This window comes from Lucilia cuprina, chromosome 4 (genome assembly GCF_022045245.1).
Source record: "Lucilia cuprina isolate Lc7/37 chromosome 4, ASM2204524v1, whole genome shotgun sequence".
Classification (NCBI taxonomy): Eukaryota; Metazoa; Arthropoda; class Insecta; order Diptera; family Calliphoridae; genus Lucilia; species Lucilia cuprina.
The window spans coordinates 16,266,779-16,338,867 of NC_060952.1; the positions used below are offsets into that span (position 1 = coordinate 16,266,779).

Here is a 72,089-nt window from a genome sequence, read left to right on the forward strand (position 1 = left end):
AAGGAAAAATCAAATCAACTCATTTCATTTCTGTTGTTGTTTAAAAAAAAGGTTTTACCAATCTGTTCATTTTAATTTCCAGATCTGTGAATTTAAAGTCAATAAACCATATGCCATTGTTAGTTCATCTGTAAGTTTCTGGATACCTGGTATTGTCATGCTCTCAATGTACTATCGCATTTATCAAGAGGCCGACAGACAGGAACGTCTTGTTTACCGGTAAGTTTACATTTTTTTTACTTTTTTACTTTAGGTCTCGGCACAGATGAAAGAAATTTTATACAAACTCAGCACTTTTTAACTTTTTTACAAAACATCCGCCAACAATATCTAAACTAATGTTGGTAGTTAATTTAAAATAAGAAAAAATGAACTAAACTAAAATGAAATAAAGAAAATATACTGTCCACTTTCTTTCTGAGCTAATAAATTTTCACACTTTTTCATCATCCATGTGTAACATTCGCCACCTTCTTTACTACTTTATACGCACAAATAAACAACAACATCAAAATAAAAGGTCGAAAGTCGCTGCTATATTACTGGAGAAACATCTGCAGATAAGTCAAATACCTAAACCTCGCCCCAGCATACAGGTGGAGCAGTCAACTATATCGACAATGCGTCGAGAACGTAAAGCAGCAAGAACTCTGGGCATTATAATGAGTGCCTTTTTGCTGTGCTGGCTGCCCTTTTTTCTCTGGTATGTGTGTGTTACCTAAATCATTATTGTATTTAGTGTTGGAACCTTGCAATTTTTACAGTAAAAACTTTTTATTTGGCCTTGTTTTCTTTTTAAACGTTTTGAGTTTTGCACTGTATCTTATTTAGTTTTAAAAATCTATATGTTTTTTTTATAATATATTTAGAAAATAAAAAGAATGTAGTCCCGTTTGAATGCTTAGTAAAACTTTAAGTTCTACTGCAGTTCTAATTTAGTTTTAGTTCAGTTCTAGTTCAGTTCTTGTTCAGTCCTAGTTCAGTTCTAGTTCAGTTCTAGTTCAGTTCTAGTTCAGTTCTAGTTCAGTTCTAGTTCAGTTCTAGTTCAGTTCTAGTTCAGTTCTAGTTCTAGTTCAGTTCTAGTTCAGTTCTAGTTCAGTTCTTGTTTAGTTCTAGTTCAGTTCTAGTTCAGTTCTAGTTCAGTTCTAGTTCTAGTTCAGTTCTAGTTCAGTTCTAGTTCAGTTCTTGTTTAGTTCTAGTTCAATCATTGACTTACTTTGAGATTTTAGTTGAGTTTAAAATGGAATAAAAGTTGGTGAAGTTTATCGTTAATCACGCACATTTTATACATACGCAACCCATTGTGTAATCAAACAAAACGACATCAAGATATTCTAGGTATTTTGTAAAAATAAATGTAAATATATGTAAATAATATATTGTTATTTTAAGTAGCCGTGTATTAAATATATTAGTAGATATCATCCAGTAAATGTTTGTTAGTAGAAAGGTAGTTCTCTGTTTTAGATAAATTTAATATACATATATGTATTTATAATATATATTTATATAAATAAGTATTTTCATGTTCTTCTCATACTATTTTTCACTAGAAAAAATAAGTACAAAAATAAAAAGAAAAACCATCTCATTTTCATTATTTTTATCTTGAATTTAATTTCAATTCCAATCAATATTTGATTTAATTTTCGTATAGTGATAATTTTTAGTATATATTATTGTTCGTGTGTGTGATAATGGTCTTCTATAATTCACTTGTTTACATTACATTTACAGTCCTGTTGTCCCTACAAACTTATAAACTGTCGTGTAAGTGCTGGCGGCGAAATGCCACCATTTGTTAATTCCACCGCTTCATCAGAAATACACATGAATATAATACGTGCCCGCCAATACGCCACCTCATCATCTTCAAATCAATTGCAAACACTATATCAAAACTAAGTGAAATTCAGAAACTAAAACAAAAAGTTATAAATATAAGGAAACCGAAGGACAGTTTCTATACACAACTGATGAATGTTAGATGGAATAAGAAGGTAAAACATAAACTTTTCTCTCAATTTGGTATTCAGGTGTTTTTCTATTATATTCTAAGTAAATATTATTAAAAAAAAAAACAATTGTTCAATAACATGTTTATCTAATATTAATAATACACATCAAATATCATCATTATTAACTCTACAGTTTCTGTCAAAATTATATTTTTAAAATATTTAATAAAATAAAATAGATAGACGACAATTACATAGATTTCATTTCATCTGATAATTTATAAAGTTAAGAATTCTCAATTTTGAAGATTTTTTTCTGAATAATTTTCAAAATTTTCTTTTAAATAATTTTAAAAATACTCCCCTTTTCTCGAAAAAAAAACAAATTCTATAAAAAAAAACTTTTTTATAAATATTTTGCAAGATATTCAAAATATTTGATCAATGTGAACATAACTTTAGCTGTAACTATAGGTATTTGTATTTACTAACAAATTTAAAAGTAATATACTTGTGCATGTTTCTACTAAAACTTGTGTTACTAAAACAATTGAGTCAAACTTCATAAATTTATTATTGAATCACATTTTTTTGTTATCTAACACAGTCAATGAAATTTAAATAAAGGTGTTATTTTACTGAAAAAGTGTCATATCAGATATGAGAATCAAAACTTCCGGAAAATAATATATGGTTTGTTGAAAACTTTTAAAGCAAACATATTTTTAATTGGAAAATTTTATTATTTACTTAAAATTAAAGAAAATATTAGTTGTCTTCCGTTATTAGAAATAATTTATATAAAATTAATTTAACATTAAAACACAATGAGCTAAACATCAATGTCCTTAATTAAATTTCACTGACTGTATTACTTACTTTTCCAACATTTCAACTTATTTAAACAAACACTAAACAAAAACCGAAGAGCTCTGAAAGATAAACAATAAAAAAACCTACTACTACTACTGCTCCCAGTGGAAGGAAATAAATACATAAGTTAAAAAATAAATATTGTATAAACTAAAATAACTAAACTATAAGATAAATGAGAATAAGTTTCATAAGCAAATAAAAAACGAGCACATAAAATAAAAAGCCAATAATAAATAACAAAAATAAATAGTTAAAGAAATGTTGAAAGTACATATAAAAATATAAACGTAAAACTAGTAAACTAAAATAATACATAATTTTCTGTAAATAATAATAAAATTAAACATTAATAAAAAAATATTTATAGGAAAATTCATCCTACGACAATCCCACAGATTAAAAGCCTTTAGCATTTAAGAGTAACAAAACAAAAAACAAAGTTAAACAATAATAACAAATGAAAATTAAATTCACAAAAAATTCCAAAAACAAAGAAAAAATCCAGGAGAAAAAATATTTTATAAAATTAGGCCATGACTACTTGAACTAAAAGTTAAAATAAATAAACAATACACAAAGCACAAATTCAAATTAAAAAAATATATAAAACAACAACAACAAAACTCAAACACAAATATTAAACAAAAAACGACTTAACCTCAAATTTGTGGTTTTAGAAAATGCATATACAAATAAACCAAAGAATATTTATTGTATTTAATTTGCATACAAACACACACACAAACAGAAAACATAACTACATTTGAAAAATTATTTCTAATGAATAAACAAACAAATAAATTCGAATATTTAAAATAATATTATACTACTTGCGACATATAACACCGTCCGACACTCAAAATTAGACAAATATCAGAAGTAGAAGAACTACGTTCATAGTTTGTTATTTCGTGATTCTGTTACCTTGTAAAAGGACTTCAAAATTTCAAATGAGCACATTTTAATAAAATGTGATATTTATACAAATGAACAAGAAGATATATTTCTTTTCTTTATTCTATTCTGTTAGGATCAGAAGAAGATGGCCCTTCAAAATTTTGTCTGAAAAAATAATATTGAAAACCTAAATAGATATTAAAGGGTAATAAGACATCTTTTCATCTTTGGTTTCATACTTATATCATATGGTTCATGATTTTTTTCTCTTTTTGTCGAACAGTTTAATTTATTCAAATGGTTTTAATTTCAAAAATTATGCAATTAAAACATAATCAGCATTATTCTAAACGTTATTTTAATTGTTTGAATTAGAAATATGTTTTCAACGTTGAATTAAACCAAATATTATAATGGTTTTGTTTAATGTTTTGGATATTTTGTCAGTTTAAATACCCAACAGTTCTATCGGACAGTCCTGACCTAATCTACCACTTTCGCTTACCCCTAGCCACGGACACTCCAAAAGACTAGCTATTTAATAATATGCTCGTCCTACGAAGAAATCAAACGTCAAACCATAAATTACGAAGAGTCATATAAGAAACTTAAGTTTGCTTACAAAGCAATTATTTTCACCAAAAGTACATTCGTGACGAATGAAAAGATGGTTGGAAGTTAGTGGAAATCAATGTCTTTTTTGAATGCATTGACTTTTTGTCGAACTGCTGGGCTTTTGTTGGGAATATATTCCTACATATGTATGTATTTAGGTATTTGTAATGGAATAAATTTGCAAACTAAATCCATGAAAGTGCAGTGACGGAAGAAATTAAAGAAACATTAATATTTCGGGTAAATAATTAATTGTCATCCAGTTCATAATTATTTAAACTAATTAAACATAAATGTACGTCAAATAAGTTTTTAACTCGAATTTCAAAATTTTTCAAAATCACCGTTTAAGAGCAAAATAAAAACAGCCATGTAAACCTTGTAAGCAATTTTCATTTATTTATTCCATAGGAGTTTTCCATTTCAAGAACGATACTGAAATGGTTTAAATCGGTCCATTATTTCACCAAGACCCCACACAACTGTACCTTTCAATTTTGGCTCTTTAGTTCAAATATGAATAGTAGGTATCACAGGTTTATGATAAAAGAGTACATAGTGCTTTGTTGAGGGCTCACACTTAAAAATTAAAATTTAGAGTTGAGTCACTTTAAAACTTAGTGTTTGATATAAAATTCAAATTAAACTATCTATAACTTGCAATTAGTTTAACAAATATTAAAAAGTTGTTTACCCTTTATTTAATAAAAACTTTTTATAGGCTTTTTAACAGATTAAATGAAATATCACAAAAAGGTGCTAATTAATTTCTCGACGTTTACACCAAAAAAAAAACTACATATCGCTTATTTACTAATAATTTCGTTTCTTTTTCATATAATTTTGAGGTCATCTACTTTGATTCAGCATAGCCGGGAATGAAATATTAACACCCTTAGTTGTTAACATTTGTTACATATTTAATAATTTTAAAGAAAAAAAATAATTCCAAACTCGTCTAGTCATCGTGCAATAAAAAATAAATTATTACATTTAGCAACAAAGAATGAACAATAATATGTCATTGACAAAAAAAATAAACTTTTATCTAAAAAATTTTAGCAAAAGTCATAAATTTCCAAGTCATAAAATAATAAATACTGTGTTTTATTTTGCTTGGCAAATTAAGTAAGTGATAAATTAAAGAAAAATAATTCATTAAATATTTAATTTTGTTAATGTTTTAGTTAAAAAAAATTAAAATAAATATTTATGTTTTTGAGAGACATGTTTGAAAAAAAATATGCAAATTGAATATCTTTATCGTATACATAGAGAAGAGCATGTTCATGTGTATACATATGTATATGCACATTAGGGTAATCCCAAACTGGAAAATTAATACTTAGGTTATTCAAAGATACCATTTCCCAAAATTTTTGTCTTTTGAAACAAATTTTTCAAGCGGAAAAATCCGTTTTTAAAGGTTTTAAGTTTTTTTACATATTTTTGCACAGAATTTAGTGTCAAACAAACAAAATTACAATGCCATTAAGATTAAAAGAAAGTCATTGCTAGAGTACTTCAAAATAATTCAGACATTAAGTAGTAGTTCTTGAAAAGTATGTATGTTATGTATGGACAACCCATTACCAAATTTTGTTGTTGCTATGTTATTAAAAAACTAAACAACTCTGAAAATGCATTTTAAATAAAAATAGCTGATTCTTATGTATTTCTAACCGCTGAGTTCAAAAATTGCTATGAAAATTTTCGGTTAGCTCTAGTTTTCTAGATATTGTGGTTTTTGTAAAAACGTTCTTTAAGACATTTTTAGTGTTTTTTACTTCATTTCTTAAAATCGGACCAATATTTATAGAATTATTTAACAATATAGAAGATTGCCATGTTGTTAAGAATAAAATAATCATTAAAGTACAATCATGCTTGGATATCCTGCAGCGAAGTTGAAAATTGTACTTCTATGTTTTATTCTTATTACTTGAATTTGAGGTACCAACACATAACAAAATCAAATTTTTTAAAAAACGATTGGAAATTCGTTAAAAATTTTGTGAAATATTTTGAAAAAATTCGTGATTTTTGCTTAATGTGTTTTTTTTTTACTTTTAATAATATTTGTTCTTCATACATCATGATACATAAAACATATATACAAATATCAAACTTTGGAAGCAATAAGATCACAACAAACATCATGGCCAAGCACTTACAAACAGCAATATACTATATTAAAAAAAAGAACATCGCATTTATCCAATTCACAGTCGTATGTCATTAATATTTCGCAGACAAAATTTTTTCACACAAAAACAAACATATACAACGTTACGGCAACGATTGTGAATTGTGTAATATTTTGAATTCATGAGTATGTACAAATAAAATTTGAATTTAATCCGAAATATTTAACTGCGTTTTTAACGAATTTCCAATTTTAACCGAAAGATGATATTATTGGTTTGTGTTGGTAGTACTCAAATTAATTTAGCCCAAAGTACTGTTATAAGGATAAAACAAAAAAGGCTAAATTTTCAACTTCCTTGCAAGGCAATCTAGTTATTTATTCAACTATCATTATGATCATACTCTTTAGAAAGATAATTTTGTGTAGATTTCCATGTTGTTAAAAAATTATTTAGCATTTGATTGGATCTATTTCAGAATTTTTCGGAATTTCTAACGCACTAAATCTAGATTTTCAGACCAAAAATATCGTAGCACGAAAGTGGACTTCATAATTATATATGTATGCTATTGCTATATACTAATAGCTATATAACCTTAAATGATGATGCAGATTTTCGAAATGATCTCATTAATGCCTAGCTTCAATACAAAGTCCTTTTTAGAGAATTATACTGTCAAGATAAAACTACAATCATGATAAAACTCAGCAAATCAGAAACTTTTATATAAACATACCTCTCTACACAATTTTAAAATGATCGACTCAATTTTAGTCACCTTATAAAGGTAAAATTCAACATTATACATTTGGGGTATTCACACGGGGTTCTAACAAGTCCTATTGTCAAAAAATACTAAAGTTTTATGATAGTTTAAAAAAATTGTTGTTGTGCTTCAAAGATAAAAGTTTTAAAATAATAACACCTTCTATAATATGTTTATAGTTTTGTGATAACTAAACAGTGTATATCAAAGACGAAAAGTAAAAACTCTTCATCGAGTCCTTTTTCTAACTAGCAGCCACCGAAAGTATTAAAAATAACAGGCGTCAGAAAATATTTCCGGCTCATTCGTTTTTCAAATTAAAAAAAAAAGATTATAAAAATGGATTGTATAATCCACCATTATGCTTGAAACCGACTTTTATATCAGTTTTTGACTTGCTTTAGCCATTTTTATTACAAATATTTGTATTTTTTTGTAGCCGACTCATATTTAAAATATCACAGCATTCATATTATTTCGTGTTATTATTTAATGATATATGACTTAACGACGACCGTATGAATCCCCTAATTATATAGTCATGTCATTAGATCATAAATGTCCAAATATTTCCTTACTTGTTTTAAATTTGGCATGGTAACTTTATCTTTGACCAGCCTGTATATATTTCGAATGAAAAATATAACAATAATATAAAATATTGTTTTCTATTTACATACATACAAACATACATTGGTAGATATGTACATACGTATGTATATATAAGAATGTTAACATACTTGAAGATAATCTACTAAGACCTTGTATTTAACAAAGAAAACAAATGTATAAAATAAAATTGTTAATTCTACATATTAATAACAAAATAAACATAAATTTGAAATGAATATAAAAGCCAGAAATAACAAAGAAACTTATGATACAAGTACAATTACAGAAAAAGGATAAAGGAATGAAATGTACCACTAAGATACCAAAATATTTAGCTTAGACATTAAGAAGATTTAATATTAAGTATTTTCTGGCTAAAGAATAAAGGGAAATAAAAAAAGAACTACTACTAATTTTGTTCAGACATACAAACAAGCAAGCAAATAAATATTAAATTTCATTTGAAGTCATAATATCTATACTAGATGAAGAAATATGAAGACAATGAATGGTAAACGATTAAACCATAGACAAGTGCTTTTCAAATAATTCAATTCAAGTAGACTGCTTATATTACATTTAAACTGAAATATTTTTGAAGTGTTTACAGACATATGAATGAGTGACTGAAGATAGATAAAAATCTAATAAAATATTAAATGATAGGGGAAATAAAACAATTAAGATACAATATTAGGGAGGCTGTTATGCGTTTAGTCTTACAATTACCTTAAAGTTTACCAATTGGTTCAGAATCGTCATTTGTCTATTTGGGCACACAAATGGTTAAAATCGGTACATTATTTTTCCTAGTCCCTAAAGAATCTAAGAATAGGTTTTTTTAGGTCAATTTAAAGTAAAACAAGTAAGATGTTATAGTCGACCATATAATACCCTACACCTGTATACGAATAAAATGTGATTTAGTTTTCATAATAAAGCATTTAAGTTGAATTGTACCTTGTCTTAGATATACTAAATCCATTTACTGTTTTATAAAACTGTGGATATTTAAGTAAAATTCTGATGGGGGCTTTTAAGATGAGCTAGGGTCAAATGAGGACCTATAATTATAAAGTTCATCAGGGTCACCAAGACTAGTATAGAACTTGATTTTGCAGCTTTTTGTCGATATACGAGTATATTAAACATAATTATGAACTTTAAAGCCCTATTTGGCAGGTTCAGTTCTATGGGGCCTAAGTGAAATAATGGACCGATGTTAATTTTTTTCAATAGGCTTCGTCTACAGATCATGTGCCAAATTTCATTGAATTATCTCCAAAATTGCGACCTGTAGTTTGATTACAAGGTTTACAAGCTCTATTCGGGGGTTCAGTTGTATGGGGGCTAGGTGAAATAATCATTCAACCAAAAATTAATGTTGAATTCTTCTAAGATACCGTTTTTCAAACCCGTATTTCTTTTTATGAATATATTCGTTCCGTATATGTACTTTGCAAGAAATATGGGGAAATTGTAAGAACCACCAAAAAGGACTTTTTTACACCTTAATCCAGCTTATCTTCTATTGGTGATCTGAAATGTTCTGAAACAAAATTTCACATTTTAATGCCACCCTAATGTATATAGCATATTCATTTTAAAAGCCATTTAATCAAAACATATTTATTTTTAACTAAAACTAATTTAAAATATACAAAATCCCTAAAATTAACTTAAGGCCATTAACAAGGGTTTATACGTTAGTGTGGATGAATGTTCTTGTATGTATCTGAATTTGTATGTCTCTATCTATGTCTGTAGCTGTAAACTAAGTAGAGTATAAATAAATAACTAAATAGTTTTTAACAAAGAATATAGATATTTATCCTTAATCTAAATCGTGTGAACACTACACTGTGTAGTGTATGTATGTATGTATGTATGTATGTATGTATGTATGTATGTAAATTTAAAATTAAATTGTTAAATACGTCACAATAATTTATATGTATATGTTTTAAGCATTTATTGCTTAAAACATATTTAATTTATTTGACTTAAGCTAGACAATCTTTTTAAAAGTATATAAAATAAAACTCATTAAAACGTGAAAAATTATGTTATTACGAAAATTAGTAAAACAAAAGAATGCTACAGATGTTTTTTTTTTCTTCTGTCTATAGACAAACAGACTTTAATTGACAGACACATTTTTAAAACTGAAATAATTACACCGTTATTAAGATTATATTTGTAATATTTGTAGTGGTTTTTTAAATGACTCACTAACTGGCAGGTACTATCAGTAAACAGCTGTGGAAACCATTAGTTAATTAATTATTTGTATCTTAAGTACTTAGTAGTCATAGTATTTATAGCTTTTATTATGAATTTTTCTTTATTTTTTATGCTATTACATAGGCAGAAAGTCAGGCAAGTCATTTGTAGAAAAAAAATTATTTTTTTCCATAAAAGAGATATACATTTTCCCCCGATTTGAATACATAATTCTGGTATTAAAATATTTTAAACAGAAACATAGTAAACTACTGATTTTCGAAATGAATATAAGGGTTAAACCCTTTATTTTATGACATACTAATCGATATTACTAACTTTAAATATATGTATTTAATATAAAATAATTATAGTTTTCAAATTAGTATTGAGTCTACTTACTAGCAAGAAAGAAAAATATTCTCAAGACGTGGTTTTAATAGGCTATTTTTAATTAGGCGCGGATCCACTGGGGGAAAAGGAAACATTTTAAGGAGTCCTTGCTCTTGCGGAAAGGGGGCAATTTTTTTGAAAAAAGCTATTAAAGGTGGCTAGATACGAAATTAATATCAAAGTAAATGAATTTCTTAAATTCAACGAAAAATTATTACTCGATCATAGAGGGTTAAACATTTTTCGGGTTTTTATGATATATTAATAATATTTATTCTTTATATTAGTAAACTAAAAAAAAATCGATTTATTTAAAAGATTACAATATGTCATTAAAATTTTGTATTATTCGAAAGGTCATCCATTAAACATACAATTTTAAAAGAATTACCTTTGGAAAGTAATTACAATATATATACCAAACAATATTCTTAAATGGAGTCTAAAAAATTGGGATTTTTTGATTTTAAAGAAAATTCAGATTTTGGAAAAATGTTGTTATAAAAATTCATAACTAATATTTATTAAAATTTTAATAAAAATTACAAAATCAAAAGATTTTAAAGCTCCGATTTATCTGCTGGATTATATAAAATTCCAAAAATTCTACTTATTACGAACAATAATAAGTTGTTATTTATTTAACGGCAACACAAAATATCTCTTTGATATTGATTTTTAATTTAATTTCTAACACTTTCTTTCACACCATTAGCATATTCATGATTACATACAATACACGTTATCTATATACAAATTTAATAATCAAATAAATCATTTCATTAAATTTTAGAGAAAGAAAAATGTATTTGTAAACAAACCATTAAAAGACCCACAACCGAATAAATAGCCAAATAAATGTACTGAATAGATAAGAATTCATTTTGGGAAAGCGTGGACAACTTGTACTTGGACAAAAAATAACACGTTTCCCTTAAAATTGAAAGAAAATCAAATTAATAATAGACTCCCTCATACATTTTGATCCACAACCAACAACAGCTTTATTGTCATACACAAAAACAAAAGGAAAATTTACAAATTTGGCAATGCCGAATTTTTTATACCCTTCACATTATATATTTTTTTTAATTAGCTTCTTTTTAAATATCTAATTCTTTGAACAGTTTTCAAAGAATTATTTGAGGTTTTTCTACCTATCTATAAAAATTTTGAAAGCAAACGGAATCACTAACTATACAGACTTCATGTAAAGGTGAAGGGTACACAAATGAAAATTGACTCAGTAACCAATATGATTATAACAATAAAACTGTTATCGTTATTACAAAAGAAAACAAAAATATAAAAAATACATGAAATAAATAAAATAAAAACGTATTAACAACTTTTTGGTTAAAATTTGTTGCGTTAAAAAATAAATAACACTCATAAACTATATCACAGCGTAAATGTTTCACAATTCCAATAATAATAAATAAAAAAATAACAATAATTAAAATGTAACAGTAAATAGGAAATAACAATTATTGTGCTTGTTTGTATCAATGGCACAACAACAATTAATTTAAAACACATAGTAAATAATAAATAAAACATCAATTGTGGCAAAAATTCATACATAGAAAAATAATATTCACACTCAACAAAGTTTTAAATGACTGATTAAACCAAAAACAAAAAAACTAAATTTATATATAAAAAACTGATGTTAATATTTTATAATTATATAAAAACTCTTGCATACATTCATATTTTTTAACAAAATCCCATGACAATGTATGTACCATAATAATTAAGTTAAAAATGTTAATTGTAAAAGTCCATAGTTACTAATATTAGAAAGAATTTACAAACAGACATACTCGTACAACATACAAAAACAAAACATAAATGTTCTAAAATATTAAATGTAAATCATTTACTTAATAAGCAGTAGATAAATTAAGAGTTTTTTGTTTGTTAATTACTTGTTATTTTAAATACACTATTTTAAAAAAAACAGGAAATAAATCATTTGAAAAAAAGCTAAATTTTAGAAATAAAAATTATTGCAGAATTTTTTTTAAAGAAATAAAAGGTAAAATTTATATAGAACAATAAATGAAATATATTTATATGCTTTAGTAATAATTTCAACTTTTCGAAAGTATAATTTTTAATGAATTATCTACTATTGTTTTCTATCTTATTTAATATCATGTTTGAAATTTATAGTTAATTAACAGATACAAATACAACTCTGTGTGTTTTTATAATAACATTGTTCATATGGCAATATTACAAAAAGAAAATGTGGCAAGCTATAAACCAAAAAGTGAAATATGGTAACTCATTGTTAAATTTTGCTTGTGCTTGATCGGAGATTCTTGTTTTATAAAAAAAAATAATCTAAAACGTTATATTTCTATTACGCAGTTATAATTAGTAAAACAAACATACATTTTATTAGCTATTAAATATTGTGAAAATATTTTTGTCAACAAGGTGCGTAGATTTGAGTATTTTTTCTATAAACTAATAACAACGCCATTTGTTCAGTGAAGTGTGATTTTGCATTTATGCAAGAAATACCATATAACTAGATTAAAGTGTATTTTAGAAATGATGTCCTTTTATTTTCCATTAAAAATAGAACACCACAAAATTAAAATTATTACAAATGTTTGTATGTATACTGCCATATTTTGGTTTGTTTGATATAGACACGAGAAGCTGGGAAGATTATTATATACAAAAATCGTTCCCACGACAATTGGATCTTCGTTCCGGAACGACCCGAGTCATACTCGGCCAAAGATTGTCAACCCAGCGACAGCTGTATCAACCGAAAGTTTTTTCCCCAGGAAAGAACTATCGGCCACAGTCGAGCTGTTACAACAACAACAACATTTACAAAAATAATTAAAAAAGAAGTCTGCAAAGTAGCCAAAATCTGGTATGTATGTCATCTAAAAGTCCTGTCCATTAAAGTCATCAAGTATATCTTTCTTTGAGATATGTACATTAGACCGACTCACAAAAAGGGTGCTTGATTTACCCCCCTCAAAATATTTGCTTTCGATTAATTGTTATCCGTTAGTGAGCTGGACAATTCTCAAGAAAATATCGTATGAGGGACACGATTTTTATGTTAAATTCAATATTTTACCCAGCTTCAAACAATCTTTGCTATGTTTTATAATGGTTCCCAAAAAATTTCAATTCAATGGCCCTGAGTTTACAAAAAAGTCCTAAAATTTGCAAAATTCTGTCAATTATATGCAGACGGTCATTTATGATTAACACACAAATGGACGATACATTAAAAAAAAATCCAAAATACCTTTTTTTAATTTGGTCCAGATCACGAACGGTCATCGCTAGACTTAAGATAATTTGGGCAAGAGAGGCAATTAAATTTTGAGAGAGGTAACAAAAACAAGTTTTTGCTTTCCATACAAATTGAGTCGGTCTAATGTCTGTAAGAGTGATGAAGATGAGGTTAATTTATTTTAAAGACGACACATTGAACTTTTAGGTCAGAACTGCAATAGTCGGGGTTGCCATAGAATCCAATAATTGTTGGAAATGAGTTTGAAAACTATAAAATAAAATTTGATATTATTATGATGACATTAAAATTTTTGAAACCGATTGTATTTTCCAATTTAACACTTATTTGATTCTATGACAAACCCAAATGTCTCAAATATGGACAACGGAGTTTGTTTACGTTTTTAAGACGCTGTATTTCAAAAACCATCAGAAAAAGCAGGTGGACATTGACTGGACGCCGATTTAGATTATTTTGAAAGTTTCATTTATAAGTACAAATATATTCCAATAATAAAGTTTTTCCACAGTAAATTAATTCAATTTTATTTATAGGGAATGAGGACTTCTGTTCTACAATTAAATACAATGGAGAAATGGAAACAATGGTGTTAATGTATAATTCAAACAACAATGAACTGTCCATTCCCACGACAATTGGATCTTCGCTCCATAACGTCCAAAGATTGTAAACCCAGCGACAGCTGTATCAGCCGAATGTCTTTTCTCCAGGAAAGAATTATACGCCAAAGCCGAACTGTTAAAACAACATCTTAATGCCGCCCAAAACATGTAAGAATAAATATAGATTTATTTATTATATAGATATGAAATGTACTTTCATATAATAAAGATAATAATTATTAATTAAATTGTTTAAATTATTTTCCTGTACTTGTTACCAATGTAGATGGGTGTTTGTCTCAAATATATTATTGTGGATTGGACATATCTAGTACGATATATTTCCGTTAGATGTCACTTTTAATGTATAAAAATAGCGCCATCTATTTTAAAAGATATTGCTGCGAGAAAAAGTGAAAAATTGAGTTTTTCAAGGTGGCAACTCTCATAGCAAAATATCGATCCCACTATGAAAAACAATATGGCAACACCGTATGAATTTTGTGAAAATCGCTGGGTTGCCAGATCGTTTTCTCTAGCGACATGTGTATTCTGCTACCGGAGTTGCCACCCGAGAAAACCAGTTTTTTACATTTTGTAATGACCCAAATATAAACAATAGATGGCGCTAATTTTGTTCTTAAAAGTGACATCTTGCGGATTTATTTCGTACTATATATTGACTGCCCAATCCACTTAGCCTAGACAAATCGCTTTATTGGAATACATCAAAAAAGATCTTTGTTTCTTATATTTAATGCAAATAAGAATGGACTTTATTGAAATAAATACATAAATACTTTTAGTTAAAAACAATTACATAGGTATGTATATATGTATGCCATTAATATTACTTAAACATTAATTTAATCTGCAAAATCAGTCAGGACACATACATTATCGTCAGGACACGTACACAGGCATCTCAATTGAAATATTTGCTCGGATACCAACAGACTGAAATAGAAATAAATTTATTAAACATATTAAACAAAATATTTTAATTCTAATTGAAATATTAATACAAATGTATGTTTGAAGTTGAGAATTCGATATAGAATTATAGCTATATTGTTATCTAAAATGCAAAAGGGCATAACAACACTTTTAAACATTTTACAGGAGAGACAAAAAACTAAATAAAATGAAAACTATTGTTGTTATAAAAACGTAATTTTTTACATGATTTATGTCCTAACATTAATAAACACATTTGAATATGATTATACCGTCAGACATTGTCTATTATGTTGCTTTTTAGGATATTATGACTTGAATAATGACTAATTTGTTTTTACACCTTTTTGAATTTCGTGTTAAAAAAATTAACAAAATCAATTTAAAACAATACATTCCACAATTAAATCAAAAGGAAAACATTAGCTTCCAACAATTTTTTAAATCACAAATTAATAAATAATAAATATTTTTATAAAGAAAATTTATAAATAATTTTTTAACTAACTTTAATTTAGAACTCATTAAACGGAATCGCAAAATTTGTGATAAAAAGAAAAAAGTATATAAGTAGTTTTTGAACGTTTTATGTACTTTTTCATTTTTGCTACAAATATATTCTGATCAAATTTATAAGGCGTGAAATTTTAACGATTTATAATTACTTGCAACAAAATTTAAAAATATATTGTGAGGTTTAACATTGTTTTTAAGTAAACAGTAATGTAGACGTAACAATGAACGCGTTAACATTTTCGCAATAGATTTATAAAACACGTTTATCCAAATATGCCGCTAATTTAATTCACATTTGTATACATATTTATATTATTACTTACATACTTATTTGTACATATTTATAAATTTGTGTTTTCTAACACCAAATTCAGAAGGATTAACATTTGCATTTGTTCTTGCAAGGCCTTTCAATATATAAAACGGCAACCATGATGGAATAACAGCAACTATTTTCCTCCATATTTTATTTTTTTAATAACTATGTAATCTTTAAATTTTGTTTTTATTTCTTTTGGCAATGTTATTATGTATATTTTTATTCAAAATACTATACATTTTTAGTAATTGCACATTACAAAAATTTCTGTTATATCTTTTATCCAATTTTTTTAACACTCAAAAAAATAATGCAATCCACAAAATTAATACTTATAAAGTAGCCATATTTCTATAACATTAATATTACCACTTTAAAAGTTACCACCTTTTCATCAATACCGAATGTAATGTAGGGTTGCATTTTGACTTGTACTTGATATTTAACGATTAAATTTTAAACGATTCTTGAAAATAAATTTAGTAGTTTTGTTAAATAAACTTTGATATTAAAATAAACAACAAATTCTTAGACTGTACAGTGTACACATAATATCGAGGATTTTTTGTTCTTTTAATAATTTATTAAATATAAAAAATATATGAGTTTTTAATATGAATTTTGCAATTGAATTATACATACATATGTACATATACGTATATAATGTAAATTCCATGAAAGATGACTGAAGGAATAAAAAACTGTTTACAGTTAAACAAGAAAAAATAACTATACAAAATAAATGTAAGTAGGTATTATGCAAATAATAAGTACATGTTCCAAGTTATAAATAAAATATACTGCATGTTAACTAAAACTAAAAATTGTTATGAATATTTAAAAAGATTTACATAAATAATATGTAATTTTTTTTATATAATGTATGAATAAATTAATAATTAAAAATATGAAAATAAAAGTTGGACACATACGTTATATGTATATTATAAAAATAATCACTTTATTATTATTTGCATTTATTTCTTTCAGTTGATGGAATAAATATATTTTTTTCATTCTTTTGTTTTGTTTTTATCCTAAATTAATATAGGACATTAAAAATTAAGTCCCGGTTTTTATTATCTAAAATATGTAAGAGTTATTGTGAACTATTGTGGTAAGTATCTCGAAAACGTTTTTGTATCAGTTGGTAGGCATTGTAAACTCTAAAATGAAAAAAAGAATTACATAAATAAATTAAAATAATATTAATGGTAGTGATTTCTTAAAAGAAATCTTAAATTAAATCTATAAGTATTGTTATTATGTATTTCTATTGAAATTTTTTGATAATAATTATATTTTTGAAATTTTTCTATAAAATTTATCTTTTTAGGAATATTTTGAATTTCTTTTAGATTTTTTTCGATTTTTTTTATATACATTTTTATTAGTTTTATTTATTTAGATTTATTTTCAAGATCCACTTACTTTTCTTTCGCAGCTTTAAATGACTTTTTGCGGGTCTTTTTGCAGGTAAGGTCTTGACCATCAGAGGGTAGAGGTAAGTCGTTGGGAGAAATCATTGTCAAATTATCTACAAAATAAAAAACATAAGTTATATCGAAAATACAATTCTCGATTATACAACTTACCAGGATGACAAAAGAAAGCTATAGAATGGCGGCCTCTAGATCGTATATGTTCTTGTTCAGGTATAACTACACGATGTTGCTAAAATTTAGATAAAAATATTTTTATAAGTCTATCTCCAAAAATCACCGTTTGAAACTTTTAAACATACCAATGCTGGATAACGATTTTGTGTCCATATTGATAGAATTTCACCACAATTTATTAAAATGGCTCCGGGTAGGTGACCAACTCTTTGCCATTTTTCACTACCTGGCAATTTAACCTCCAGACCACCCTCAGAATCCTGTGCCAATAATGTGAATGTGCCATAATCTGTGTGGGCACCACAACGTATTACCGCACCATTGGGCAATTTACGTTCTGTACAATTTAAGCTGCCATTAAGGCCCTTTGAGTCCTCACCATCCAGTTCATTATATTCATCACGAGGATCATATTCCGGACGAAAATCTGGCTGATCTGATACACAACGCTGGTAACTGTATTTGCAACGACCTTTTATAAATTCATTTTTACTAACTTCGTCATCTTCTATGACCGGTGGATAGTACAATAAACGTAATGTTGTCTCATTATCATTGTCACCGGACAACATGTGTGAGTGTTTTTCCAGGAAAAATGTTTGTGGTATATCGAGTGATAAGGCTAAAGCTTGTAGCAGAAAACGTGACAGTGCTTTAAAATCTTCGGCTAATACAGATATATGATCTGCAAAACCGGGCAAAGGTTCTTCTGGCAGATTTTTGGCATTCAATGTGCAGATATTAAAAGCATGACGTAATTCAGGTGTTTTGCCATCAAAACGTTCTAAACCAGGACTAACGTAACCATGATTATCATCACCTGTACGTATGTAAAGTTCTTTAACGTCTGTGGGTAAATCTACGAAATCATCTAAATGATCCCAAGCAGTTTTCAACTATAATTAAATAAGAAAAAAATGTAATTTAAGATTTGTTTTCTACTCCTTCTTAAGAAAATAATTTACCTTTTCATCACAGATGCCATGATTGACTAAAAGAGCCATACCTTTCTCAGAAAGAGCTTTGTGTAATTGAGAACCCACGCGATTGACAACAGATCTTACTGGACATTCTTCGGTACCTGTAATAGAAAGATAAATGTCATTTTTGATTTATTTTAAATGGTTTGTCTATTAACTAATTAAGTATGTGAAAAAAGTTATTAAATTGCACTGTTTAAAAAACTTTATGATTCAAAAAGATTTCTCAAAGTATTGCCAAAAGTGACTGCAAATTTACAATAGTACTGAATTTCCCATCCCAGATCGCGGATAAATATAAAAACATTTGTGGTGAAAAATATATGACTGTACCCATTTTTTTCTTAATAAAAAAAATTATATGACAGAAAAACCTCAATATATTTCTCTATAAAATTACGAAAACCTTTATTAATAATTGCCAATCAATAAGCAAATCACAAAAAATCTAATTATTTTATAAAAACTTGGATTTTTTATAATACCAACACTTACAAAATGTGGTTGCAATTGAATTAACTTTATATATTGGGCTAATATTTTATTAATTTATTCATTCATAAAAATATGGTGGCAAACACGTTACAAATGTGTGATGAATAAATGTGTTTAATGATCGTACCTGATTATAGAAAGAAACACTACTAAATTTACAAATACAACATGCAATTAAATAACAACAACAATTGAAAAAATACATTTTAACAAATATATTCAATTAAAAAATTGTTAATATTTTTCAATAAAAAATACTTTACATAAAATTCACAAATGCTTTTGAATAAGTATTTTTAATTCAGTTTTTCCCTATGACCAACTAAAGTATCTATTTATAAACAAGTAGGAAAATATAGTCGGGCATGGCTGACCATATAATACCCTTCACCATGAGTATATTTTTAAAATTTTTATATTTTATAAAGAAACTTTTATGTTGAATATTATTACAAAATATTTAAGCAATTTATTGATAAAAAACAAAATTTCTAAATGAGGCTTTATATAGGTCAAATATGGGCCGATTCTCGGTAAATTTGGGAAAAGGATATATTTTTAAATAACAGTTAGTTTTGTTGAGTTTCATTGCGATACAAATGGTTACAAATAAATTTTAGACGTTTAGACATTTTTTGAAGGAGGGTTTGTATGGGGGCTATGGTCAAATAAGGGCCAATCTTTACGAAAATCTGCAGGGTCATTTATACTTATATAAAACTTATTTGTACCAATTTTTTAGAGAGATAATAGAATATTTGACGTAATTATGGCATAAAAAATTCAAATCGGGAGGTACGGTTGTATGGGGGCTAGGTGAAATAAGGGACCGATTTCAACCATTTTCAATAGGCTTCGTCCCTGTGCTTTGTCCAAATGTCATCAAATTATCTTGAAAATTGCGGCCTGTACCTTGCGCACAAGGTTTACATGGACAGCCAGCCAGCCGGACGGACATGTCTTAATCGACTCAAAAAATGATTCTGAATCGATCGGTATACTTTAAGGTGGGTATTAGACCAATATTTTTGTATGTTACAAACATCAGCACAAACGTATAATACCCTCCCCACTATAGTGGTGTAGGGTATAAAAACTGCAATTATACGTAAAATTAAAAATAAAAAACTAAATATTGCAGTGAGTAAGTAAATTAGTATAGAAAATGAAATAAAAACAAAGGAAATAAAATAAACCTTCTAAAATTAAAATAAAGAATTAGGTAAACGTTAGAGTTGAGCACGTGAGCTAAATTTTATATTATATGTACTTAAATGAAAAAAATATATTTATAACAAATATTATAAGATAATAATAAAACAATACCATTTTACAAATATAATTTAATATAGACTCTATTTTATATATGTGCACAAAAATCAGTGAATAACACTTTTAGAAACTAAAAAAATTTTTATCACGTAACCATCATTGGATTATCGAAGAACGTTGCCATACACATTCTAAATACATAAGTACAACAAAAACCTTTAAACTAAAAGAACAAGTTAAGCACCGTCGACGACACTGACACATTAATACCACCCAATATTTAATGTTCGAGTGTATACTTTATTACTAGACAAGATACTCATGCTCATGTAGTTACTAGCAAAAATAATTTTAAAATAAGTAAAAATAAATAAGAAAATAAAACATTTCCAAGGAATATACCTCCACACACTTAGATAACAATTGCAGATGTTGGAGGATTGATAGTATGAAAGCAAAATATCTTGCCATTTTTTTCTGTTTATTTAAGATTAGATACGAGTATATTATTGTTATTATTACGGATGTAAATACGAGTATGTAGTTTTAGATGAAGAAAAAAGTTAAAATCACTAGAAATATTACAAACTTATGCGACAACAATATAACCAATTAATAGTTATTAATGCTTGATTATGTAGTTGTAGGGTATTTAGTGATAATGCATAAAATGGTTTAATATCGCCTACTTTACAAGGAGTTGGAAATTTCAGTGAAATTTTTAATATTATTTCTAAAAGCCATGGTACACGGTTGTCAGATCTTACAACGTTGTCAGTAAAATGTTCCAAAAATGTCTAACAATCGTCTGAACTTACAATTTTTCTTTTGCAACGTTGTCAGAAAAGTCATTACTCACAATATTGAAAGACAGAATTTGTAAGTTTACACTGTTATTAGACATTTTACTGCCAACGTTGTTAGATCTAACAACCGTGTATACATAGCATAAGAAATAGAAAATAGTTATGGGTATATAAAGATTTATTCCCAGAAAAATTTTAGAACTTTTTTTTAAAAACTACTAGTTCTACTAGCACGAGTGAAAACGGAACGCATCCTTAAACAACAGGCTTGGAACTAGTAGTGTCGCCATTACTTCTGGAACCCATTCCTTAGAATATTGTTGTGGTTCTTAAATACTTCGAAATAGTTTTCAAGGAACTAGTTATTTGGAACTAGTTATATATTGCTACTACGCTAGTTCAATGTAACGCATACTATTTCCGAAACAACTTCTTGGAACCAATTGAAGAAAATGTCAAAAAATTAAAAATTTATAAACTTATTTTTATTAAAATAGAAAACGCGTTCAAACGTTTATTTTTGCATTCAACTGAACTACAAGATATTAAAGAGATCCCTAATTGAATGGTACCGAGTGGAGGGGAAGTAAGCTGCTTGTAACGTATATCCTTACAAAAAATATTTTAAAAGATTAGAGGGGCGGAAGAATTATATTAAATTTTACGTAAGATATGTATATGTAAGTTATGTAAATATGTAAATATTATGTAAAATTCCTCAACAATTTCTCAAAAGTGCTCCTAATCTTAATAATTTCAAACATAAACGATAAACATTAAATATTTGTTTATACGTTCTCTAAAGCTTTCCTGAAACTAGTTCCAAGGTTGACAAATTCAAACAAAAATCATTGATTAAAGAACTAGTTCCAGAAGCGTCCCAAAGAACGAGTGTCGACTCCATAACGCTTCCCCAGAACCAGTTCCGAAGCTGACATTTCAAAATGTTGAAGAAATTAAAAATGGTAAGAAATTAATTTCCAGAAAAATGTAATTATGGCTGACTTCCATAACTTTAAACTTTTTAAAGGTGCGTTTTGGAAGTAAACCAATTTCATAATTTGTGGCATGCATTGAAATTATCGAGAATGAAAAAAAACTTGAAAATATAATTCTGAATGAATTCTAAATTGATTTTAATTAGATTTATTAATACAAAGTATTTTATTAATTGCATTACTTAAATCATCAAATTTAGTAATCTATTTAAATGCATACAAATTTGGTAATTAAATAAATCAATGTAATTTTTCGCTAGAAATAATTGAATTGTTTAATTAATTTAATTAGAACAAGTTATAGTTTGACAACAATATGTTTAAAATATCGCATATATCAAATGAAACACAAAGTTTAAAAAACTAAAATTTTTAAGTAGGTTTAAAATTTCTAGAAAAACTCAGGTACTCATGTTTAAAGTAAGTCTTTTTTATTCTATAACTTTTTCAAAATTGTAGAACTTGAGTACAAAACTAGTGATTTTTTTTAGAAAGGCGTTTCAATAGAAGTTATTTCCCCTATTCATGTAGCACAAAGGGTATTACAAAATACAACTAACATTTTATACAAATACAGTATTTATATATTTTTTTAATTAAGATCTATGACATTTTGAATAATCTTAAATTGACTGCATGAACATATGTTCATAACAGATACTCTCATATTATTAGATATATTATTAGATATTGAAAAAGCAATTGAAGCTTGAATATGAAATTAGTATTGCTGGTCCAAAGTCGATTAGAAAAGAAAATAAAAAATATTCAAGATACGTGTTAAAATGACATAAATTTATAAAAAAATAATAAAAACAATTCGGATGACTCAAAATATAGTTGAGATAAAATAGAAAAAATTATTTTGGTAATTGGGTTAAAATCTTGTCCATTTTTATCGAAGAAAATATTTAAATTATCATAATTTTCAAAGATTACAAATTCTTAATGTTAGGTGTATTTTTTTAATTAGAAAAATCAGTAATTATATTTTTGAGGTACGTCACTATTTTATAATTGGTTCAATTACCTTAAATATCTTCTGTAAACAATAACTTTAAACTACAAAGAGGAGACATTGAAACTTTTCCAAACCTTATATAGTTGTTTGAGTAGTCGATTAATCGATTGCTCATTGGAAAAACAATATTATAACGTATGTGTATAATATGTATAGCATATCGTCAACTGAAATGCAAAGAGACGTAACAATCAATAAATTTAAAATTGAAAATAGTCTACAGCATCGCAAATTTTCAGAAATCTATTATCAAAAATACCACTGTTAATACCCGTTAAACGAAACATACTTTTTGTTTCTCCAGTAAATTAAAAAAAGTTTTTGTTATGCTATTTTACACTTCAAGTGACGATATACGATATATGTACATATATACTAAAATACGTATGACTACTATGTTTATTTGATTTATAGATAATATGTCATGCAAAAGTTAAGTAAATTGGCATATTCAATTATTTATTGATAGAATAAAAAGAAATACAAAAATTAGCAATCATTAGCGAAATCAACTAAAAAATGGTTGACAAATTTTTATTTATTTACGTTATTTTTTTGTATAATTGAAAATTTTCGAGAATTGCTAATTTCGTATACAAAATGTAAACAACAACAACTAAAGTAATAATAATAAAATTAACAACAACAGCAGCAGCAGTAACACTAACTGTAGCAGCAATAATAAAATTATGTGTTCAAAATGACTTGTTATTTTTTTCGCGTTGTGGCCAGTGGCAGGCAACAGTTGGTATGGATGGTTTGGGCTGAACGCAAAATTAAATTGTGCGAAAACATTTCAATTAAATCAAATTTATAAATTGCCTTTTGCCTTTGTTCGAACAGAATTGCAGCGACTTATTGTAGGGGATTAAAAAACGTTAAATCTTAAAAGAACAATTTTTAAATTTCCTTTTGAAACTAATTCTTTGACAATTGGCAACGTGTATTTTTTACGGCAAATGAATTAGTAAATAAAATAAGTATTTCTATTTTTTATTTGAAATTATCAAGTAGGATATATAAATAAAAATTTCTGATAATAATAACTGTTAAAATCAGTTATTAATTATCTTTTTTTACGGAAGTATTGTATTTTGGTGATTCATAATTTAAAGGCTAAAGATTCAGACTTGGGGAATGACAATTACTAGAGTAGTTTTACCAATTGTTATATGCAACATATCAAAATATGTACAATTAAATTTAATTGGTAAATGACCAGTAATGTATAATTTAAAATAATAAGACCTTTATTCACAAACAACATTTTTATTTTATAAAAGGTTTATAAAACAAAATTTTCATACCAAATCTAATTTATAAACCGTTTATAAAATTAAAATTTTATTTGTGAATAAAGGGGTATGTATGTCGCTTACAAATAGGGAGTTACTATGATCGCCTGAAAATAGAAAGTTAATAGTTTTGTTTCTGAGAAAAAAATGCTTACGGGAATACGTCAGACACGTCTATCATAAGTTTTTACAAAAAATATATGTTTCGTTTGTGTTAAAACAATGTTCGAAATCAATATATTAAGGCTAAAAAAGTCATTACTTGACTCCTTCCAAGTAATGTAGACGGTTATGCTTACGGGAATACGTCAGACACGTCTATCATAAGTTTTCACAAAAAATATATTAAGGCTAAAAAGGTCATTATTTGACTCCTTTCAAGTAATGTAGATGGTTATAGTAGTTTTTGAAAAGTAAGTTGTTGAGTAAGACTAATTTATTACCGTGTATTTGCTAAAATGTTATACCTTTATAAATTATACATAAAATTGTTTTTTTAATTCAAATTGCTTATCAATCAAAATGCTATTTTTAATTTTAAAAATTTATTTAAAAAGTAAATTTTTATTCATTATCAATGGAAATTCCAAATTGTTTATCTTGTTATAAATATTTACATCTATAGAGTTAAACATTAATCGAACAAAAAGCAATAAAAATGCAATTTATTAAATCTAGCAAAAACAATTGCCATTTATGAGGAAATAAATACTTCAATTAATAATGCAATCAAAAGATAATCTAATAAAAGAAATTGCAAAATGTCTAGGATATTTTTGTGAAATGCGTTGTTGTTTTATCATTTAGTAAATAATTGACATTTTTAATGGATTTAGTCAGTTTATTGGAGGGTTTTATATACATACATATTCCCTGTGATAATCAGAGGTTTTCAAGTACCACATCCAATCTATTTAGTCATTGATAATTTCGGTTTGTATTGAAATATATACATACTTATTCCCCAATATTTAATTCTGTACTTGTAAATATTATTTTAAATTGTGTTTGAAAAGGCCAAGTAAAAGTCCAAAAACTTAATCTTAATATAAATATTACAAAAATTACTTGTATTAAAAGTTAATATTGATGGACTCATGCTTTTTTCAAAATGACAGGTACAATTTTAATTGTATATACATGTTATTAAAACAATTGGTAATTAATCTAAGAGGTTTAATTTTAAAACACTGAAATTGTCAATGAATTATTTATTAATAACTTTTAGTTTTGCTATAATACGAACTAACACAAAATTTAAAAAAATAAAAATTGTTACCAATTAAACTGGTATTTTTCGTTCTTCTAAAGAATTAATGTCCACTTTTCGTGATACAACAAAGTAGTTAGCACACAGTACAATTATTTATAAATTATTACGTTGACTGTATAAATAAATGTGTAAATTAAAATTAAATACTTTCACATACATACATTAGTATGTATGTATTACATTGTATAAAAATATATTATTTCCATTTAATCGTATATTAATTCCCCCTTAACTGCAGATATTTAAAGCTATGTATTCAAATTAAAAATAATAATTAAATTAAATTATAAAAAGAACATTTTTTGTAACAAAATTTTGTAATTTAAAATTCAATGCAAATTTCTGAAAAATATTTATAATTTCATTAATATTTTTTTCGTAGATTCGAATCTAACTATTTCAAAATTCAGTTCATATTTTTTACAGAAATTCAACAATTTCATAAGAGCAAGAAAAATTACCTTAAAAATAATATTTTCTTTCAAGTTATTTAAAGTAAATTTCAATCCCATAGAATTATTTCCTCTTTGATAATAAAAAAACAAGATTCAAAATTCTAACTAATTTAATTTCATTAATTATTTTGCAATAAATTCTTTTAATTACTATCTCAACTTGTTTTTTATTTATAAAGCTTAAAATATTTATTTCGAACTTTATATGATTTTGTTGCTGAGTAAGAATCTACTTTTCCGAATTAATAATGTGTCGTCAGTGATGATGGGTGGTGTTGGATTTTAATTGTTTGAATTTTTATCAATACTTGTCAGTCATTCAGTCAGTCATTTACTTATTTATAAACAAATATTTAACATATAAATTTTTATAAATAAAAAATATATACAACAACAATAATCTATTTTATTTTTGATAAGAATACAGTCAGTAGTGTTACTCTCAATAGCTACAACTATACTTGAAAAGAATCTTTAAATTCTTTTGAAAATTTTTGTAATTCAATTGAAACTGAAATGTTTGGGAACATTAAATTGTTTAGTTCTTTAAATAGATGACTAATAAAAAGTCATTGATATTTGCGAGTAAATGTCTTTTTATTTTTATTTAATAAATTTAAGAAAGTGTGAATGTATAGAGTGCGAGGAACTAGATATAAACAACAAGTGTTTTTTTTAACAAAAAATGTTTATGAAAATTTTACCTTAGTTCCGAGTTGTCTAATATGTACATAATATTCGTCATTTGTAATGTAAACATTAAATTATCTTATTATTGTCATAATTTTTGCTTTAGCGCTTAGCAACTAATGGAAAATTATTTAAGTTTTTCTATAAAATTGATTATCATCTAAAAATTAAGCAAGAACACGTTTTGCAATTGTAATAATCTACATTGATTTTGTTTTTGTTTAAAAATATTTACATCATTTTAAACTAAAACAAATGTCTAACTTCAAACCTATTTCAAAAACAAGATTTTATTTAATAAAAGGTTAGTAAAACAAATTTTCTATAAGAAATTTGATAAGTCATTTATAAGAAAAAATTTTGTGTATGAAAAAGTAAAATTCATAGGTTTTTCACCAAAATTGGAAGTACTTCAAGTATGTTATTTGTGGTGAAAATTCTACTTCTTTTTCCTTATTTTTTTTTTCTTAGTATACTGACTACATCCCTTTCCTCACTTTCAACTGGGTTTTCATTTGCAAGGAAATATTTAGTTTATAAAAGCGAAAAATATATAATCGCATTTTTAGATGTGTTTAAGATGTCGCTTGTAAAGTATGACATCAATTATTTTTTGCTGGGATCCTTTAGAGCTTTATAAAACTAAGTTTTGCTGGTTGTCGTACTAGAACATTTAACATAATTATGAACTTAAAAGCCCTATTCGGGAGTTCCCAGCACATTTTGTAGAATGCGCACAAGATTTACATATACGCACAGACAGACGGACATAGCTAAGTTGAATCAGAAAGTAATTGTGAGTTAATTGGTATACCTAATGGTGGGTGTAAGATCAATAGTTTTTGGTGTTAAAACTAAGGGATTCGTTTACTTTCTTACATTAACATTCGAAAAATCTTAGCAAATATTTTAGCGAACATTACTAAATCGATGCGCAAAATTTCATAATATAATGAAAAACTTACATATTAATAATATTTTCAAGAAGTTAAAAACATAATAATAATTAAAAAATATTTTAAATTTTTCAGTATTTTAAAATCGATTAATAGTGCTAATTAGTTAAGCAATACTTCCAAATTTATTTTTTTTATACCAAATTAATCATCAACTAGTATAATTTAGTCATTATTATTTTTAATTAATATAATTATACAAACAAATTCTAGACGTAACTTTGTTTAAATTTACGTTTTCAGGTGTTTTCCCTTTTATTATTTTTAAACAAATAAAAGTTTTGCCTTAAAGCAGCTCATACCAGTATTTCGAATAATTTTTTTAAATATTTCTCTTTTATGTTAAGTATAAAATTTTTGTAGTTATTTATTATTAATTTTAATTTTAAGATTAACTGTTTTTTAAATCACCACTGGTATCTGCTTTATTTTGCTTTTAACTGCGTCAATACCTTTGTTTTTGTTTATTCGCTTTTTTGTATTATTGTTTTTTTAATAATAAATATTTTTTATATTGTTGCATTTAAGTTTAAACTTTTTATTTTTGTTATGAAATAATTTTCAAGGATTTTAGGTTTAAAAAATATTGTAGAAAAAACAAACATATTTAACCTTCAACCTTTAAAACTGAACTCGACTTAGTGTAGGTCACTGATTGATATTTTTTACGAATGGTATATAACTTAAAGGGGATTTACAAATTCTTTGCTATAACTATGTCATTATTTTTATTACGTATTGAGAAATGTTTTATCTAAAGAATATTAAACACATTAGTAACTAAGAATTTATATACATAAAAAAATATTTTTAGAAAACAAATTATATGCTAATTTATACAAGTAAATTCCTAATATAAATTACTAATTTTAAGATTTTGCTGAATAGTTTATTTATAAACTAACTATTTTAGTTTATTTATAAACTAAAATAAAAACACTTACCACAATGTGCAAGATCAATAATGGGTACCAAACTTTTGGTCAGCAGTGTATCAACTTTTTCATCACTTGTTTTGGTTTTCAACATTTTGTATGAATTTATTTCTGTTTTGAACTTATATGTGTTTTAATTTTCTCCGTTGTGACTGTTATTAACAGTTGATTGGTTTGATTTTTGCCTAAAAAATAACAATAATGACAATTTTTAAAGTTAATTGGTATATAATTGTTTGTTTGCAGTTTTTTTTTAATTTTGTTTTAATTATTTGCACGTTTTTTATTTAATAGAAATGAAATACAAAAATAAATAATTTAAATTTCAATTATATAAATAAGAGTTTTGTGTATTTAAATATTATTTTAAATATATATTTTTTTAAACAAATTCCAAAAGTTTAAATTAAGTTCGAAAATTTTTAATTTTTTTTAATCTCTAAATCGTGATCGTTGCTTCCAATTTTTACAGATTTTTACATTTTGAACTTAAAAATTTTGATATTTTGAAAATGTTTATGAATTTTAAAGAAAATTTAAGCTCCAAAAGTACAATATAAATTTAAACCACATTTGCAAAGATTAAAAAAAAGTTTAATAAAAAAATTAATGATTTTCTAATATTGCAAACAAGTTAAATAACATTCAACAACAAAACACTTTAAGATAAGAACATTAATATTCAATATTAAATTCAGATTGTATATTCCAAAAATATGAAATTCCATTAAAATACATTTAACTTGAACTACAAAATTTTAAGAAATTTTTTGACACAACTATTACATATTATAAATTGACGGGGTATTTCCCTCCATGAGTCACTTAAAATAAATAATCATTTTCAAGCAGCTTTCTCATGAAAACCTTTCTTTGTAAATTATTAAAAAAAAATTTAGTCAGAAAAAGCAAACAATAAGTTAAAATTAATTTAAAACACAAATATTTAAAAGCTGTTAAATACATTGAACTGGTTTATTAAAACAATATAAAAATGTAAACGAATTTTAAGAATTTCAACCATAACGTTTGTTTTTAAAAAAAAATCACTTTTTGTATTTCAACATTTTCTTCGTGAAAAAACGTTAATTTTATTTAATTTGACGCACTTGCAAAAATTTGTTTTGTTTATTTTTATAACAATTAGTAAACGAAAATTAAAAAAATGTAATTTTCTTCTTTTGTTTTAAAATATTTTTTTTATTTTACAAAATACACGATAAAAATATATACTTTTTTACGTTAATCAATTCAAAAAAAATATATAAAAAGAGTATTTTTGGTTTAATTAAAAAAACGTTCTATAACGTTCAATGTTCTTGTGATAACTAAACCTGTATGAATACAAATTACCTCATAGAAACTGAAATGAAATCTTTGCTCCCCCTGTTTGTTTTTGTGGCTTATAAGAGTACTCTTGCCTTGCTTCCCCCCGTAAAAGTCAACTTAATAAATGGAAATAACAATAAGAAGCAACAGCAAATTACAGAAAAAAGAAAATTACAATGATCTATTTACTTATCGTTCGATCACTCTCAATTTGATTAGATTATCATTTATTCAATGGTGATGTGAGAACAATACATAAACTCACTACTCATTTACAAATAAAAAATATATTAATGAATTAAAAGGGAACCCTATAGGTGAGAATCGTATTGTTTTCCTGCAAAAAAAAAAAAAAAACAAATAGAAAAAATAACTAAACCAATTTTTATTTTCATTTATCTTTAAAAAAACCCAAAAATTTTTAATCTAAGAACAAAATTCATTTTTTTTTTCTTATCTTCATTTTTTTATTTTTAGTTATTGTTATTATGTATTTTAAATAACATTTTGACTCACTTAAATTTTTTAACCGTTTTCTTCTGGTTTTTTGTTTTTAAATAATGGTGAGTATTTTTTTATCACCTTTATTTGTTACACACATGAGTTTATGAATTAATTGTTAGTTTTTTTTTGGAGAGGGGTTTTTTGTATTTTGCAATAATACAGCACCTTTTTACCAATACGTATGTATGTATATAGTCATTTATGTTTTAAGTTAAAGAAATTTAGATTTTATTATTATATTTCCATTTTGTTGTGTTTTATAGTATTTAGATTTCAGCACTACACGCGCTTGCTATACAATTAGTTACAGGTTTAATCGAAAAATTGTGATAAGCAAATTAGCACTAGTAGTTGAAGTAGTTGTCAAAAAAAATAATAATAATAGTTCAAATTACACAGCAATTTTTTGTTTTTGCTGAAAAGGGGTGTTATCAGTGTTGCCAATTAGTTTTTGATTATGAAATTTTTAAATTATTGAATTTCAGTTTGTTATTGTTCTAAATTAGCATGGAAGAGAATAGAGAAAAAAGAAAATTAAAAATTATAGTGCTGTTTATACCAAATTTCCATATTCAGAACACTATTTAAAATGATGTAACTCTAAGCTTCAGATATCATTCGACTCATAAAGAAGAGTTTTTTATTAAAATTTTTTGTTCTAAAGTAGACTAATCTAAATTTTAAATACCGGCAAATTCCGCTTTAACAAATTATATAATGTCAGGCCCTTTCGTTAAATCGAAAAATTCGTTATATTGGAATTATTTCTTGATAGTAAATTTCCTTATTTAAGGGACAAAAAACATACAAATTAATGTATGAAATTATTACTTCAAATTATGTTTAATCTAAATTTGAAATTCCGGCAAATCTCGCTATAACAAATGATATAATGTCACGCCCTTTCGTTAAATCGAAAAATTCGTTATATTGGCATTATTTCATGATAGTAAATTTTCTTATTTAGGGGCCAAAAAAAATATTCAAATAATGTATGAAATTATTACTTCAATTTATATTACCAATAACTACGAACAACGCACACGTTTTTCCATTTTGAACATCTAGACAGTTTGAAAAATTTGCTGATGGATTTTTGTTTTCCAGCCACTTAATGTCTGATTATTCCTTAGCTTAATATTATTTGTTAGATTTAAATTCAATATAAAAGATAAAATTAAACTTTAAAGTTAAGTTTTTGACGTTAATAATATCAATATAAAGTTAAAAGCTTTTCTTTATATTTATATAAGCTTATTTCGTTATATAGAGTATAAAATTTCTTAAACGTTCGCTATTTTATGCAGTTATAAATTAAAAAAAAAAGTTAAAAATTTGGTTTTTGCTAAAGTGTATATTAAAATTCCCAACGGTACATTGAACTTTAATAAAAGGATTATAAAAAAACATACTTGCTAAATTTGCCTTTGTCAAATTTTTGTTTGTCAAATTAGGCATCATATTTCAAAGGCGTAAAACTTGTCAACAGACAATTTGTTTCATCAAAAGGAAATTTATCGATTTCAAAATATGATATGGCATAACAATCTCTAGATCTTAAAATTTTTAACTTCTATATTCTTGAATTAAAATCACATTTTTTAAATATATTTTGAACTTAACATCTATTTTCAAATAGAATTTTGAAAATGCAAACATTACAACTTTCATATTACCATAACCATTGAATTGTCATCGGGTGCTTAATTTCTACGTGAATTGGTCGTAAATTCAATTACAACATTTGTATCATAACAAACCGACAAAGCAAGTTAAATAAAAATCGAAATAATTCAAATGCACCTATTTTAGGCATTAAAATAAGTTTTTATTTTCAAAATTATTTAAATTATTTCTTTTACTTTATTTTCTTTTGATTAAGCCCTTTTACATTTCCGAGAACCTCATAAATATGTACACACATATATACATAGTACATATTTATTTTATTAACCACTTTAACAGGTAGTTTGTTGATACATTGAACTCACGCATTTTATTACTACTACTCATTGTAAATTCTTACAACTGTAACATATATGTACATATGTGTGTGTATATGTAAGTATGTATATATTATTTGCAGACAATGTGTGTCAACGATTCAACGGATTTAATTTTGGGTGTCTCTGATAAACAATCTGGTTTATTGCACAAAAAATAATGTCCGTGTATGTCTGACAACCGTGTATACATACATCTTGCAAAGAAACAGCAAAGCGGAGCAACAACCTCTATGATTGAAATTTATATACAATGAAACAGCCACAATAAAACAAGCAGGTGGTATTGTAGAATCAATACAACTCGTATGGACTAACATAAATACATACATACATAAATATGTATGTATGCACATATTTACGTTAAGGAAAAATGTTTCGAAACATCCATTTAATTGAACAGATACACATACTAACTTTCTGCATATGGTTGTAAGAAATTTAGAAATTGATCAATGATTACTTTGCTTGTACAATGAACTTATAAAGAAATCTTAAGCAGTAAGAAGATATTTAACAGTGAATACTAGTTGGAAATGATGAGAGATTTTGCGATAAAGCTATAAAGATCTTTTGTTATCAGTTTCTATAAAATGTTAAAAATTAGACGGCAAAGAATAATTTAATTATTGATTTAAAGAAATTTCGTTAGAACAATAATAGCACGTCTCGTATGTTATAATCTGGACCTTTTCGGAATCTACATGCAATTTATTATACATACTTCCTTACAATAGTTTGTAAGTTCTTATTTACTACAATATTTTGCAAAATGTTTAAAAAGGAAATTAATAAAGAATCTTGAAATGAGAAACAAAGTGAAAGAAGTAAAATATTACATTTTACTACAAGACACATAATCCAAAATTTTAGTTTTATGAACTGAGTGCTATTAAAAATGCTTTATACTAAACTCGTTCGTATAGTCTGAACAAATTTAAATATTCCTACTATTTTCGGTGTGTGACTGGTATTTTTTATCCTTTTACATATCTTATTCTTCTTCCTTTCTAGTTTTTTATAGGGTTTTTTTCTCTGTTTTTTAAATTCTTCACTCTTTTGAAGGGAATCACAATGGATCTTATTGTCTCTTCTTCATCTTTTTGTGGTGCATAACCATTCTAAACATAAACTTTGGGTGTGTGATGATATTTTTTGTAAACATGAAAACTGATGAGAAATATATTAACTTCTAATATTTGAATTTGGTTTGATTTTTTTTTAAATTCTTTTAATTATTTTTAAGTTATATGAAAAAATTGCGAATTTGTTCACAAAACTTTTGTTTACTTCGAAAATAGTAAAGTTCTTAGAAAAACTCTAAATTTTTCAAAATCTAAAACATATTTAAAAAAATTCAATGAAAGATTGATCAAATCACTTAAACCTTCATTTTATATGGCAACTTTGAGTCTTAAATTGTCTTCAAAGAGTACAAAATTAAGCAAAAAATAAAAACAAACAGAGAGAAAGAGAACATCAAATTACAATTTGAAGTTATTTTTTGCAGATACAAGATACAAGAGAGACAATAAAAAAACTAAAACAAAATATACTGCAAACATGTATAAATGATCAACCAACCAAACAAAAGAATTTTAATAACACAAGACAAACAAAAAAAATAATAAAAATACATGTTTGAAAAACTAAATACCTAATTAAACAATGAAAAACTGCTCTATGAGTAAGCAGTAACCTACCTAACAAGAATAAAAACAAAAACAATAAATAAAAACATTTAGATTTTAATTAGAGCATTAAGCCACACAAAATACACTGCATTAACTTATTTTAGCACATACTTGTCTATACAAATAATATTCGTACTAGATACTTCGCAACAACATGTATACAAGTACTAAATAAATTCACTTTGTACTTATGACTAAATAACGTGTAACGAATACAATTTTTGCTAAATACCACGCTTAAAATACTAAAGGACAGACAAACCCGATCGTCATATAGAGAAACTAAACTTGAAATTACTATGGTATAAAATAAAAAAAACAAAAAAGGGTCTAACATATACGATATGTATCTGTCCCTGCATATGTTCATACATTTATATATTATATTTCTGTTTTTCTACTAAATTATATTTTAGAGCCTCTACCTCACCAAAAGGTTAGCAACAGTCTGCAGTTTTTTTATGTTTTTCACCGACTTCAAGTTTCAGTTAAATTTTAACACTTTTTATTGTTTTGTCGACGAATACGTGGCGTTCATAAAAAACCACTTCCATTACATTTTTTGGCGTCTTTTTGCAAGCAATTTTTAATTAATCATTTCTGTTGCTGTATTATTATTTTTTTTAATTTTATACTTTTGTTATAAATACTAAATGAAAATGTTTAAAAAACTTTCTATTAGCTTACAATTTGATTTTTTGTTAAATTTTTTTGCCTGTCTGTCTCGAAAGCACACTTCACAACAGCAAAACAAACAACACTGTGACTTCAGTAATTTATTAAATTGCAAAAATAAAATAAGCAAAATATAAAAACAGCCAGCCAGCCACACAACAACTGGTATCAGTGGTTAGAAATTAACGATTAACACCGTCTTCACAGTTTTAGTTTTACGGACCTTGTGTACCTTCTATACTTCACAACATTTTCCACAACACTAAATGAAGACTGATCATCGATCGATTCGATCATAAAAGATTTGTTATAGAGTCCAAAGAGTGCGTTGTAGTGGTGAATAGAGGTGTATAGAGGTTGTAGAGGTGTATAGAGTCTTGTTTCTCTCTTATAGTTTTCCTCTGTACTCTCTAATCTTAAATGTAGTTGCTAATTATGTATTTTTTTTGTTGATCATATACATATATTTTAGGTGTGTTTCTTGACTAAAAGATATACAAAAAAATTGCTTTAAAAACATAGAAAATATGAAGTTACGATTTTTCGTTACCCAAATGAAACCCCCGTTTTTTACTTGAGACTTTTAAAAAGCGGCAAAGCACCTTTATTTATGTTATCCGAAAGTCCAATCTGTGGACTTAAAAATAAAGGTTTAACCTAAATTATATCTCCATGATTTTTCAACATATCTTAACCTATAGCTTGGAACAACCTCAAAATTAAATATTTATATAAGATAATGTATTTTATAAATTAATATAAGGTCTCAAAAATTGCCATCAACAGCACAGGGATTGTTAGTTTTTAGCACATGATAACATGGTGAGATACAGAAATTGGATTCAGATAAAGCGGATCTCAAATTCACAAAAGTAAACTTTTGTAGAGATTCTGAATTATTTTACATAATTAGGAGCTTAAAAGCCCTATTCTGGCGGTACGGTACAGGTTTCAATAATTTTTTAATGGCTCAATCTTTCTGCAAATTATCTCGAAAATTGCGATTTGTATTGGTAATAAAAAACTTAATTATTTTGATATTGTACTTTGAGGAATAGGACCAAAATTATTACAAAATAGATACAAACACATAATACCATTTTACCATAGTGATAGGGAGGCTATTATGATGATTGTAAAGTGAATGAAGACTGAAGCCATTACATAAATACATCTATTTTTTAATTTTAAGCTGGCCTTTTCCAAGATTTTTAAATTTTCTTCCTGTTCCTCTAAATGCAACCAAACATTTCTTTCTCATTTCATATTGATAACAATAACAATTTTTTGATTTCAATAAAAAACTAGAAAAAACTTCTTTGTTAGAATTTAAAGGAACAGAAATTTAGTCACTGCACTTGTTTTATGACAGTTTTTTCATGAAAGGTTGGGTCATTATTTTAAAAAATCAAATTTAAAAATTTCTAAAAATTTTAACCACCTTATGTTTTTATATGGATAAAATGTGTAGTAAATCATTGTTAACTTTAATAATGGACTTTGCATAAGGCACCAAAAATTTCTGACAAAATATCATGTTATTGATAGTCGTTAGATCAGTCCATTTGTACAAAAGAGAAGAATTTGCAAAATGAATAAAAATAAACTTACATATATTCACAAATGTTGATTTTCTTTCTGCAACTAAACCATATCCACTACAATTTAATTTCAGTCCTAGAATGACTCCAAGTAGGCCAAAGATTAGCGAAAACGCTTCCACCAAAAGCAAAACTCATACAACACAGTAGTATACTTGTGTATTTATGTAGATATTGCTTGGATATTCAAATGCAATTTCTATTTTATAAAAGGATAATTATCATCATTAAAATCCGATAAAGTCTTGAAAAAACTTTATTTAAACAATTTGTTTACATTTTAATCACTATTATTATTTATTTGCATAAATTGACAAGTTTGTTGTTGTAAACAATTTTTTGCATTAAAACAAAACATAATTTTAAGTTTTCTTTATATTAGATCTGGTGTACCTTTTATATGCATGAATATTTAAAAGGCTTAAATAAACTTAAAGCACTACAAATATATATCACATTATATTATTAATATAAATTATAAAATAATAATTTTTTGCAAATAAAAAAATATTGCCTCCAATTTATAAAACAATACAAAATACAACTCTGTTTCATGCAGTCTGTGATACCAGATTTTTTTTTCAAAAATCCCTACGACTATGGGAAAATCCCTTTTCCCTACACACATTTCTTATATTTCTTACATATATGAATGAAAAAAGATCTGTTCACAAACACTGTTACTACACTTTAGTAGGTACAATGTACAACATGATTGTGAATTGAAAAAGTCGAAATGTCGACTTTTCATAAAATGAAAAGAGTCGAAAAGTCGACTTTTCATAAAATGCAAAAAGTCGAAAAGTCGATTTTTCGTTTCAACTATAGAATCCTATTGTGTTCAGTTTAAAAATTATTGAATAACACAACTATAAAGTGGAAGACTCTAATATTTCAATGTTTTTTTCTCGACTCGAAAGTTATAGTTTTGTGATTCAAATAACTTGAATTGAATTAATCAAAATATATTTGAATTACGTGTGTACACCCTGTTTTAAACAGAACATAGGCCCTAGAATACAAGCCATATAATTTTTTTGTTCACTGATCTTTTTTTTTAATTTATCCAATTGTGAAACCTATTTTTATTATTATTTGATTAATTGTTTAAAATTTTCATATGCAAAATGAAAATTTAAATGCAACTCAACTTTGTTACGTTTAAAAGAATAGTTGCCTGAAATCAACCGCTGTTCATTGTTTCTTATTTGACGTTTCTAATGTCAAAACATTTTCCACAATTTGTGGATTACATTAATCACATGACAGCACGTGAGATGTCACTGTGAATTTTACTAGTTCAGAGTGAATTTTTCTTCGTACTCCATCAACGTCGCAACGCAGCTGACTGGACTCCCCTCAGCATTGAATTAAGAAAAAACATACAAAATCATCAAGAAAAATTGTGTGTATTTAGAAAAAAAATAATATTATTTGTTTAATTAAAAATAACTAGTGTGTTTCTTTTGTTTTTATTCCATATCAAAAAAAATATATATAGATAAATTTTTCTAAACAGAGTGTGAGGAAATTCCAATTGGAAGTAAAGAAAAACAAGTGTAAGAAAACCCACTAAAAATGGCTCTTTCTGCATCCCAAGCTCACAAGGAGCATGTCCTAGCTGTTTCTCGGGATTTCATTTCCCAACCTAGATTGAGTAAGTAAAATTAATTAACAGATAAAACCAAACAAAAGCCAAAAACGCAAAAATGTTATAGGAAAAAATTAAAAAAAAGTGCAATCACTCTGTGGTCGCCATATTAGATTTAATTTTATCAAAACTTTTACGTCGTCACAAGATGTGAGAGTACAAAAGAGAGATTGCTACGAAAAAAGTGTAAAAGAAAAATCAATAAAATTTTGCCAATTTTACGTCTGTGCACTTTTTTCTGTATCTAAAAGAATTTAGTTTTACAGAAATATGTATGCAAATAAATACAAAAGTGTCATAAAGTTCTGGCAAAACTTGTTTAATTGTAAAATAAAATTAGTTTATTTGTAGTTGGATATTTTGTGGTAAAGTTAATCGACATTGATAGATAGTTAACTTTTTTACGTCATGTGACTTGTTTTCATTTGACTTTTTTTCTTCGCTTCTTACAGAGATGCCACGAATTATTTAGTAATTATTTGTATAAGTTTTTTATATTGTTAATTGTGTTTAGCACCTGACTTGTTTGCATTATGATTTAATTATTAATAATTGTTGTTGTCTTATATTTTATGCAATATTTTTTGGTTGAAAATTGTGGGATTTTTTTTTTGTAAATTTTTAGTTCTTCCGTTTTATATTGTAAACTCTAAAACATTTATTCCACAACATTAAAATCATCTACTTTTAATTAAGTTTGCATACCTAGTATTTGTAAATTATTTTAAATAATATTTTTCATAAATTACAAAAACAAACACTTAAGTTATAAAATAAACTTAGCTACCCTATGATTTAATATGGGTTAATTTAAAACTCTCTTAAAACCCTCTCTCTGCCTCACCTAATACTCTATTTGCCTAAATGCATTACGTTTTTACAACTTTTCTTTTGATCGCTTATACGTCTATTTTTCAATGGTTTACTTTCAAAGTCAGCTGACTAAATCTATTTTCGTGATTTTGCTTTTGTTAAGTTTTTTTTTATTAACTAATTGTTTTATCTTCATTCAAATATTAAACAAATTCAAAGAAAGATATTTAGCCATATAACAGAAGTATTTTAACTATTATTTTGTTATATTTTCATAAACAACTATGTATATTTTTTTTAACTTTTTATTTTAGCCTACAAAACCGTGTCCGGTGTAAACGGTCCCTTGGTCATTTTGGATGAAGTTAAATTCCCCAAATTCGCTGAAATCGTACAGTTGCGTTTGGCTGATGGTACTGTACGTTCTGGTCAAGTATTGGAAGTCAGTGGCTCCAAGGCTGTCGTCCAAGTCTTCGAAGGTACCTCTGGCATTGATGCCAAGAACACATTATGTGAATTCACCGGTGACATTTTGCGTACCCCCGTATCTGAGGATATGTTGGGTCGTGTCTTCAACGGCTCCGGCAAGCCCATCGACAAAGGTCCCCCAATTTTGGCTGAAGATTTCTTAGATATCCAAGGTCAACCCATCAACCCCTGGTCTCGTATCTACCCCGAGGAAATGATCCAAACTGGTATCTCAGCCATTGATGTAATGAACTCTATTGCTCGTGGTCAGAAGATTCCCATTTTCTCAGCTGCTGGTTTGCCCCACAATGAAATTGCTGCCCAAATTTGTCGTCAAGCTGGTTTGGTTAAGGTAACTACTTTGAAGTAATAAAAAATTCAAAACTCATTTATTTTTTTGTTGCCATTTATTAAGGTTCCCGGTAAATCTGTTTTGGATGATCATGAAGATAACTTCGCTATTGTATTCGCTGCTATGGGTGTTAACATGGAAACTGCCCGTTTCTTCAAACAAGATTTCGAAGAGAACGGTTCTATGGAAAATGTGTGCTTGTTCTTGAATTTGGCCAACGATCCCACCATTGAACGTATCATTACCCCACGTTTGGCTTTGACTGCTGCCGAATTCTTGGCCTACCAATGCGAGAAACACGTCTTGGTCATCTTAACCGATATGTCCTCCTATGCTGAAGCTTTGCGTGAAGTATCCGCTGCCCGTGAAGAAGTACCCGGTCGTCGTGGTTTCCCCGGTTATATGTACACTGATTTGGCCACCATTTACGAACGTGCCGGTCGTGTTGAAGGTCGTAACGGTTCCATCACACAAATTCCCATTCTTACTATGCCTAACGATGATATCACCCATCCAATTCCTGATTTGACTGGTTACATTACTGAGGGTCAAATTTACGTTGATCGTCAATTGCACAACAGACAAATCTATCCTCCAGTCAATGTGTTGCCCTCTTTGTCACGTTTGATGAAATCTGCCATCGGTGAGGGTATGACCCGTAAGGATCACTCTGATGTATCCAATCAATTGTATGCTTGTTATGCCATCGGTAAGGATGTACAAGCTATGAAGGCTGTCGTCGGTGAAGAAGCTTTGACTCCTGATGATTTGTTGTACTTGGAATTCTTGACCAAATTCGAAAAGAATTTCATCTCACAGGTAAATACAAATGATTTTGTTTTATTAGTTTTATTTTTATTATGAAACTATATTTTGATAATTAATTCTATGTTAAAAATTCTATAGAATTTTAAATACATAACGCACGTCACACATTGTAATCGTGATGATATAAATTTGATATTGCTAAATTTCTTCAATTTCAATTTCATTTTTTTGATTTAGAACTGATTACGTTTTCATAATATTTGTAAATTTAAAGTTGTTATATTTTGGAAAATGTTTTCGTTTTTAATAATTTCACTTTTAATATTCATATTATATTGAATAGATAATCTATGAAAATATTGCTGCTATAAAAAAGCTGTGCCTTAATTATTTTGTGATATAAGTTTTCGTTTTATTGGCATAAAATATTTACACAATTAACTATTTAGCTAATTTGTCGTTGTTGTTTTACTTATTTATATTTTACTCTTTTTATTTCAGGGTAACTACGAAAACCGTACTGTATTCGAATCTTTGGATATTGGTTGGCAATTGTTGCGTATCTTCCCCAAGGAAATGTTGAAACGTATTCCAGCTTCTATTTTGGCTGAATTCTATCCCAGAGATTCACGTCATTAAATTTGTTTTTACATTAATAATATATTTTTTTCGTCATTATCTGTTTATTTTATTTGTTTATTAAATTTTTAGTCTAAAAGCTTTTTTGCAAGCTTTTGAAATATTTGTTCTCTTTAATTGCAATAATTATACAACAAAAGCACATTAAGCAAATCACTGTTAAATTTAAATTAAAGATAAAGTTAAAACCATTTAGTATGATGTCAACGAAAATATAGAGCAATTTTAAATTTTCAGTCATCAAAGCCAAAAAATTATTATAAAATTAACAACAACAACAAATTATAATACTAATTGTATATAAACAAAATATATATAGTATAAAAAAGGAAGAAATGGAACACAATGTAAAAACAAAATCTATTTTAAAGCAATATTTACTTACAAACAAAAAGTCGCCGCCCGCCATAAAATCTTGTTTTAAAAATGATATTTGTTTTTTATTTAAAAAGTGTTAAGGGTTTACTACTACTAAAATAATACATATACATTTATCGCCCAATAACAACAACAACGTAAAAAAATGCAATAGCAAATTATTTTTATTTTAGTAAAAAGGAAAAATCATTTGCGTTTTGTTAAAATTATTAAAAAAAAATAAACAACTGTTTGTTTCTTTGTTAGTTTTTAAGTTTTAAAACACATGTATTAATTAAAATGTCTGTTTATTGTTTTTCTTCTTTTCATTTTACAAAAATCTATTTTATTTTGCTGTTATAAACAAAATTATCTATCATATTATACACCTCTCTCTTGTTAAACAAAGTGGTAAAAAATGCAAATTCTTTATATAATTACACAGCATTCCAAAAAAACAAAAATAAAAACATACATTACATTTTAAATAATTGCTTTAATTTGTTTTCTTTTTAATTTTACTGTTTTATTTTCTTTTTGTCTATGTTTTAAAACATCGTCATTTCCTTTGCTCCATATAAATACAAGTATTATCCTCAATAACATTTTTCTTAAACATATTGAAATTGGTATTTTTTTCTTATTATGTATTTATGTATCCTTTATTGACACTAACTTGGGAATATACATTTTTTTCAACAAATCTCGTTGTCAGTGTGTGTTTATTAAATAATTAATTGATTAAAAATTGTTGTAAATTTAGAAGTCTACTTGAAAACAATAATAAACTAATAAATAAAAATATATGCCTACCTTTAAATACATACTACTTGTATGAATAATCAATACAAAAATAAATAAAAACTATATTTAAACAAATACTTAATTTCATATGTATTATATAAAAAACAACAAAGATTTATGCGTGTTTGAAAGAAATTAATTAAAGAAATATATATAAATATTACAATAAAAAGACATAAAAACTGTTAATGAAAACAAGATCAAACCTAGTTCGTTTTATATCTTTTAAATTAATGGCTGGGAGATCAGTATTTCAATTTTTGATTTAAAGTTAGGAATTTTTAACTTCTAAAAGACTTTTAATTAAATTCTATTTAAAAATTTATTTATTTCGAATCGATGCGGTGTTAAAAAATTCCAGATGTTATTGTGTGGAATTTTGTTTGAAATGTCTTTTGATTTTATTCTTTTATATACTGAACAAAAACTGAACTAGAGCGGAAGTAGAACTGAGCAGGAACTGATCTAAAAATTAACTAGAACTGAACTAGAACTGAACTAGAACTGAACTAGAACTGAACTAGAACTGAACTAGAACTGAACTAGAACTGAACTAGAACTGAACTAGAACTGAACTAGAACTGAACTAGAACTGAACTAGAACTGAACTAGAACTGAACTAGAACTGAACTAGAACTGAACTAGAACTGAACTAGAACTGAACTAGAACTGAACTAGAACTGAACTAGAACTAAACTAGAACTGAACTAGAACTGAACTAGAACTGAACTAGAACTGAACTAGAACTAAACTAGAACTGAACTAAAACTGAAATAGAACTCTAATAGAACTGAACCAGAACTGAACTAGAACTGAACTAGAACTGAACTAGAACTGAACTAGAACTGAACTAGAACTGAACTAGAACTGAACTAGAACTGAACTAGAACTGAACTAGAACTGAACTAGAACTGAACTAGAACTGAACTAGAACTGAACTAGAACTGAACTAGAACTGAACTAGAACTGAACTAGAACTGAACTAGAACTGAACTAGAACTGAACTAGAACTGAAACTGAACTAAAACTGTACTAGAACTGAACTAGAACTGAACTAGAACTGAACTAAAACTGAACTAGAACCGAACTTGAACTGAACTACAACTGAACTATTTTTTCTTTTATTAGAAATTGTGTTCAAAATGTGTGTTAAGGTAAAACGCTTATACAATTTCTGAAAATTTCATTTCGGCCCAAACCATTATGTACATCACTTTTTCCCGAGCTTTAAAAAATATATGCGACACATGCATTGAAATTGGAAATTTTTGATATCTAATAATTTTGGTTATAATCATACATATAAAAGGGATGTTACTGTTGTTTTTTGCAAGTACGCAAGTTTTATAGCATATTCGAATAAACTATTGATAAAATACATGAAAAATTACGTTATTATTCTTATGCAAAAAAGTTCACTCATTAAATATCTATTTAGTTTTTTAGCCGCCCCACAAATCTTCAAAATCTAAATCATAAGAATTTATCTATTTGAAACGAGTAAGAAAAATCCCAACTCGTGCAATGTAATGTGACAAAAGACTTTTCGGTAGAAATGTTCTTATGTATTAAAACTTAAAAAATTAAAATAAACGAGAACAAAAAAATGGTCTAATTTTATATTACTAAAAAATTGGTACAATTTCGATAAAAATTGTACTTTTTATGTGTCAATCTAAAGTTGGGACTTAAAATATATAAACTCAACGTATACATACATAAATATGTATGTATGTAAATCATTGTAATTTAAATAAATAAAATAAATACCGTAAATGCCGTATGTAATTGTTTGCGACCAGTAATAATTTGTATAGCGTTAAAACAAGTGTCATATTTATTTAAGTAAATTTCTTTAAAATTAATACAATGAAATCTAAAGAATACAAGGATATTTCAGAAGATGAAGATGATGATGAATTGGAAGAGGGCAAGTAAATAAAAAAATTCACTTCATATTAAAATATTAATTTTTAAACAAATCAAAAAAGAACAATCACAAGATGATGCCGACGACAATGAACTCGAACAGGAGGAAGTAGATGAAGAAGATGAGGGTGATGAAGTAGATGATGACGAAGACTTTGTTGAGGAAGAGGAAAATTTTTCTAATAATGCGGCTAAAAGTGCCACACCGCGTCAGTCGTTGGGAGGAGGCAATCAGAAAATTGTGTTACAAAAGCCTAGTCAAACTACAAAGAAAAAACCCACTACACAGAAATTGGTAGATGAAGCCATAAAAGAACTGAAGGAGAAACGTGGTTCATCGATTGAGGCCATTAAGAAATATATAATGAATAAAATTCCCGAAACGGATGAAAAACGTTTGAAAATTCAAGTTCGTCGTTACATTAAAAATTGCTTGGATGATGGCACAATGATGCAGATAAAACGTTCCTTTAAATTTACCAATAAACATGAGGCGAAAAATAAACAATTAGAAAAGGAAAAACTAAAAGCTAAGAAGGAAAAAGAAAAGCAAAAACAGAAATTGGCTAAAGAAAAGGTAAATGTTTCTTGGTTTTTGTAAAGAATAATATTCTTCATTATAATAATTTATTAAAAGTTTATAGAACAAAATAAAAAAATATGTATGTACATGATACAATCATGTTTTTGTTGTATTATGTATGTACCCATAAACTTTTAATATATTATTTTAAATAAGACCCAAAACCATTTACATTAATTGTATAATTCCAGAAAAAACAGCAAAAAGAAAAACCGAAAGCGGAAAAGACTGCCACTAAAGAAAAAACAAACGATAAGGAAAAATCTAAGGAAAAAACCAAAGCTGGCAAAAGACCTAAAAATGAAGCAGTGGATACTAAAGCTAAGCCAGCTAAGAAACCTAAATTAGAGAAAGCAGAAAAAAGTGCTTCGACTACTGGAAGTAAAACATCTACTGAGAAATCTAAGCCGAAAAATAAACTATCTCGTAAATCAATTAATTTGGTGGTAAGGCCAACACCACCTCGTCCTAAAACGATGAAAAAGACTAAAACAACTGCTGCAGCATCTAAAAAGAAAATTGATTTTCCGGCACCAGCTGATAAAGCACCGACTGCAAGCACTAGCGCTGCAGTTAAGGCCGCTGGTCGGGGAAAGAAGAAGTAGTTTTATGAATGTTAATTTGTTGGTATACTTAATTTAACAGATGTCATTATTTTAAATATGTTTGTTTGTCTAAATTAAATGTTTATCTTTAATTATTAAAGTTCTTTTAAATTATTAATAAAATTCTTGAAAAGTTTTTAGTTAGTGGGTTTTTTAATAATGAGTTATTGCACGGATTTAGTGCCTCCACAGACCCGATGGAGGCCAAAATGTATTTTTTCTTAACGGATTAACTAACTAACTTACTATCTAAATAACTAACTAATTAACTAACTACTAGAGTATTCAATTATTCGGGATTTTGTCTTATTCAGTTTATTCGACAAATAATTATTTGAGGTTTTACCTTAGCCGGTTAATAATCGGATAATTAAAAATTATTCGGTTATTCGAATAAAAGAAAACTAGGTGTTACTATGCTTTTTACAATAAAATTTATTCATATTACACCCTGTAACAATTTTGAAAAAAAGCTTATATACATGGATTATGAAAAACTGAGTACACAGAGTTAATACTAATCCACAGTTTCCTGTACACATATATTTTTTCATGTTTGAAAATAACTTTCGCACGTTTTATAATCAAAAATATTCACCCTCTTCGCTAATCTTCATTTCACGTGAAATATGTTCCCTTTTCACTTTTTTCGTTCACAAACTTTTTTGTCGTGAAAAAATTCCACTCTTATGAAATTTGTTGAAGGAATTTTGTAAACATTCAACAACTCTTCCATACAAAATAAACTATTGTATATGAATTGTTTACAACAAGTTCACGATAGCAATTTTCTCTTCAAGGCATTTCAAGGGAACAAAAGTTTCACTTCAATTGGCGATAGGGGTGATTATTTTCACTTCTATCACTTTAATTCTATGTTAATTTTTTAAGTTTTTTGTTTTTCTCAAATACTAGAAATTATTCCTTTTTATGTGAAATGCATTTCTATATAAAGAAATTATTGTTTTTAAAATTTTGAACTAGTCCTAGAATTCATACGTTCTACTGAACACTAGATCAACTATAACTGAAGAACTTATTAGAAATATTTAAGGACACAACAATGTTCCTTAAAACTGGTTGTAGAAGTAAAGGCGATATAATTATTTCCATAATTTTTATTCAAGAATCAGAAATGTCATAAAAATCATAAAATAAGTTTTCTTTATTATAGAAAAATTATTAAGAAATTAAGAAAAGAAGAAAATTATTATAAAAATATTGAATTTTGTAAAAAAATGTAGTAATTTACTGCTAAATAGTGAGTTTTTCCTAATCGATTAATTGATAAAAATTATTCGGTTTATTCGTTATTTGAAATTTGACAATTTTCATTTATTCGAACGATTAATCGTCAAAAATTAATCGATTAACCGATCGACGATTAATCGTTTGAATACTCTACTAACTACCTAACTAACTATCTAATTATGTCTAAAAACTGACCATTAGATATCAATAATTAAAGTGCACAGTTGATTATTTCAAAATTTCAACTACTTATATATTTTTTTATTAAATTCACATACATATTTACACAAGCAGTACAATAAATAACATTACTACTTAATTAAACCCATTTTTAAAAATAACTATTTACAAATATATAAAGAGGAAGCAGTATTAAATTTAAACTCATTAAAGTTTTAATGGTCGCACCACCGGAACCTTCGATACAATCACCATCGTTGTACGAATTAAAACCCATCTTACAATTGCATTCACCATAAATACAATCCATTGATTGTTGCGATTCGTTCAATTGACGTTGATAACAATCTTCGTCAATGCGACAATAATGACCACGTTCAACAACGGCAGTACACACTGTTTCCACGAAATTTTTTTCGGTTTTCTTCTCTTCTACGAAATATTTTTCCGAACACTGGCAGACATTTTCCGTACATTTACCACCTGGACCCATAGTGCCCATACATTGGATATTTTCGGTACAAGCTTCCAAATATTTTGATATTTTCAAACAGCGTGCATTATCGATGGAAGCAAAATGTTCGGGTTTGCAGATACAATGTTGGGTTATATTGCTGCATTGGGTATTTTCGCCATATTTTTCGGTGCACTGCTCGTCGTTGGAGCAAAAGGATTTATTGCCTGTAGAGAGAAAATATTTAAGATTACTATTCAATATAATTTTCTTTAAAACTATTGTTTGTTGAATCAATGTAATAAAGTTTGGAACCCTTATTTACCCAAAAATTTCAGCAGCAGAAGATTTATGTACTATACTTACACAACATTTTCCAATGATTTGATATTTAACACTCACCCACTATAGATGTACATTTTCCTTCATTATTAATAAACTGATCCATGCAAATACACTGTTTCGATGATTCATGGCAGATTGCATTAAAATCTACTTTTTGACACTGTGAATCTAGTTCACATTTCTCACCCAATGCCACCATTTCTGCGGAAAAATTATGCATAAAAAATAAATACAAATATGTAAAATGTTTACAAAATGAATGACATGAGTGAGACATTTAATTAATTGCATATAATTAATTATATTTGTGTAGTATTATTCGTAAAACTTTCAGGCAGTTTTTTTTATTCAATCATTCACTGCTAAATCAAACATTTATTCACTCAGTCAGCCGTACTGCCATTTATTCGTTTTATTGATTAACTTACTTGCAATGCATCGCCTTTTATCACTGCTGGGCATAAAATTGCTGGCACAATAACATACATCCTGTTGCGTATCACATTCAGCATTTGGTTGCTGGCAAGGACATGGTCCACTAATAATATTGTTCACTTTATGGTTCTTAAAGTGAGAGAAAAAAAAAAACAAAATGACAAAAAATGTAGAAAAAAAGCAATGAAATTTAAGTGGTGTAATTAAAAACTCCTTCTTACCAATGGTTGGCATTTAACATTATCTCCATTGCTACTGCTACAGTGACATTGTTCTTCAATGCACGCGGATTTAATACCAGAATGTTGAAATTGTTTGCATTGCGTTTCATTAATACAGTTCAGCTCAAGTAGTTCTTGAAAAAAATATAATTATTTAATTTGTATTTTTTAAGTTTTCTTAATTTAATTTATTTTATTTTTACATATTTACCATCACTTTGTATTAAATTCACACAATTTAAAATTATTGCTAAAAATATTGTAAATTTTTCACTTTTCATTTTATTTTATTTATTTCAAATGTTTGTGTTCTCTTTTAAGTTCAAGCTAAATGTGAAACTAAAATAGCGGTGTTTGAAATTTCAAAGGCCATTGACCTTAAAGAATTGAAATGAAAATGAAGTGATAAAATAATAAATGATTATAAATAAAATGCAGAAGGAATTAGTTTACCCAATTCGCCAAATACGTATGTTAATCTACATAATTTTGTAATATTCTGAACGTTAAATTGTTTAAAAATTTTCAAAATATTTTAATGCGCTCTTAATATATTTTATAGCTTGCAAAGCTATAGATCGGTATTATTCGCTTGTACAACACCCACCTCTTATAAGTCTAAATAATACTGCCAATTATCGTAATGATCGGGCTCCATTTGAACCTAGTCCCCATACAAAGTTCTTCAAAGACTTCAAGGTTAATAATTAACTAACACACTAGGGTCAAGTATGAACCGATCTTAACTAAAATTTGGTAAAGATCGATCAAACTTTCCGAAATTATGCTTATATAAAAAGTAGTTGAGTCTATTTTTGTAGAGATATTAGTGTATATATCATAATCATAAGGTTTATAATACCCTTGGGTTAAAGAATTGAATTATCTTCAAAATTGTAATCTGTAGTTTGATTACAAGATTTACAAGAACAGACAGACATACGGACATGACTTTATCGACACAAAAAATTAATATTTTTTTAAGTGGTATATGACCATTAATTCTATGCGATACAAATATCAGCACATATTCAATATACCCTCCTCACTAAAGTGGTGTAGTGTATAAATATGCAGATTTTTTTTTATTTTAACATCCCAAATATAGATTTTCTATATGGTCAACTGGGTATGGTCAATGAAATATTTAAGAAATCATAGTAAAAAAGAAAACAAATATCAAAAAAGCTACGGCTTATCACAGATCATATTTGATTCTACACTATTTGCAATAAATTGTATAAAGAATTTAATCAAAACTTTATTTGGATTTGTGACTTAAGCTCTATTACATGTTATAAGATTTTAATAAATTGTATCTTCTAATGTCCCAAAGTATTGAAATGACAGACAGATCATATAAGTGGTTTGTTCCATAAATGTATTCCTATATATTTCCTTATTTTTATTCATAAACGCAATTATTTTTAAAATACTTTGCTTCAATATTAAACAAAATTAAATTTAAATGAATTTTGTGATTTTAATTGAGGATCTTTTTACCCTACCTACACCACTTCAGTGGGGAGAGTATATTGAGCACGATAACATTGGTTCTATAACCCACCATAAAGTATACCAATAGGCTCAGATTAATTTTCTGAGTCGATTTAGCTGTGTTTGTCCTTCTTGAAATTTAACTACAGGTCGCATTATAAAGATAATTCAATGATATTTGATACATTGATTAAGATCGGCTCATTATTTCAGCTAGCTCACATACAACTGAACCGATTCTATACTAGCCTTGATGTCTCCCATTAACTTTATAATTATAGGGCCTCATTTGACACCAGCCAGTTGCAAAAAGGCAAAACTTTAATATATCTAAACAAAAAGTAAATCATATTTTATCTTTGTAACAGATGTAGGGTATTATATGTACGGCCTCGCCCGACTATAATTTCTTACTTGTTTATATTATTGTAATTTGGCTACACTGCTCTACTCAGTTCAAGTCTATCGTATTACTGATCTTTTTTAAATATTATTAATATTTACAGTTACATATTTTGATCTTATTTTTCTATTCTTTCTCTCCATAAAAAACAATTTTGTTTTTCAATTCTCTGACCGAAATTAATTACCTCTTCTTTCTTCAATACTTAATGTTAAAGCAAGTAGGAAAGTATAGTCGGGCATGGCCGACCATATAATACTCTACATCATGAGTATATTTTTAAAATTTTAATTTTTTAATAAAGAAAGTTTTATGTTGAATATTACCATAATTCCAAAATATTTAAGCAATTTATTGATAAAAAACTAAAATTTCTAAATGAGGCTTTATATAGGTCAAATATGGGCCGGTCCACGTAAATTTGGGAAAATAATATATTTTTAAATAACAGTTAGTTTTGTTGAGTTTCATTGCGATACAAATGGTTACAAGTCAATTTTAGATGTTTAAGACATTTTTTTGAAGGGGGTTTGTTTGGGTTCTATGGTCAAATAAGGGCCGATCCTTACGAAAATCTGCAGTGTCATTTATACTTATATAAAACTTATTTGTGCCAATTTTTAGAAAGATAGTAGCCAAAAAAATGCTTAGTCCAAATTTCATCAAATTATCTTGAAAATTGCGGCCTGTACCTTGCGCACAAGGTTTACATAGACAGCCAGCCAGCCGGACAGACGAACGGACATGTCTTAATCGACTCAGAAAATGATTCTGAATCGATCGAATCATGGTATTGCACCAATATTTTTGTATGTTACAAACATCAGCACAAACGTATTATACCCTCCCCACTATAGTGGTGTAGGGTATAAATACATTTGCAATAATCAATACATTGATTGCGACAAAAAATGGTGATCGTTTTCTTATGTTAAATGTTAAAATACTTAGTTTAAATGGTTTATTTAAACTAAGAATTAAGTATTATATTGGAAAAAGAGCTTAAAAACTAATTCCAACAAACGTTTTAACTGAAAATAACTTTATTATTTTTATGACCTAAATATAAAATGTATAAATCCCATTAAGTTAAGAAATGTATAAAAAACAGCTGGTAACTTTATTTTACTTTCTTCTTTTTTCATATCTTTAGAAACAATGTTCAATTATGTGAAAAATCCTAATATAAAACTTAACTGACCTTGTTAGCTAAATACGGGACTATAAACGGCGAGTATGCAAATTAAGCTTTTTATTTGGTGAGTCAAAAGTGAAAAAGGGATTTAATGATTTAAAGGGTGTTAGACTAACTGCGTGCTGAACAATTGGCCGAGACCTTTTATTTAAAGGAATAACTTTCTATACAAATTTTATTTACTTTAACATGCCATGTTATTAAATTTTATAAAGCTATTAAAAACTGTTGGCTGGCTGGTTTTAAAAGGAGAAAGAAATTTTAATTAAACAGAAAAAAAATAAACCAAAATGTTTAACAAACAATGACTTATTTAAAACACTAAACATTAAAAACTTACAGCTTTATTACAATTGGAACCGCGACGAGATATATAATTAAGCGATTGTCGGCAGACATTTTATATTGAAATGTTAACGAAATGAAATGAATTAACTGTAAATGTAATTAATTTAAGTATAAGTAAATCAAACGCATTTGCATAAAGATTCGCAATCTTTTCATAAAAATCTCTTTATTTGAAAACTAGAAGTGATAGAGCCAAAAACAACGATAATCAATCATCACTATTATTTTCAATAAAAAAACATAAATGTCAATTTAATTTTCAAAAGTAGAATATATAGCACCAAATCAACGATAAGCTGTGAAAACATAAAAGTCAATTTATTTTGGAAACTAGAAGAGATACATAGAGCCAAAATAACGATAATATGTGATTACTTTAATTTTAAATCAAAAATCATTTTTTTCTGTTGGAAACATAAAAGTCCATTTATATTGGAAACTAGAAAACGATAATAATTTGCGATTACTTTTATTTATTATACAAAATGAAAACATAAAAGTCCATTTATTTTGGAAACTAGAAGTGATAGAGCCAAAACAACGATAATCTGTGATCAATTAAATTTTCTAATTAAAAATCGAATTTTTGAGTGAAAACGTAAAAATCCATTTATTTTGGAAACTAGAAGTGATAAGCAAAAACAACGATAATCTGTGATCAATTAAATTTTCTAATCAAAAATCGAATTTTTGAGTGAAAACATAAAAGTCCATTTATTTTGGAAACTAGAAGTAATAGAGCCAAAAGAATTTTTTGAGTGAAAATATAAAAGTCCATTTATTTTTGAAACTAGAAGAGAATAATAATAAAGTGATCACTTTAATTTTCTAATCAAACATCAATTTTTTGAGCGAAAACGTAAAAGTTCTTTATTTTGAAAATTAGAAGAGATTGAGCCAAAACAACAACAATCTTTGGTCACTTCAATTTTCTAATCAAAAATCAATTTTTTGAGTGAAAACATAAAAGTCCATTTATTTTGGAAACTAGAAGAGATAGAGCCAAAAGAATAATAATCTATGATCACTTTAATTTTCTAATCAAAAATCGATTTTTTGAGTAAAAACATAAAACTCCATTTATTTTGGAAACTAGAAGAGATAGAGCAAAAACAACAATAATCTGTAATTACTTTGAGTGAGTGATAAAGCCAACACAACTATAATCTGTGATCACTTTTATTTTCCAATCAAAAATCGATTTTTGATTAGAAAACAACAATATTCTGTGATCATTTATTTTGGAAACTAGAAGTGAAAGAGCCAGAACGACAATATTTATGATCATTCTAATATTCCATCAAATATAGATTTTTTTTAGTGAAAACAGAAAGGTCCACTTCATTTTTTCCGATTTAATTTTTTTTTCTCATATTGTAAATGTATAAAGAGATTTCTTATTATTGTGTTAAATATATGCAATTAAAGAACTGTTTGAAATATTTATAACCATTAGAATTTTCCAATGTTACTCTTTACAGTAACTTGTTTTCATTTTGTTTATTCGCTTGTTTCATCGGACAGTAAAAGAATGATAATGGATTTGGCAAACATAACCTGTAAATGAAATAATCTGGGTGGTTGGGTGTTAAAAATTTTTGGTGTTAGACGACGGCACATGTGTTGGTTATAAATTTGTTGTTGTTTTTGAGTTTTGCCTAATTTAACGTAAATTGACAACAATTTTAATTTTTTTATGAAAAAGTTTTTTTTTTTATAAAAACAAAAAACAAGCAAGAAAATTGTTACAACAACAGTAATTACAATATTGTATATTGAATATTAGGGAATTTGAATGTACTTTCGTTAGAAGCATATTACAATCTAAAACAGTTGGTGTCGCTTTCAAATAACAGCTTATTGCTTGTTTAATATGATGTTAAAAAAATACATATATTTTTTGTAGCTTTATCGCTTTATTTACTGACAAGTTATTATTATAGACAGTGGGGCAGACTTGAATTTAGAAAGAATTTGTAAAATAAATTTAAATGGTTGCCGGAATTAGTTGAAATTTTTGACATTATGTATCGATTTTTTTAAATAATTAATTTATTATTATTGGATTTAAATATGTTATTTGTTGAAGTAATTGAAGTAGATTGTTGTGTAGATCTAATGCAATCTTTGCTTGAGCGACAAAAATTTTGATCTTTATGTACCAAAATAAGGTGGTTTGTTTTTGGGATTATTATCCACTAAAGTTTTCTCCCCACAGCCCTATCTGAGGGCACATCATCAGACAGACAAATGCTTGGTTTTTTTATTATAATTCTGATTATTGACAGAAGAAATTTAAATCCTTATAAAATCTCTAACGCTTAAAGTAAATCTAACTATAACCCACTGTTACCTTTTTTTATTTTATTTAATAAATTTCTGCTTGCCAAGTGTTCCCTTAAAGGAAGAAAAAACAAAAACAAATTGTTTTAAAATGTTGCGAAAAGAAAACTTTTCACTTTTTTCAAAATAATAACGACGACGAGGATGATAACAATAATCGGAACAAGTACAAGTTAAATAACAAGTAAAAACATTTGCCAAAGAACACTTTCATACAGCCCCATCTATTTCATTCATACATTTGCTGCTCAGTCATTCATTCATGGATACATACAATCGCGGTACGCAACATGCAGTAACAAACATTTGTAATACGGTTGAGAAAATGTTTAACGACTTTAACAAAGATGCGATAAAAAAAGTAAAATTTGAAAGTTTTGAATTATTAAATAATGATGTTCGATAACAACATACTTATTTAGAAGGAAATGTGTCATAAAGTTTGTTAAACAAATTGTTAAAACTTTATTAATCTGCTGAAGAAATGAACAAATAACAATTTAATTGTAATTCTTAAGAAAAATTAAGTAAAAATCTTGAGAGCAATTAGGAAATATTGGTAATGATTTAGAGAATTGTAAAAATAACGATGTAGAAAACTTTGTATTAAAGGAATTTTTATCTTTGAACAATAATCGACAGATAGTGATAACTACCCTGCAAAAACTTATATTGTGAAGTAATAAGTATTTTCATTACTTCTTTATTATTATTTTAACTAATTGTTTAAACAAGGCGATGACATTGGAGGCAATTATTTCCCACAAATAACTACTTAAATAAGTACTTGGAAATAAGGAGTTGTTTTGTTTTAAAAACAAAAAAGATGCTCAAACAGAATATGAATCTGGGCATCCTATTCATAAGTTTGCTTACTTACTCACAACACCAATACTTTTATTGAGTGTCCAATAATGCCCATGTCGGTCTGTTCCGAACTAGCTATTTAACCTACCATTTTTGGTTACCCCTAGCCACCGAGCTTCCAGGCAACTAGCTATTCAATAGAATGTACAAATAATACGGGAAACTCAAAATAATGAACTTACGCATCAGTTTACATGTAAGTCATTATAAAAGTATTTAACAGTAATGTCGACAGTAAGCAGTAGTAATTTAAAATTAAATACGCTGCTTTATATTAAATTCTTATTTTCTAACCTCCGAATAATATACAACAGAAGACGATGATGATATAGGACTAGTCACGTGGTTCCTTGGAAAAAGACACTGGTATTAGTTCATTATAAGTTACACTAAGATGATAAATTGATACATTTTTAACATTAAGTTTTTTGGCGCCACCTTTGTGTTCGTAATATAAATATAACTTAAGATTTTCAACAATGACCTTGTAGATTGTTGGAATAAAAACCTGACATTTTTATTTTCTTTTATTTATTTTGTCAAACAAACATTTCTTAATATTAAAGTGTTTTCTTGTGATTTTAACAAAACACTAAGAATTAAATGGTAATGTTAAATAAGTTTACAGTTTTTAAAATACTTTTTACTGTACAGTAAAGAAACAGTGTTTTTTTATGTTAATGTTAAACAAATGAATCAAAAGCTTTATGGTAAGATAAACTTAATATCAGGAATGGAAAGTTGGTATTTTTGAAAAGTAAAATCAAACTATTTTGGCGACGTATGAGATCTGTTGTGTAACTTCTTTAAATAGGAAATTGTGTGCAATTTTTATATACATAATGTTCAGAAATTAGGTTTCTTGGGTTATTTTCTTAAAATTGTGTAATTATTGTTTCTGAAAGCTGTTATATTAGGAGGTATAACATCGCTTGCAAGTAGGGTTCTATAGTTGAAACCAAAAGTTGACTTTTCGACTTTTTTCATTTAGTTAAAAGTCGACTTTACGACTATTTGCATTTTATAAAAAGTCTATTTTTCAAATTTTCGAATTTTCGACTTTTTTCATTTAATTAAAAGTCGACTTTTAGACTTTTCGACTATAAGTATTTTATAAATAGTCGACTTTTAGACTTTTCGACTATAAGTATTTTATAAATAGTCGACTTTTCGATTTTTTGACTATTTTCGACTTTTTCCCACTATTTTTTGACTTTTTTCGAGTTTTTCCGACTATTTTAGAGATTTTGACTTTTTTCCACTTTTTTAAATTTTTCGACTATTTTTGACATGTTTCTGCAATTTTCGAGTTTTCGACTTTTTTGACCTTTCGACTTTTTTGATTTTTTTCGACTATTTTAGAATTTTTGATTTTTTCCACATTTTTTTTTTATTTTTCGACTATTTTTGACTTGTTCCTACAATTTTCGAGTTTTCGACTTTTCTCGACTTTTTCCGACTTTTTTCGACCTTTCGACTTTTTCCGACTTTTTGACTTTAAGACGATAGTCGAGTTATCGACTTTTTTGGAACAAAATAGTCGACTTCGACTTTTTGACTTTTTTCGACAAAAAGTCGATTGTTCGAAAGTCGATTTATAGAACCCTACTTGCAAGTTATTTGGATCTAAATATTTCAATTTATGATCTTAATTTTGTTCTAGTTTTTGGTCCACTGTAACCTTAACATATTTTTAAACATCCCCCTTTTTTGAACAGTAACACAAATTTCAAAAAGCTTTTCACAGCTAAAATGTTAACAAAAAAGAAAATGTTAAAGAAAAGAGCAAAAGAAAAATTAACATAGCAGAAGAGAGTAACAAATTATAAAATGTTCACCCACTTTTAATGAAAGTGTTACAAGCTGTTAACCGTTTAGCATATTTTTAACAGGAATGTATGAAATTGTGGTTTTCTGTTTAAAAGCAAACAGATTTTTTTCTTGCTGTAATAAAAATGCACTAAAAATCCGCCAACAACAACGAACACTTTAAAAATGTAAATTAACAAAAATTTTCTTGTTTGTTAGTTTGTACATACATACATATGAATGTTTATTTGTACTTACCCCTGATAATGAATAAAAAATCGCGTGCTTAGTTTAGTGGAATTACGATGATAAAGAAAGAACACACACATGATACAAATTCAAGCCCTTGAATTTGTTTCTATGTACAACCTGTAATTAAAAATGTAATATAAATTAAAAATAATCAAAAGTGAAAATTGTACATTCATATTTATGTACATATGTATGTAGTTATTTTTAGAAATTCGTAATTATAGATTAATCATATGAAACTTGCTATTCAAATTTATTTTAAATAAATTTATTTATATAGTTATTTGCATTATAGGAGATTATTTGTTTTGTAGATCATGTTCCAGCCCTGGAAATTTTTCTGTAGAAAAAAATTTTTATTAAAAATTTAAATTTGTTTTGATTTAGTGAAATTTCAATACTCTGGTTAAAAATCAGTTACGAAAGTTTTCTCATATATTTGGAATTGGTGTATTGCTCGTTCTATTACAAATTTGTAACATAACTTAAATAAGATGTTTAAATTTTAAAGTCATGTTCCGACTTTAACTTATTTAAATTTAATCGCCTTCTATTTAAGTGCATTTCATCTAAGTAGTTGGAATAGTCACAAGTGTAGCAGTAGATTAAGGTTTTATTTCAATTAAATTGTCTGTCTCTTATAATTCTGTCTGTCTGTCTGTTTTAATTCCTTGTAAGTTTTCAATTTATTCTAACTAATTTAATTTTTCTTCCGAATTCTAAGAAGAAAACAACATTAGAAACGAACATAATTATCCCACACAATAGATATCTTATATTAACAATATAACATTCATTATGGCGCTATAATTGGAACGACAAGCGAAAATAAATCTCATTTGGATATTTTATATTTTTCCCTTTAAAATAGATTGTTGAATGAGATCAGATAAATCTTTAATTTTGTAGCTGACGCTCAACGTCTTACGTTGTAATTCCAAAAGTGACACAGTTACAACTAATAACTATAAATGAAGGAAATGGACAAGAGTAAATGAATAAATGTCATTTGTAACAAGTGAAAATCACTGCATCCACATAAAAATTTGAAAAAGTACGAAAACATACATATAACTACTGCTTTTGCTTTATTTGAAACTTCCAATAGTAGAGACTGTGTCAGACTAAGCGTTTGCAATCATTTTCAGCAAAATCACAAGTGTAAACTACATCTGGGAAATGTTTAAGCATGACTGACATATTAAGCAATGAAATCAGGAAAAAATTAAAATACATACGCAAAAAAAAAAAAACTAAGAAAACTTAAAACTATATTTAAAAGAATAAACAATTGTGCAAAAAATACGAGGAAAAAAATTGAGACAAAAACCAGTAGGAAAGGATAGTCGGACATGGCCGACCATATAATACCCTACACCATGAGTATATTTTTAATTTTTTATTTTTCATAAAGAAACGTTTATGTTGAATTTTATCTTAACTCCAAAGTATTTAAGCAATTTACTGATAAAAAACAAAATACTCTAAATGAGGCTTTATATAGAAGTATAGGTCAAACATGGGCCGATCCGGGTAAATTTGGGAAAAAGATATATATTTAAGTAACAATTAGTTTTGTTGAGTTTCATTGCGATACAAATGGTTATAAGTCAATTTTAAATGTTTAAGACATTTTTTGAAGGGGGTTTATATGGGAACTAGGGCCAAATAATAATCCGATTTTAATCATTTTCAATAAGCTTCGCCTTATATGCTTGGTCCAAATTTCATCAAATTATCTTGATAATAACGGCCTGTACCTTGCGCACAAGGTTTACATGGACAGCTAGCCAGCCGGACAGACGGGCGGACGTACATGTCTTAATCGACTAAAAAAATGATTTTGAATCGATCGGTATACTTTAAAGGTATTGGACCAATATTTTTGTGAGTAACAAACATTAGCACAAACGTATAATACCCTCCCTACTATTGTGGTGTAGAGTATAAAAATACTAACAGTTTTTATACTTTAACAAAACTAGGAAACTACTTATTACAAAAGATATTGTAAAAATAATACAGCAGAAAATGCAAAAAACTAAGTCTTCATAATTTTGAAGCAAATATATATTTTTTTGTTTCATTTCCATGTATGATAAGTTGCTAAATAATCATATTATTTTCAAGTCTTTGACAATGGTTTCAAATTTTTCGGTTGAATTGTCCTATTGAAAGTACATACTGTTTTTAGTTAGTTACCTGCAGGAAGCTTATTCATATTTTTTGTTCAAATATATATTTTTTATGTAACGGAAAGTTAAAGTGACTAGGTAGTTCAAATAAAAACTAAATAAGTATGAACTGAATAAGAACTAAATAAGAACTGAAATAGATTTGAATAAGAACTAAGTAAGAACTGAACTAGAACTGAACTAGAACTGAACTAGAGCTGAACTAGAACTGAACTAGAACTGAACTAGAACTGAACTAGAACTGAACTAGAACTGAACTAGAACTGAACTAGAACTGAACTAGAACTGAACTAGAACTGAACTAGAACTGAACTAGAACTGAACTAGAACTGAACTAGAACTGAACTAGAACTGAACTAGAACTGAACTAGAACTGAACTAGAACTGAACTAAAACTGAAGTAGAACTGATATAGAAATCAGCTAGAAATGTGCTAGAACTATAAATTTTATTAAATTATTAAGCACCTACAGTAACACTTTCTACAGAAAATTAATAGCTGTTAAATATTGTCAATTTTTGTTATATAATATTGTTTTCCAAAAATTTATTTTTTAATATTTTGTTTTATTGCAAATGGTGAACACTGAAAATAATCTAAGTTTAATATTTACGAATAATGTCGTACATTGTCCAAATAATTCGTTGTTCGCAGCACGCAATTTTTTATAATGCAAAATAATTTTCAAAAATTAAATAACATAAATTGTAAAACATTGTTTGTAATTTTAGTAAATAAATTATATATAAATTATTATTAATTTCGCATTAATTTATGAAAAATTCGTAATTAAAAAAGGGATTATTTAAATAATATTTTGTATACACGAAATTTTCATAAAAAGTGCTCAAAAGATTATTTTCCTGAAGTAAAGCGTATAATATTTTCAGTGTAGTAAAACATGTATACCGGAAGATTACAATTTAATAGTCTTATTTAAACATGTATAAAAAGATTACAATTCTTATTGCTTCAAATAACTTCTTTGACAAATGTTCATCATTTAGTTACAGCTTTGTCAAAACATAAAACCGGATACTTTGTATATTTCCAAAATATAAAAAAAACTCAATTTTTTTGTTTTTACCTTTTATTTACATTATTTTCGATCAATTTATTTGCATCCTTTTGCAATTTTATAATATTTTTTCATTTTATATATTTATGTATATATATTATTAAATACATTTCAACAAATTGTATTACTGTTGCATAATAGAAAAAAATCTCGTTTAAATCCTTATTATTATTTTTTCAATAATTTCCAACTTTTTCTTTTATTTTGTTTTTTTTTTTATTCTGCAACACCATCAACTTTAACAACATGACAGCAACATTTTTCTTTTTCTATCATTTCCCCTTGCAATGTGCATGAACAACAGTAACAGCATCATACGAAAAAAAATATTGACAACATTTTGATATTAGATTAAATTGCATTGCAGTTGGAAAATACTGATATAAAAAATTGAAAAGTTAAAAAAGTTAAATCTATAAAAAATAAATAAATGTGAAAATACGCGAATGAAGTTTTATTTATTGGTAAAATTATATTGTAAAATTTTACTCCACATATACGCACACCCTCCACTTCGATACATCATATTTCTGTGGGAAATAAAAACTATAAAAATATCCACATTACAATATTTACTTTCACTTGTATCTGAGATAGAATAAAAACGTAACTAAAGTAATGTATTGGTATTATCTGTTACAAAAGCAGCGGCTATAGTCAGAAAAACTAACAACTATTGAAAAGGAGAAAATTTAATAAATAAATACAAACATTTATTTAAAAATGGGGGAAATATTATATCTATGAGTAAAATTTAGTTTTTATTTACTCTGAAAAGTTTATTTGTTAATAAATAATGTTGGTAGCAGGTTTAAAAAGCTAGAAAAAAGAACAAGATAAAACTACACTGTTGGGAAATAATAGTTAAGTTCAGTTAGTTCAAGTTCTTATTCAGTTCTAATTCAGATCTAATAAGATTTTAGTTCAGTTCTAGTCTAGCCTTTTGAAGGTTCCAAAATGTTGTTTGTGTATATGAAAATATACTGACTTCAGACAATTTTTCTAGTTTTTGATCATCACTTGTTATAAATATCCATATCAGACATTATCTAAGAAATGTTTATCTACTAAGTAGTATCTCATAAATTATGTAAATATTTAAAATGAAGTGGCAATAAAGAATCTTTTAATTTGTGTTCTTAAATCTATTTGGTTAGACTTTGTGAAAACCACTTTTATAAATTGAAAATCACAAAAGTATCTATGATCTTTTAGTCTGATTAAGTTGTCCAACCCGTATCAAATGCACAAGGCTTTAGCACTTTTAATCCGCATACAAATATTTCTAGTTATACTTATATGTTTATACCCTACATCACTTTAGTGGCGAAGGTATATTGGGTTTGTGCTGATATTTGTAATTTTGTATTTTGGCACACACGCTTATTTTGTCCCAAGAACAAAGCCTATTAAAAATGGTTAAAATCGGTCAATTATTTCCCCATACAACCGTACCCCCAAATAAGGCCTTTGGGCTTATCATTAATTTAAACGATCTATTATGTCAACAAAAGTCGACAAAACTTAGTTTTATAGAACTTTAAATGAAACTACCGATTTTTGTAATGATCGGCCATCATTTCACCCTAGCCCCCATACAAACTCCTCTTCAGAAAATGACTTAAAAGTCAAAATTTACTTACAAACACTAATAACACTTTTAATTTTTACATAAATAACGTACCAAAATTTAAAAAAAATATGACCCTATCATATTTTTCCCTTTTAGCCCTCTCGTAAAAAAGTAAAAATATTCCGAAATAAAGTTAAAAAACAAATCAAATGCTTTATTTTTTTAAATAGTCCCCATTTTTAACATACTATACATTCTTGCATTCTTTATTTATTTCAAAGATTTTATTTATTTTTTTTAATTTATTATATTCTCATAATTTTATTGGAACATAAAAATGAATGAAATTCTGCTCGTATGTATGTATATGTTCTTATAAATTTACTTATATGGTAGGAAACAAGAAAAAAAAAATAAAATAAACCACATGTATATATGTGTATGTAATCTTGTTAGACGTTTTAGGTTAACATAGTTCGTTTGGTTCGAGTTTGGCTTTTCTTATTTATTATTGAATATTTTCACACATTCTGGGGTAAGCGCTTGCCTAACTCACATTTGGCCACAAAAAATTCAACAAAACTGTCATATACAACACATACTAATGCAAGTGAATATCTTTTGAGTGTTTTGTGTGGAGCACTTGAACATGCAAACAAAGTCTGGGCAGATTATAGTCTGACAAACATAAATATTTATTGCCTCCCCTGCAGCGAGTATTGAAATATCTTTTAAAAAAAAGATTTTCTTACTTAGAAAACGAAAAATCCATACAAAAGAGACAATCTAAAGACTCCAAAAATATGTCAACGTAAGAATAAAATAAGATAAGTCGCTGCTTAAATGATTTCCTGTTTGTTTACTTCATTTCAACATATTCCTATCAAACCACTAACAACAGCTAAATTTACATAGAGTAAAAAGTAAGACAGATATTTATACATATATACACATATATGTATGTGTATGTCTATTTACAAAAATGAGCGAGTTAAAGTAAATTTGTGCAAAAATTATATATAGATGTTATTTGATTCTTACATATATACTTTTAAAATATGTATACGTATATACATGTTTATATGTGTGTAATTATGTATATACAAATATACTAGTACATACCCTTGTAAGATTGAGATTACATGGATTTAAAAGAGCTAATTCAAAAAAAATTTATGTTTTGTTAAAATTGATTTTTAATGTTGTTTATAGAAATTTACATAATTTTATTTGATGGGATTGGCACGGTTTAGGGAATTTGTGAATAATATAAGTAATATATATTAACACTTTGTTAAACAAATATATTATATTCAAACACATTATTTTCAGTACCACAGTTCTAGTTTAGTTCTAGTTCAGTTCTAGTTCAGTTCTAGTTCAGTTCCGTTCAGTTCTACACAGAAAAAATTATCGGTAGTTTATTTTCAATTAACATGTTTTAATTTTCTTTATTTTTTATTTAAACAAATTTTTATTTGTCTTAATTATGTCGTTTTTTGAAGCTGTTTGAAACTTAAGTATAAAATTTTGATTAAATTTTTAATTAATTCAATTAATTTTTTAATTGATTGAAAAAAAATTTTCTGGCCTTCTTTTCTATTTTAGATTTATTTTTAATATTTTATTTTGAATTTTTGTGCTAGCAATATTTATAATTCTTAAATAGTCAATAAAATTTAAGCATATAATATTCAAGTTTCTTGACAATTTATGAAATAGTTTATATGTTAAATTGTGACAATAAAGTGATAATTTTTGTAAATGCTGAATGCATTGTTAAAGGTCTAGTATTCCATTAACGTTGTGTGTAATCGATTAATAATTTGATTGTTTTAATCACCTTCTTAATTGATTTTTAAAAAATTCTCTATCAAACAGTTGAATTTATTTGATTAATAAATTAATAAAAAATAAATTTTATATTTATTAAATATTTTATTTATACAATTAATAAATTAATCAATGTTAAATCTTGTCTCAATTCGTTATTTGGAAAAAAAATATAATTTTATATTTTTAAAAATTTGGTAATTGATAAAATCATTTTGGTTATAGGTGCAAAACTTGCTTGATACAATTATTTTGATAATTAAAACTCATTTTCAGTTTTTTCTGTGTAGTTCAGTTCTAGTTTAATTCTAGTTCAGTTCTAGTTCAGTTCTAGTTCAGTTCCAGTTCAGTTCTAGTTCAGTTCTAGTTCAGTTCTAGTACAGTTCTAGTACAGTTCTAGTTCAGTTCTAGTTCAGTTCTAGTTCAGTTCTAGTTCAGTTCTAGTTCAGTTCTAGTTCAGTTCTAGTTCAGTTCTAGTTCAGTTCTAGTTCAGTTTTAGTTCAGTTCTAGTTCAGTTCTAGTTCAGTTCTAGTTCAGTTCTAGTTCAGTTCTAGTTTAGTTCTAGTTCAGTTCTAGTTCTAGTTCAGTTCTAGTTTAGTTCTAGTTTAGTTTAGTGTTAATTTTGTTCTTGTTTAGTTCTCCATGAAAACGGGGCCTTTAATGCTCATATACATATGTATGTAGTTATAATAAGATAATATACATAGTATATGTGTATGTATGTGTGCGTAGTAGTAAAAGATCACGCACAACCTTTGTAATAATATATCGTCATTCAAGTTAACAATGACAGAATATTTCGGTGAAGTACTTGAAATATTTAATTTAACTAGTACCCTCGTAACACACAGATGAAATTACCAAAAATAATAGAACGGTACATACATATACAAAGGTAAGTACTCATACTCACATACTCATACAATCAGACGTAATCATTGCAATAGTATATATTCAGTATATGCATATATAAAACACAGAAATACAAGTATTTATTTATCTCTTGACTTACCTTACTCAAAAAGTAAACCCACAAATACTACAGAAGGACACACATTTTTATATTTTTATTAGGGTGAGTCAGAAATAGCTTTTTCGATTTTTCGAATCTACTTTTAATAGTAAAATTATTATACATATTAATATACAAAATATTATATCACTAAATATTTAAAGTTGACCTACCCTAATATTTAAATACATAAGCATATACCTTCGTTTGTATATATTCACTTACAATAACATCTTATTTTCTGAATTTTATGTTTACTTTTCATCTTTAATTTTTTTTATTCTTCTACTGTTGAATGTACGAAACGAAAGAATCCATTGATGTTAAAAGAAAACAAACGAAAAATAAAAACTTTTTCATGATATAAATATAAAATAATTTGATCTTGAAAAAGTCTACATATAATTTTGTAAAGTAAATTAAAATGAAATTTGGAAAAAATTATAGAAAAATATTAAAAAAATGGCATTTGGTTTGGACCATTTCAGAATATGTTTTTGAACTGAAAGCTGAAAGTCCCTTTTCAAAAAAGTATATTTTTTTAAATTGTTTGTGAAGTGTTCCTACGTTTTCAGGAACACCCTAATGTAAATACGTATTCTTTACATAAAAAAGATACACAATTTTTGTTGATTTTTTTAATCAATTAATTTGCAATTCGGGACCTCCACTTAGAACAACAGGGTATTTATATTTGTATGTATTACCAGTTTTCTTGAAAATATTTTCTTTTTTACAAGTGTGAATGTGTTTATATCCCCTTTTTTACCTTTGTAAATTCGGAAAATGTATAAGATTATACTTCGTATAAATTTGTGGTAATTGAATTTATAGAAGTGTATTTCATACGTGTGTATCTGTGTACACTAAATTATGTTTAGTAGGGAGCTCACAAAATAAAATTTACTGAAATTTCCTACTAAAAATAAAGCTCTATGAGTTCGTTCCAGGAAATAATTGTATTTGCGCCAAAATTTCCGAAATATGTTTCATGATTCAATTAATCTTTCAAGCTCTATGAGTTCGTTCCAGGAAATAATTGTATTTGCGCCAAAATTTCCGAAATATGTTTCATGATTCAATTAATCTTTCATTTTAGTTCGGCATATTAATTTTTTTTATTCTGTAGACACCCTTGTGTTTATGTAGGTGTTTATATCCTTAATGAAATATGTATATGTGTAAATTGGTGTGGTTTTTTAACAAAAATTGTAGATGTTACTCCACCAAGTTTATTACGAGTAAATTCTTATTTGACAATAGAAACAATCGTAAATATATTATTAAAATTTAAACTACTACAATAATAATAAATATGTATTTATGTACAATAAACCACATATTTTTATAAATTTCAATTGTTGATGGTAAATAATAAAATGAGAGTGTCAATAACGTTTTCTAATTAAATATTTTATATTTTAATTTTATGAAATGATAAGAAGATGATTATAATCTTTTTATAATTTAATAAAACAAGAAAAATGTAGTATATATATAAATTTTAGTTAAGTCTTGAATAAATTATGTATTTATAAAAATCTTATTGTTATATTAAATAATGGTATATAAATTTCTACAGAAAATCAACACTTTTACTTCAGAGAATATTTCGGATCAATTTCATAAACTTATTGTGTCTTAAGCAAATAGTCGTATGAACGTAGGCCCATAATGATTGAAAAATCAAATATAATTTTTTATCAGTTCATATTAGATTCTTGTGCCTCATTTACTGTTAATATAAATTAAATTAAAAATTTTAATTTAATTTAAAATATTTATATATTATTTTAGAAATACTTTTTATGATAACGCAACGTGCAAACTTTTTATTCACTTAACATTCCCCAAATTAAAATAAATTATTTTATTTAATATAAGCAATTTAAATGTACATTTTACGCCTAAATAAACACAATGTATAAATTAAATAAATTACAAAATAAATTTTTATTAAATATAAAAATGTAAATTTAAAATAAAAATTGTTTAAAATTATTTTCAAATGTATGTTATATTTGAAAAGTAATGTTTTGAAGTTTTAAATAGAATTTGGTAAAAATTGTTTCTGAGGTTTTTTAAACTAAAGATTGTTTAAGCAAAATTTTTAATTCAAGAACCACTAATCGCTACTTCTACACTTAAGAAGCACTTAACACGATAACACTTTACGTACGTAAATGTAAAAGTAAAATGAAATTCCATCCGTATAGCAAAAATGAGAGTTAAAGTCGTATGATTTATAATTTTTGTGTTTTCACGTTTGGTATAAAACAATAATAAAGTAAGATGAAAACAGCTGGATGTGTTTACATACAAATAATGTCATTGGCTTGTTTTTTGAATCATTTCAAAAAATGAATAGAGCCATACGACTGTAAAATTTTCCATCCGTATTTTCTCTCAGTGTGTGTTGGTTTTTTTATATATTGCGTTTAGACGATCCCACCCTTATTCTTCCACACAGAATTTTGACAGATTATATTATTTGAGAGCTCGTGTGAAGCCGGCTTAAGACTTTATTTATAAAAATTTGTCAAAGGTTGTAAGGCAAATTTTCATAAAGTAAGTAGTTAAGTAATTTGTTGTAAAAAAGCAGTTGCTACGTTTTCCCATTCAAATTTCCTCCATAAACTATCAACAAATTTATGATCGTTAATAAATATAGAGGTATTTACTTTGGTACCAAAAGAAGAAAATGAACGGACCACTTTAGTCGGGAGGGTATAAGTCGAAGAGCTTTAAGTGAAAACCTGTTGCAGATTAAAATATGTGACCTTCTTGTAGACAATTTTTGAAAATTGGAAAGTATATATTTTAATTCTCTATAGATATAAAGATTTTTTAAATTCCATATATGTATATAGAGATTTCTAATTCTTTCCTTATAGAATTATTATTGAAAAGTCCATATTTAAAAATTCTTTTCGATAAATTCCGCATTTAAAAAGAAATTTTGATATTTTTACGAAATTGTAGGAGTTAATACAATTTCTTAAAATTTCAAGTAAACTATTTGTTAAATAACCATCTGCAATATTCCTAACATTTGTAAACAGTAGTGCATTTAAGTTCATAATAAATGTGCATATTTAAAAAAAATATATTAATTTAAAATGAATTGTAACAAGAATCAAGTACCTTTATTTTTAATAAATTTTTCATTTTTAATGTTAATAACAAACCCAACCTTGATGCTAAAATGAAAAAAATCTCTTTTTAACATTATTAACAATTCTATGTTAAATTTAATATTTTTCACATTTTTATTATACATCTAATTTTTTCCCATTACTAACTTGAAAACATTTATAATGCTGGAAATATGATAAAAAAAACAAAAGCAAAAATATAAAAATTATGTAAAGTTCGCATAATATAATCTCTTTGTACATATTGGTTTGACTTGTTTTAATATCCAGGATTTTTTAACCATTTTTTTGTGCGAACAATTTTCCTATCCAACACCAAGCAGGCAGGGTTGAACTTTCGAAGACTTGTTAAATATGAAGAAAGAAAAAAAAACGTAAAACTTCGAATGTTAATTAATGCCAAGATAATACTAAAAGTTTTGCAACTAAGTACTTCTACTACTACAGTAGCAATTAATGATTTTATTAATATTGAGGAAGCTTGTGAGGACTATTTAATTCCCCTACTGTGTTAATTTTTTGCATTGTGAACAATGGGGAATAATGAATAGATTTTTACGATTTTTAATAAAATAAGAGCTTATACCAGACTATCCTGAAAATTGCGAACTGTAGCGTGGACACATAAACGGACAGACGGACATAACTTTATCGACTCTGGAAATGATTCAGAACGGAATGGTATATTTTAGTGTGGGTGAAACACCAATATTTTAAGGTGTTACACACATCAGCACAAACGTATAATACCCTCCCTACTATAGTGGTGTAGGTATAACAGTGATTACAATTATAGAGATATACCAGTGGTGGAATGAAGACCTTAGAAAATGTCAGCAAAACACGTTCAAAACATTTGAATGAAAAAATGACTTTTTGTCACTTAAGTTTTTTGAAATAAAAAAAATAAATTCAACAACTTTAATTACTCTCTATTTTTGCCATGTAGAATGAAAAGCAAATAATTGTAATAATAAAGAAATTTTTACTTACTTGACTTGAGATAAGAAAATGGCAAGAAAAGTAGAAAAAAGGACAAAATAGACATATTTTCAAGGAAAAATTATCAAGATGTATGTTTTCAAGTGTGTGTGTGTTTCCAAGAAAATGTTTGCATGATGTGCGTTTGAGTGTTTGTGCAGCTCATTTTCAATGTATGCAGACACCTTAAAAGCCTGACATCTCATTACCAAAATTGATGGCAAATAAATTAAAAATGTATTTTGTTTTTGTTTTTGTTTTTTTACTTATTTGTTTGCTTTTCATATGCAAGTCATTAAGCAGAAAATGACGAATTTTAAATTGCTAAAGTAAAGAAGACATATAATTTTTTAATTTGCCGCTAGTGTCTGCATAATTTGTATATGAATTTCTCAGTGCATTTAATTTCATTTTATTGGAGTTAAGGCAAGGATATGATGTTTATTTTTAAGTAAAATAAAATGTACATCTACATGAAATTTTAAGTATATTTTTTAATTTTAAATTTTTATTTCTTAGTCTTGCCATCTATAGATCAAAATTAACATATGTAAAAAAATCATAATATAATTAATGTAATAAATAATGCATAAACAAATAATTTTATTTTAAAATTATTTCAATCTATAGAATATATTTGCAAATGTAACTGTCAATCACATATCCACACGCAACGTAAATGTTGCATGAACAATTTTATGATTTAATCACTACAAATGTTAACACGTCATAAATTTTTTTAATTATTAATATTTGCTATAGACAATTTAAAAATATCTGTGTTTTCTCCAATAATTTATTTTACTGCTCATATTGTATATAAATTTAATTAAATCAAAAATGTACGATAGAAATTCATACGAGTGTCAGTAATAACTGTCAGAAAGTGTTATTTCATTATTAACTGTTAAAACTTATTAAGTGCATTTCAATAAACCAATTAGCTAATGTAAATATAAATAAAAATATAGAAAAAAGAGAAAAACAATACAGTGGTGGTTAGAAAATAGATATAGAGAGGGAAAACTGCATTCAAAATTAACACTACACAGCAGGAAAAAATTTCAATTTTTTAATACGGTAGGCCCTATTGGGTTAAAATTTGATATGGTGGTAGCCATAGAGTATTCGATTTTATGTTCTGAAAATTACATAAATGGTCCAAATATGATGCTATAGCAACTCTAAAAAAATAATTATTTTACTAAAGTTTTTACCATTAAATTTGTAATACAAATTAGCTGCAAAAATGAAAATTATTTTTCCTTAAAAATAACTAAGCGTACATAATATTTGGAGTGTTAGTTATTCTAATAGCATTGCCATTTTTTTGTTTTCCACTGACCATTATGAGAAACACAAACAAATAAATTCAATTCGCAAAACTTTTTTTACAGTACCATAGATCCGCAAAAAATGCATCTATACAATTTATTTAAAAACATTAATTTATACAAGTTTTAGTTTTTATTTAGTAAATTACAAACAGAAAAAAATAAAACGAATTTAATTGACTCAACCTAAAACATGTTAATTAAAACTACAAAAAAATAAATTCAAAACACTAATGAAAAATGGTCATACGAACAAAACATTGAAAAAATAAACCTACTTAATCATACGAGTTCAAATAACAAAAAAAAAAAAAAAAAAAAAATAGAAAAATGAAAAATAGCAAGGTTTAGATGAGTATAATGTACGTTTCAGACATGGGTAATTATATAATAGATCTAAAGGTGTGCATAGCCAAAAGTAATGTTAAATGTGACACTCAAAAACTAACTTTTCTGCTGTTTTAAAATGTAGCATAAATGTATGTGAATTGCCCAACACTGCTCCACCAACCAACAACTGAAAATGTAATAAACTTGAAATTACTTAAAACTGTAGTATACTTGTAGGTTAACGTTTAAAGTGAAGTACAATATTTTTCTCTATTGAGTAATTTAAGCTGAAGTATAAGACTAAAACACCTGTGTATTCAAAGTAAGACAACTTAAAGTTTACACTTGAAGAAATATTTATGAAGAATGTGAAACAGTTTTTAAAGGTCCAATACAACACTTTTTTTCAATTTAGTGGGGAGGGTATATTGGGTTTGTGCTGAGGTTTGTAAGGCACAGTAATATTGGTCCTACACCATGTAAACCTTGTAATCATGCTGATGGTCGTAATTTTGATGATAATTTGGATAAAATTTATCACATGCTCTATTATGGGACCCTAGACGAAGCTTATTGAAAATTGTTAACATCGCACATAGGTCTTAAGATATGCAATTTATGGCCAAAACTCAAATCGCGCAATTATGTTTTTGGTACTGCAGTTTTGAAGTAAACACTTGAAAGATTTAGAACCTGGACCTTTTTTTTCTTTTTTGGAAAATCTACTACACAAAGTAAAATATTTTATGTCCGTCCGCCTGTCCGATCACTTATGGTTCCGAAGACGAAGCCTATTGAAAATGGTTAACATTGGTCCATTATTTCACCTAGCCCTCATACAACTGAACATGCCGAATAGCGCTTCTAAGTTCATAATTATGTTTAATATACTCGTACCTCGACAAAAAGCTGCAAAACCAAGTTCTATACTAGCCTTGATGATCCTTATGAAGTTTATAATTATAGGACTCATTTGACCTTAGCCCCAATAAAAAGCCCCTTCAAAATTTGACTTAAATATCTACAATTTTATTCAACGATAAATGGTTTAAGTATATGTGAGGCAAAGTGCAATTCAACTTAAATGCTGTATTATGAAAACTAAATCACGTTTTATTGTTGTAACAGATGTAGGTTATTATATGGTCGGCCTCGCCCGACTATATACAGGCTATGGATCATGTTGTTAAAAAAATAAACATGATCCGTGCTTGCATTGCATATGACTAATTAACAGATCATGCA

The 72,089-nt window shown here is 26.6% G+C and overlaps 5 protein-coding genes and 1 long non-coding RNA gene across 7 annotated transcripts in view; 4 read left to right on the forward strand and 2 right to left on the reverse strand.

Annotated features, from left to right (window-relative positions):
• Positions 1-2,198, forward strand: part of LOC111690657 (octopamine receptor beta-1R) — a 23,557-nt gene extending 21,359 nt beyond the window's left edge. Inside the window, 3 exon segments of the mRNA XM_046948080.1 lie at positions 83-219; positions 521-738; positions 1,658-2,198. Of these exon segments, the coding sequence (XP_046804036.1) occupies positions 83-219; positions 521-738; positions 1,658-1,905 (603 nt within the window). The 3' untranslated portion in view covers positions 1,906-2,198.
• Positions 2,199-12,672: 10,474 nt separating this feature from the next.
• On the forward strand, positions 12,673-14,638 carry LOC124419676. Its single transcript, XR_006940751.1, has 2 exons — positions 12,673-12,938; positions 14,322-14,638. It is a non-coding gene; the product is annotated as an uncharacterized LOC124419676 (long non-coding RNA).
• A 2,473-nt stretch (positions 14,639-17,111) lies between these two features.
• LOC111690653 (1-aminocyclopropane-1-carboxylate oxidase-like) lies at positions 17,112-35,446 on the reverse strand. 2 transcript variants are annotated; one of them, XM_023453181.2, is made up of 7 exons: positions 35,195-35,446; positions 28,987-29,162; positions 18,767-18,882; positions 17,927-18,697; positions 17,778-17,856; positions 17,614-17,719; positions 17,112-17,348 (listed from the first exon to the last, which is right to left on the reverse strand). In XM_023453181.2, the coding sequence occupies exons 2-7, from the start codon at positions 29,069-29,071 to the stop codon at positions 17,282-17,284; spliced, it is 1,224 nt and encodes a 407-aa protein (XP_023308949.1). In that variant the 5' UTR covers positions 29,072-29,162; positions 35,195-35,446; the 3' UTR covers positions 17,112-17,281. The 2 variants fall into 2 exon arrangements, with proteins under 2 accessions (XP_023308949.1, XP_046805941.1); XM_046949985.1 differs by having other exon boundaries at positions 35,406-35,433.
• A 2,586-nt stretch (positions 35,447-38,032) lies between these two features.
• On the forward strand, positions 38,033-42,319 carry LOC111690669 (V-type proton ATPase subunit B). The gene is made up of 5 exons (XM_023453197.2): positions 38,033-38,188; positions 38,285-38,440; positions 39,562-40,067; positions 40,131-40,886; positions 41,337-42,319. The coding sequence occupies exons 2-5, from the start codon at positions 38,362-38,364 to the stop codon at positions 41,472-41,474; spliced, it is 1,479 nt and encodes a 492-aa protein (XP_023308965.1). The 5' UTR covers positions 38,033-38,188; positions 38,285-38,361; the 3' UTR covers positions 41,475-42,319.
• A 2,115-nt stretch (positions 42,320-44,434) lies between these two features.
• On the forward strand, positions 44,435-45,949 carry LOC111690652 (histone H1, early embryonic-like). The gene is made up of 3 exons (XM_023453179.2): positions 44,435-44,565; positions 44,627-45,141; positions 45,339-45,949. Exons 1-3 carry the CDS (start codon positions 44,505-44,507, stop codon positions 45,750-45,752), a joined length of 990 nt encoding a protein of 329 aa, XP_023308947.2. The 5' UTR covers positions 44,435-44,504; the 3' UTR covers positions 45,753-45,949.
• A 1,288-nt stretch (positions 45,950-47,237) lies between these two features.
• LOC111690667 (uncharacterized protein DDB_G0272512) lies at positions 47,238-49,010 on the reverse strand. Its single transcript, XM_023453194.2, has 5 exons — positions 48,850-49,010; positions 48,639-48,772; positions 48,411-48,546; positions 48,040-48,183; positions 47,238-47,864 (listed from the first exon to the last, which is right to left on the reverse strand). The coding sequence occupies exons 1-5, from the start codon at positions 48,917-48,919 to the stop codon at positions 47,335-47,337; spliced, it is 1,014 nt and encodes a 337-aa protein (XP_023308962.2). The 5' UTR covers positions 48,920-49,010; the 3' UTR covers positions 47,238-47,334.
• Positions 49,011-72,089: the final 23,079 nt, after the last annotated feature.

Excerpts from the sequence above, each read along its gene's own strand:
- LOC111690653 (XM_023453181.2), bottom strand. The coding sequence starts at position 29,071 with ATGTTGAAAACCAAAACAAGTGATGAAAAAGTTGATACACTGCTGACC. Across the intron at positions 18,698-18,766 it reads ATGGCATCTGTGATGAAAAG|TTGAAAACTGCTTGGGATCA; the intron begins GTAAATTATTTT and ends ATTTAATTATAG. Across the intron at positions 17,720-17,777 it reads AGCTTTCTTTTGTCATCCTG|ATAATTTGACAATGATTTCT; the intron begins GTAAGTTGTATA and ends TTTATTTTGTAG.
- LOC111690669 (XM_023453197.2), top strand. The coding sequence starts at position 38,362 with ATGGCTCTTTCTGCATCCCAAGCTCACAAGGAGCATGTCCTAGCTGTT. Across the intron at positions 40,068-40,130 it reads GTCAAGCTGGTTTGGTTAAG|GTTCCCGGTAAATCTGTTTT; the intron begins GTAACTACTTTG and ends CCATTTATTAAG. Across the intron at positions 40,887-41,336 it reads AAAAGAATTTCATCTCACAG|GGTAACTACGAAAACCGTAC; the intron begins GTAAATACAAAT and ends TTTTTATTTCAG.
- LOC111690652 (XM_023453179.2), top strand. The coding sequence starts at position 44,505 with ATGAAATCTAAAGAATACAAGGATATTTCAGAAGATGAAGATGATGAT. Across the intron at positions 44,566-44,626 it reads TGATGATGAATTGGAAGAGG|AACAATCACAAGATGATGCC; the intron begins GCAAGTAAATAA and ends AAATCAAAAAAG. Across the intron at positions 45,142-45,338 it reads AGAAATTGGCTAAAGAAAAG|AAAAAACAGCAAAAAGAAAA; the intron begins GTAAATGTTTCT and ends GTATAATTCCAG.
- LOC111690667 (XM_023453194.2), bottom strand. The coding sequence starts at position 48,919 with ATGAAAAGTGAAAAATTTACAATATTTTTAGCAATAATTTTAAATTGT. Across the intron at positions 48,184-48,410 it reads TAAAAGGCGATGCATTGCAA|AAATGGTGGCATTGGGTGAG; the intron begins GTAAGTTAATCA and ends ATTTTTCCGCAG. Across the intron at positions 47,865-48,039 it reads AAAATGTACATCTATAGTGG|GCAATAAATCCTTTTGCTCC; the intron begins GTGAGTGTTAAA and ends TTCTCTCTACAG.